The following is a 60,948-nucleotide window of genomic DNA, read 5'->3' on the forward strand; positions in this document are numbered from 1 at the left end:
ACCATCCTTCTACTCTCTGTCTCCAGGAGTTTAACTGTTTTTCATTTTTGGCTCCCACAAATAAGTGAAAACTTTTGAAGCTTGTCTCTGTGCCCACCTTATTTCACTTAGCATTATGACCTCAAGTTCCATTCATGTTGTCACATATGACAGGATCTCATTCTTTTTTATGGCTGAATAGTACTCCATTACATATATGTACCACATTTTCTTTATCCATTCATCTGTTTGTTGGGGTTTTTTTCTGTTTTTGTTTTGAGATGGAGTCTCCACCTGTTGCACAGGCTGGAGTGCAGTGGCATGATCTCAGCTCACTGCAACCTCTGTCCACCTCCCAGGCTCAAGCGATTCTCCTGCCTCAGCCTCCGAAGTAGCTGGGATTACAGGCGCCTGCCACCAGGCCCGGCTAATTTTTGTATTTTTAGTAGAGATGGAGTTTCACCTTGTTGGCCAGGCTGCTCTCGAACTCCTTACCTCAAGTGATCTGCCTGCCTCAGCCTCCCAAAGTGCTGGGATTACAGGCATGAGCCACCGCGCCTGGACAATTTTTACTTTTTTTTTTTTTTTGGGATGGAATCTTGCTCTGTCACCCACGAGGCTGGAGTGCAGTGGCGAGATCTCGGCTCACTGCAATCTCTGCCTCCCGGGTTCAAGAATTCCCCTGCTTCTGCCTCCTGAGTAGCTGGAACTACAGGTGCACACCACTACGCCTGGCTAATTTTTTGTATTTTAGTAGAGACAGGGTTTCACCATCTTGGCCAGGCCGGTCTGGAGCTCCTGACCTCAAGTGATCCACCCCCCTCAGCCTCCCAAAGTGCTGGGATTACAGGCATGAGCCACCACACCTGGCCTTTTGGAAACATTTGAGAGTAGGTTGCATCTATCACACTCCCTTGCCCCATCATACTTCTTTGTATATTTACTAAGAATATACCCTGGGCTGGGCTTGGTGGCTCATGCCTGTAATCCCAGCACTTTGGGAGGCCAAGGTGGGCAGATCACTTGAGGTCAGGAGTTCAAGACCAGCCTGGCTAATGTGGTGAAACCCCGTATCTACTAAAAATACAAAAATTAGGCCGGGCGCGGTGGCTCACGCCTGTAATCCCAGCACTTTGGGAGGCCGAGGCGGGTGGATCACCTGAGGTCAGGAGTTCAAGACCAGCCTGACTAACATGGAGAAACCCCGTCTCTACTAAAAATACAAAATTAGCCGGGCGTGGTGGCACATGCCTGTAATCCCAGCTACTCAGGAGGCTGAGGCAGGAGAATCACTTGAACCCAGGAGGCGGAGGTTGCAGCGAGCCGGGATCTCACCACTGCACTGCAGCCTGGGTGACAAGAGGGAGGGAGACTGTCTCAAAAAACAAAAAACAAAACAAAACAAAAAAACACCCTGGCGGGGCATGGTGGCTCATACCTGTGATCCCAACACTTTGGGAGGCAGAGGCAGGTGGATAGTTTGAGGCCAGCAGTTCAAGACCAGCATGGGCAACACAGCAAAACCCCATCTTTACTAAAAGGGAAAAAAAAAAAAAAGAAACAAAAAATTAGCTGGGCGTGGTGGTGCACACCTATAGTTCCAGCCACAACTACTTGGGAACTGAGGTGGGAGGATCTCTTTTTTTTTTTTTGAGACGGAGTCTCGCTCTGTCGCCCAGGTTGGAGTGCAGTGGTGCAATCTCGGCTCACTGCAAGCTCCGCCTCCTGGGTTCACGCCATTCTTCTGCCTCAGCCTCTCCGAGTAGCTGGACTACAGGCGCCCGCCACCACGCCCGGCTAATTTTTTTGTATTTTTAGTAGAGACGGGGTTTCACCGTGGTCTCGATCTCCTGACCTCGTGATCTGTCCGCCTCAGCCTCCCAAAGTGCTGGGATTACAAGCGTGAGCCACCGCGCCCGGCCCTGGGAGGATCTCTTGAGCCTGGGAGGTGGAGACTGCATTGAGCCAAGACCCCACTGCTGCACTCCAGCCTGGGTGACAGAGTGAGACCCTGTCTCAACAACCACAAAAAAGAATACATCCTTCCATATCTCCAGTAGAGTCATAACACATTCAGGAAATTTATCATGGATGCAATACTTTGTAGTCTATATTCCAAATTTATCAATTTTCCCCATACTGTCTGTTTTGTTTTTATTTTGAGATAGGGTCTCGCTCTGTCACTCAGGCTGGAGTGCAGTGGCAAGATCACGGCTCACTGCAGCCAGGACCTCCTGAGCTCAGTCAATCCTCATTTTCCCCCATCCCCCCATTACAGGTAACCAACTTGATGAGTTTCTGGTTTATACTTTGTTTTTCTTGGCAAAAACCTGCAGATACATTTATGTCTTCATATTTCCCCTTCTTCCTTATACAACAGGTAGCACAGTATACAAAAGGTAGCACAGTCTTTTGAAGTTTGCTTTCTTTTTCTTTTTTCTTTTTTTTGAGATGTTGTCTGGCTCTGTCGTCCAGGCTGGCGTGCAGTGGCATGATCTCGGCTCACTGCAACCTCCACCTCCCGGGTTCAAGCGATTCTTCTGCCTCAGGCTCCTGAGTAGCTGGGACTACAGGCGTGAGCCACCACACCAGCTAATTTTTGTATTATTAGTAGAGACGGGGTTTCACCATATTGGCCAGGCTGGTCTCGAACTCCTGACCTCACAATCCACCCACCTTGGCCTCCCAAAGTTCTGGGATTACAGGCGTGAGCCACCGCACCCAGCGAAGTTTGCTTTCTTTACATAATATTGTACCTTGATGGCCAGGCAAGGTGGCTCACGCCTGTAATCCCAGCACTTTGGGAGGCCAAGGTGGGTGGATCACAAGGTCAGGAACTCGAGACCAGCCTGGCCAATATGGTGAAACCCCAACTCTACTAAAAATACAAAAATTATTCGGGCGTGGTGGTGGGTGCCTGTAGTCCCAGCTACTTGGGAGGCTGAGGCAGGAGAATCGCTTGAACCCGGGAGGTGGAGGTTGCAGTGAGCCGAGATAGTGCCACTGCACTCTAGCCTGGGTGACAGAGCGAGACTCCGTTTCAAAAAAAAAAAGAAAAAAAAATTGTACCTCGGTTGGATCACAAGGTCAGGAGATCAAGACCATCCTGGCTAACATGGTGAAACCCGTCTCTATTAAAACTACAAAAAATTAGCCGGGCATGGTGGCGGGCGCCTGTGGTCCCAGCTACTCGGGAGGCTGAGGCAGGAGAATGGCGTGAACCCGGGAGGCAGAGCTTGCAGTGAGCCAAGATCGTGCCACTGCACTCCAGCCTGGGTGACAGGGCAAGACTCTGTCTCAAAAAAAAAAAAAAAAAAAAAAAAATTGTACCTTGGAAATCACTCCATATTTAATCATAGTGATATATATATATATATATATATATATATATATTTTTTTTTTTTTTTTTTTTTTTTCCTGGATGAAGTCTCTTTCTTATCCCCCAGGCTGGAGTACAATGGCATGATCTTGGCTCACTGCAACTTCCGCCTCCCAGCTTCAAGCAGTTCTCCTGCCTCAAGCCTCCTAAGTAGCTGGGATTACAGGCACCTGCCACCATGCCTGGCTAATTTTTGTATTTTTAGTAGAGATGGGGTTTTACCATGTTGGCCAGGCTGGTCTCGAACTCGTGACCTCAGGTGATCCAACCACCTCGGCCTCCTAAAGTGCTGGGATTACAGGCGTGAGCCACTGAGCCCGGCCATAGTGATATAATTTTTAAATTGCACATGATAAGACAACATTCCCACTTAGTGGGTAACACTAAGTCGTTGTTACCCAACGACTTAGTGAGGGGGTGGGTGCCAGCCACTGAGCTAGGCATGAGGGATAGAGAAATGCCCTTTATGACCTCAAATTCCAAAAGAAAGGTGAGACAAATATAAACAAAAACAATACACTGCTCTGGGAGCCCAGAGGAGGGACTCAGTAATAGAGGATGTTCCAAAGAACTGATACTTGGGCTTGAAGAACGAGAAAGTAGAGAATTGTAAGAGAATTCTATGTGAACAGTGCTTGTATGGAAGAGTTGAATAAGGGTGTTACAGTAGGTAGCTAGTGAGACATGAGCCGGGCAGGAGTGCTGCCCCAACCCCACCACCAGGAATGTCAGGCAACCATCAGGTGATGGTCAGGTGGTTGTTAACCTTGTCTCTAAAATAGTAATTGGTTGCAGCCAGCACCAGGGAAAGGCAGTCTCCAAATAGATGGAAAACACTTGAAACTGGTGATCAGCAGCTTCTCGATAAGATCTCAGAAGTTGGGTAAGTGGACTCAAGCTTGTGCACCAAGAGGCAAAATGGCGGAGTTTAATGGTACATGCCCTTCCTCCAGGAATGCTAGACCCGTAAGGGAAGAATGCCTCAAGTGAGCATGTGCACTTCAGTATACTGAACACACTGTGCTTGTGGCCCCTCCAAGTGCTGGCAGGCCACCGTGCATGTGGACAGCCCATGCCAAGGTAGGAATCAGGTGAGAAGAGATGCAAACCGTAAACCCCTGGAAGCATGCCAACATATGAAACCCCAAGTCAAAGGTCAAACCAGGCACTTGAATCTGTCAAGTCATTCACGCCTGGCCCTCTTCCAAGTGTACTTTTACTTCCTTTCATTCCTGCTCTAAAACTTTTTAATAAACGTTCACTCCTGCTCTAAAACTTGCCTCTGTCTCTCCCTCTGCCTTACGCCCCTTGGTGGAATTCTTTCTTCTGAGGAGGCAAGAATTGAGGTTGCTGTAGACCCCATGCAAATTAGCTGCCACTAGCAAGGGCAAGGTAAGCTATGGAAAAAGAAGTTTCTTGGGGCTAAAACTCAGAATTTGAGTGTGCAGCAGGATGGGGTAGATGGAAGGGGGTTAGAGTGCTCAGTGCTCACAATCTGTCAATGACGGTAGAGAGGTGGCATGGCACCAGGTGGTCCAGGTAATGCCAGGAAAAAGCTGGACTGTGTTAGGGAACCCAGGAGACATGATGGCCTTTAAAACAGCATTTGGGCCGGGCGTGGTGGCTCATGCCTGTAATTCCAGCACTTTCGGAGGCCAAGGCGGGTGGATCACCTGAGGTCGGGAGTTCAAGATCAGCCTGACCAACATGGAGAAACCCCGTCTCCACTAAAAATACAAAATTACCCGGGTGTGGTGGCGCATGACTATAATCCCATCTACTCAAGAGGCTGAGGCAGGAGAAACGCTTGAACCCGGGAGGTGGAGGTTGTGGTGAGCCGAGATCGCGCCCTTGCACTCCAGCCTGGGCAATAAGAACGAAACTCCATCTCAAAACCAAACAAACATCATTTGGATCCACTCACCTTACAGATATTTCACTGAGTGCCTGCAGTGTGCTAGGGTACTGCAGAGCAAGAAGTAAGTCAAGATCCTAATCCTTAGGGAGCTGACATTAGCTGGAAGACAGAATACAGTGGGATAAATTGCTCGGCGAGCACACAGGAGGGGAAACTAGCACATCTGAAGGCAGGAGTGAGGCAGGGCAAAGGACTATTACCCGAAGAGTAAGGCAGTGTTGTAGCTAGGCGTGCATGTGTTTGGTGCGGAGGGGCTGGGAAGAGTTCCAATGCTAATATTTAGAGCGAAGAGATTGAGACATTGAGAGTTTCTCTGGGATTAAGACCACATGGACTTAACAGCTCCATTCCATTCTCCACGTTGCAAAGAGTAAACCTTTAAAAATGCAAATCTGACCTCTTTTCATTTTTTTTTTTGTTTGTTTGTTTTGGGGGGAAGGAGTCTTGCTCTGTCATCCAGGCTGGAGTGCAGTGGTGCAATCTGGGCTCACAGCAACCTCCACCTCCTTGGTTCAAGTGATTCTCCTGCCTCAGCCTCCTGAGTAGTTGGGATTACAGGCATACACCACCACGCCTAGCTAATTTTTGCATTTTTAGTAGAGACAGGGTTTCACCATGTTGGCCAGGCTGGTCTCAAACTCCTGACCTCAAACCTCCCAAAGTACTGGGATTACAGACCATGCCCAGCCTCTTTTCACTTTCTTAAATAAGCTCCCCACTGCTTTGAGGATAATGTCCGGGTCTCTTACAAGACTTGAGAGCCTTTAAAACCTGATCCCAGGTTAGCTACCTCTTCCCCCCTTTAGTTTTATGCTTAGGACAAGCTGAGTTTTTCTTAGTTTGTCATATCCTATTCCCCTGCCTAGAAACCCATCTCCCCCTGCCCTCTTATCAGTTTTTTTTATAATTTAAAATTTATTTTTTGTAGAGACGAAATCTCACTTTGTTGCCTAGGCTGGTCTCAAACTCCTGGCCTTAAACGATCCTTCTGCCTTGGACTCCCAAAATGTTAGGATTACAGGTGTGAGCCACTGCGCCCGGCCCTCCTGCCCGTTATCTGGTCTCCCAAAACTGGATTAAGATTAGGTGTCACTCCCATTTGCTCTTGTAGTGCCCTGTGCTTCACCTACTAGATCTCGTCAAATTCTCTGAATCCGCCACTAGCATGAACTCCTCGAGAGCAGAAGCAGTTTAATTATCCTTGTGTCCAAAACAACTAGCTGAATACCCCAATGCCCAACTCATTTTGAATGAATGAAGCTGCCTTCATTGCAGGGTCGGGTGGAGGATTTTGAATTCGGAAGCTTGGGCTTCAGTCTTTGTTATTACAGTTTAAAGATTCATTCTCGGGCATGGAGGAACAATTTAGGTCAAAATCACAAAAATTTAAAATAATTTAGGACGAGGCGTAAATTTATCTGCAAAGATCAACACGCTCAAATGAATCACTTTAATGTTCATCAGTCTTTTACTTGAAGCAAACAAAGTGGAGGGTAGCTCCTTGCGAAACCTACCACCTACCTAAAAGCGCAGTGGCTCGGATGGTCCTATCCCGGAGATTTCCTTGGCACTTAAGGCTCCGCCCACTAGCCCCCAAGTGGCGGAAGAGCCTCACGCAAGACGTGCCGCCTAACACTCCCGCGGAGGCATCGCGACGCAGCGACGGCGTGGGCGGAGCAGCCGGCCCTTCCTCTGGCGCCTTCGGCTCCTCCCCCAGCGCCTCACACGCTCATTGTGAAGCGACAGCGGCCGCCGGCTTCTAAGGCGGTTTGAGACCTTGAGACCCTAAATCCTTGGCGCGCGTGAGCGCCCGCGCCACTTCTTACCCACTCCTAGGGCTAGGGGTGCGAGGTTCACCGACTTGATTCTCTCCCTTTCTCCCGCCGGGAGCTAACCGCGCCGGTGTGCGCGGCACCTGGCGCCACTGCTCGTTCCTGCGGCCCCTCCCCCCGGGGGCTCCCACCCGCGCGCTCCTCCCTCTCCGCGCCCCGGCGACGCGCACGCGCGCCAGCCCGGCTCGTGCCCTCTCGCTTTCCTCCAGCCCGCGAGACCCCCTCCCCTTCCGCCTCGCGGCGCTTCCTCGCGCCGCGGTCTTCTCTCTCCACCCCCGACACCGCGGGGCTCCCCCCGCCCGCCAACGGCGGGCCCCGGCTGCCCGATCCTCCTCGCTTCCCGCGCTCTCCAGCGGGGCCCCAGCCCCCTCTCTCCCTCCCTTCCCTCTAATTCCCCTTCCGGACGCTGCCATCATGTTGAAGCCTCAGCCGCCACAACAGCCCTCCCAGCCCCAGCAGCCGCCCCCCACGCAACAGGCCGTGGCCCGCCGGCCCCCCGGGGGCACCAGCCCTCCCAACGGCGGCCTCCCGGGGCCTCTGGCCACCTCTGCGGCTCCTCCCGGGCCTCCAGCAACCGCCTCCCCCTGCCTGGGGCCTGTGGCTGCTGCCGGGAGCGGGCTCCGCCGGGGAGCCGAAGGCATCTTGGCGCCGCAGCCGCCGCCGCCGCAGCAGCACCAGGAGAGGCCGGGGGCCGCCGCCATCGGCAGCGCCAGGTGAGGAGGGTGGGCTCCGGGCGAGGGAGCCGCGGCCACCCAGAGGCTGCGGCTCGGTTCCGGCGGGGCGGACCCCGACCCGGCACCGTGAGGGGCACCGGCTGGATGGGGAGTCCCCGTGAAGCTGGGGGAGGGCCCCCTCAGGTCCGAACAGGTCGGACGGAAAGGGTCCCCGGGCGGCCACGGGAGCACTGAGGGGCCGCGCTCGGCTCTCGGGGCCTAATCAGGGCTCGCAGCCCCGGCCTTCAGGGGAGGCGGGGCGCATCCCACCGGCGCCGTCGGAACGGGGAGTTGAGGGGGGGGGCAAGGAGCTGATCGGGGTCCCCGGTTCCATTACCACGAAGGGTCTCGCGGTCCCCGGCTTCAGCCAATGGGGAGTCTGCTGCGGGAAGGGGTCCTCGGCCGTAGCCAATGGAGGGGGGCGCGCGGCCCACAGTTTGGCCAATAGGGAGGGAGGGACTTGGGAGCGGGTTGCTGCCTCCCCCTTCCCGGTTTGGCCAGTAGGAGGGGAGCGAGGTGGGCGGGGGGACGGAAGGAGGGATGACTGGGAGGACTGCGGGCCGGGAGCCTCTGGCGCGCGCGCCTTCTTCCCGTACGTGCGCGTGGGTGCTCGGTCTCATGACCCGGGCATTCGCGCGCCCCGGGAACACCTAGGGCAGGGGCTAGTTCGTGGAGGGGCTCATCTGGTGGCAGTGCATGAGTAGTGGAGGCCCTGCTCAGTTTTTCCTGTGCGCGTGTGTGTGTGTTAATGGAATTAAGAGTGGTCGCACACGCAGGCGCAGTGGGCTCTGATCTCGGGAGGTGGGGATTCGAAAAGGCCCGTGGGCTTTAGTGCGCAGGCGCAGACCGGGCGAGGCCTCCCGGTGGATGGCTTTTGCGGCTGCGCTGTCCCCCAGCCCCGCCAGCGGCCCCCTCTTCGCCCTCAACCGCCGGTTACATCAGCCAGCGACAAGCAGGGTTACCTGGCGATTGGTGATACCCGCAGAGTGGGTAACGGGCTGAATGAGTCATGGGGTCGAGGGGATGGGGTGTAGAGGGGATACCCCTCCTCCCGCAGTTTGTGGAGTCAGGCTGCTGAAAATGATTCTTTTCTGTTTGGGAGGTAATGTACCTGAACTAGGTAGTTCCAAAGCTGCACTCCTGGAGCTTTTGCCCTCACAGCTGGTGTGGGGTTTTGGTTAATACTGTAGCGTTGATCTGTTGGTAGCCTGCAGCCCTAGCCCCTTTCTCGTTGGTTCTTAGAGCAATTGATAACCATTGTTGATTGGGATCTTTTTTGCTGGCATTTGGAGAAAATGTGTTTGCTGGCTTATTAATGTTATTTCTTTCTTCCTCTACAAGGTGAGAGTTTGAAAATCTTATTTATTGGCCGGGCGCAGTGGCTCATGCCTGTAATGCTAGCACTTTAGGAGGCAAAGGTGGGAGGATCCCTTGAGCCCAGGAGATCGAGACCAGCCTGGGCAACACAGATAGGAAATGCCATCTCTACTAAAAATTAAAAAAAAAAAAGCCAGGAGTGGTGGTTCGCACCTATAGTCCCAGCCACTCGGGAGGCTGAGGCAGGAAGATCGCTTGAGCCTTGGAGGTTGAGGCTGCAGTGAGCTGAGATCGCGCCACTGCACTCCAGCCTGGGCAACAGAGGGAGACCTTGTCTCAAAAAAAAAATAGAAAAGAAAAATCTTACTGATTAACGATTTTGTAGTCTAAATCAGCATCATCAGGTGGTATATACTTCTAGGATTTAACATTAATTTCATAGTGGTCTAAGAGGGCTTGAACAGACTTAAGTAATTTCTTGTTTTCTTTTATAGGGGACAGAGCACAGGAAAGGGACCCCCACAGTCACCTGTGAGTGTCTTCTCCCACCCGTTTTAAGATACATGGACCTAAAAGATACATAATGTGGGAATATAGGGCACATTAGGTCTAGATAGAGTCTAATGTACTCAGGAGGGCTGTGGGCCCAGCACATACAAGGCAGAATGAGTAGAGTGCGGCGGGCATTTAGAAAACAAAATGAGGTGTCGACTGATGACTCCTTTAATTCTTCCTCCTATGTTAACTGACAGGTGTTTGAAGGCGTCTACAACAATTCCAGAATGCTACATTTCCTTACAGCTGTTGTGGTAAGTTGGTACTTAACCCCCGGGTTGTTTAAGGAACATAATGCATCTACTTTCTGGAGACACTCTTCTTATTTTTCCCACTCTGCCAGGGCTCCACTTGTGATGTAAAGGTGAAAAATGGTACCACTTATGAGGGTATCTTCAAGACGCTAAGCTCAAAGGTCAGTGTACTCAAATTTAATTATTTTTGGAGTTGCAGAATAGGAGGAGAATGAAATAGGCTCATTGAAGATGTCAGTTGGGTGGTGTCAGAGTATGCCTGTAGTTGTTTCTGTAGGCCTGTGCTGAATAGTGCTGCAGGGAAAAAAGACAAATTTGAGGGCTGGGTACTTGAATGTTAAAGTATTTAAGTTTAAATTTTTGTGCGACTTTTGCTAAGTCCTGTGGCTGGTGTTGAGAAGACATGCACTTGGTTCCAAGCGTATTGAGGATGTAGTATTGTGAAAAGTTTGGGAAGGGTAAGAGAAATCCAGTTCTATTTTTGCTTTTACCTTTCTTGAAACTGACCCGTGGGTGTGGGGAATGGGGTGTTTGTAGTTTGAACTAGCCGTGGATGCTGTGCACCGGAAAGCATCTGAGCCAGCAGGTGGCCCTCGTCGGGAGGACATTGTGGACACCATGGTGTTTAAGCCAAGTGATGTCATGCTTGTTCACTTCCGAAATGTTGACTTCAACTACGCTACTAAAGGTATTGTCCTAGGCTGTTACCTTAGACCTGCTCTGTGTGCATAGGGGACAGAGGGTAGTTTGTGCAGGTGGAACATGGTGATGTGTTTGGTTTGTTTTTTTGTTTTTGTTTGTTTGTTTGTTTTGCCTTAATGCCCTTTTTTTTCTGAGCGAGGTGGGTGGATTTTTCTTCTTAAAAATATGTCTTGATGTCTAATGTATAATGGGATGAATTCCTGTCTGTGTTGTGGTTCTTCATATTTTCTTTGCTTGGTTTTTAACTTCTTTTTTCTTCGGAATCATAATCTTGATAGACTTTTTATACTCCTCTTGCCTCCCCACCTCCTGGCCATCCTAACACACAGGCACACGTACTCTGGGCTTCTTAAACTTTGTTCCTGAACTACTTATGGAGAGTGGGGTTGGGGGATATTGGAAAGAAGTCTGTGAAATATAGCCTGACTCCTGATCTTCACCTCTGCCCCCACAGACAAGTTCACCGATTCAGCCATTGCCATGAACTCGAAAGTGAATGGGGAACACAAAGAGAAGGTGCTTCAGCGCTGGGAGGGGGGTGACAGCAACAGCGACGACTATGACCTCGAGTCCGACATGGTACAGCCCCCTTCCCTGAGAACTTGGGAGCTGGACAGACAGAATGGGTTGTTGACAGTGAGGTTCATTTGAGGGGGGGGGAATATTTACTGTCGCCCATTGAAGGTGGTCAGATAACAAATAGAAAGGTATAGAAAATAGCAAAGTAAAAATATCTATTCTCAGCTGGGTGCAGTGGCTCATGCTTGTAATCCCAGCACTTTGGGAGGCCAAGGCCGGTGGGTCACTTAAGGCAAGGAGTTCAAGACCAGCCTGGGCAACGTGGTGAAACCCTGTCTCAACAAGATATATAAAAGCTAGCAAGGTTTGGTGGCATGTACCTGTAGTCCCAGCTACTTGGGAGGCTGAGGTGGAAGGATCACTTGAGCCCAGGGAGGTCGAGGCTACAGTGAGCTGTGATCATACCACTGCACTCCAGCCTGGGTAGACCCTGTCACACACAACAAAACCAAAACATCAACTTACTCTCTTACTATCTATAATTAACCACTCCTAGCATTTGCATCACGTTATTTTTCAACATAACAAAAAGTACAGATTACTGTGTAGGCCCATTTCTCTTCCCAAAATCAGCTACTCTGAGGCATTTAAAATCTCATGAGGCTGAGTGCAGTGGCTCATTCCTGTAGTCCCAGCTACTTGGGAGGCCAAGGCAGGAGGATCACTTGAGCCCAGGAGTTTGAGGCTGCAGTAAGCTAAGATTGTGACACTGGACTCCAGTCTGAGCGACAGTGAGGCTGTCTCAAAAAAATAAATAAATAAAAACCGCTCGTGAATAGAGCTGAGCATGGTGGTCCCACACCTGTAGTCCCAGCTACTCAGGAGGCTGAGGTAGGAGAATCATTTGGTGCACTATGGCTGAACTTGTGAATGGCCACTGTGCTCCAGCCTGGGTATCATAGCGAGACTATCTGTTGAGAAACAAATGTCTTGTGAATGAATATGTTATTATGTTTAGTTTGTACAAGAATTTGCTTTTCTTGCCTTTTCGAACTTCTCATGGTGATACATAGATCTAGTTCTTTGCTTCTATCGTTGTGTGCTGTTTTCAAATATCCACACACGTGTACACAGCAAATTGTATTTGTCCTTTTCCTTAATCATCTGCGTTTGGTTGCCATTATTTTGCTGCTAAAAATAGTACCTTGCTGGACTTTTAGAACATATATTCCCCACGTACATGTGCCAGAATTTTTCTGGGATGTCTTGGAAATAGAATTGTTAGGTCTTATGACTTTTCAGGTTTACTAGTTATCGCTAATTTCTGCTGCAATTGTTAGTAATTATTAACAGTTGCAGGCCGGGTGTGGTGGCTCACACCAGTAATCCCAGCACTTTGGGAGGCCAAGGCGGGCGCGGTGGCTCACACCAGTAATCCCAGCACTTTGGGAGGCCAAGGCGGGCGGATCACCTGAGGTTGGGAGTTTGAGACCAGCCTGACCAACATGGAGAAACCCCATCTCTACTAAAAATACAAAATTAGCTTGGCGTGGTGGCACATGCCCGTAACCCCAGCTACTCACGAGGTTGAGGCAGGAGAATCGCTTGAACCCAAGGAGACGGAGGTTGCGGTGAGCCAAGATTGCACCATTGCACTCCAGCCTGGGCAACAAGAGTGAAACTCTGTCTCCAAAAAAAAAAAAATTGCAGTTATTAATTACAATTATTAGTTGATTACTTTTGCCAGCCACATTCCTATTTTTTTTTCACTCTTGTTTTGTCATTTATTTTTGAGACAAGAGCTTGCTCTGTTGCCCGGGTTTTTGTTGTAGTTGCTGTTTGTTTTTGTTTTTTTTTTTTTTGGAGACGGTCTCGCTCCGTCACTCAGGCTGGAGGCTGGAGTGCAGTGGCTCGATCTCAGCTCACTGCAACCTCTGCCTCCCAGGTTGAAGCGATTCTCCTGCCTCAGCCAGGACTGCAGGCATGGGCCACCATGGATGGCTAACTTTTTATTTTTAGTAGAGACGGGGTTTCACCATATTGGTCGGGTTGATCTCAAACTCCTGACCTCAGGTGATCCACCCACCTCCCAAAGTGCTGTGATTACAGGCGTGAGCCACCACACCCAGCCACTCGCCCAGGCCTGAGTGCAGTGGTGCCATAATAGTTCACTGCAGCCTCAAACTCCTGGGCTCAAGTGATCCTCTCAATCTCCTGAGTAGCGAGTAGCTAGGACCCCAGGCATGCACCACCACACCCGGCTGTTTCATTATTTTTTTCTAGAGATGGGCTCTTGCTGTGTTGCCCAGGCTGGCCTTAAACTCCTGGCCTCAGGAGATCCTCCTGCCTCAGCTTCCCAAAGTACCGGGATTACAGGTTTCAGCCACTGTGCCCAGCCAATTTGGTCACATCTTGGAGTTTTTAACCTGATGGAAGGGAAGTGACTTGTCATTGTTGCTTTTCTTGCTGGGTTTTAAAACCTCCCTCCTCCCTCCCCAGTCCAATGGATGGGACCCCAATGAAATGTTCAAGTTCAATGAGGAGAACTACGGTGTGAAGACTACCTATGATAGCAGTCTTTCTTCTTATACGTGAGTATCTTGGTGCTCTCCAGGTGATGTGTTGGTGATATGGGGTCACTAAGTGAAGACAGGTTTCCAGATAGAACATAGTTTTTGCTCATTTTTCGGTGGGTGTCCAGGGTCGCCGTCACCGCTCCTACTCTGCCTTGTGGAATTCTTCCCCTCAAAGGTTTTAAGCGTCTAAGTGCTCCTCACATTCCCAGATAAGCCTTGGTGCTCTACCTGGGACGCAGTCGGTGCCCGTTACCCAGATGTTGAGTTGAAAGGATTAAATACTTACATGCTTGAACTAGTGATTGGACTTGTTGAAAGGTTTTTCCTTTTTTCCTCTTTTTGTCCCCTGGCACTGGGATGGTGGTGGTCTGTGGGTGCTGTCTCAGGGTGCCCTTAGAAAAGGACAACTCAGAAGAGTTTCGTCAGCGAGAGCTGCGTGCGGCCCAGTTGGCTCGAGAGATTGAATCAAGCCCCCAGTACCGCCTACGGATCGCCATGGAGAACGACGATGGGCGCACTGAAGAGGAGAAGCACAGTGCAGTCCAGCGGCAGGGCTCAGGGCGGGAGAGCCCCAGCTTGGCATCCAGGTGACTGTTGCAAACAGCCAGGACTACTTGGGGCTTCTGGGAATATCCTGGGGCCTGGGCCCAGAGTTGATGTGTGCTGTGGTTTAAGCCTTGTGACCATGTAAAATGTTATACACAGGTTTAGGAGGTTGAAGTAAAGCAAGATGGTGTAATTTGCCGAAAGTAACAAAGCTGAAGCTTGTAGATCTAAAAAAAAAAAAAAAAATTCAAAATTTTGGTTTACTTTCTTTTTTTCTCTGTATTCATTTTTATATATGTGCTATTTCTTATAAAAGTGAAATATAACTATATTATTTGTGTCTTATAAAAACTGTCCCTGGAACTACAGTGTGATCCTACTATTGTCATAGGTCAGGAGTTGTAGAATTGTGGCGCACTGGCCAGGTTGGTTAGCTCAGAGTTGATGTCACATGAGGTCATAAATCTGTAGCCACAGAACGTTAAACTAGGGCACATCTTCAAGTGGGATGGTGCTGGAGCCAGGCAGTGTGTGTATGTTTGGGGACAGAAGGGGGAGACTTCAGAAGAAGAAATGGCTTCATCTTTCCAAAACGTGGGTTTTGTGGCTACCTGGCCTTATTTGAACTCTTTCCTCAGGGAGGGGAAGTATATCCCTCTGCCTCAACGAGTCCGGGAAGGTCCTCGGGGAGGAGTTCGATGCAGCAGCTCTCGGGGTGGTCGGCCTGGCCTTAGCTCTTTACCACCTCGTGGCCCTCACCATCTGGACAACAGCAGCCCTGGCCCAGGTTCTGAGGCCCGTGGTATCAATGGAGGTGAGTTATGAGGTGATCGAGGGGCAGGGCAGGGAAGGGGATGCCAAGGAGGTGGGAGGGTAATTGGAGGGGTTTGGGTTTGTTGGAATGACGCTGCATCGGTGGGAATGTAATAGGTCGTCTGCCTCCTCTGACATTTTCTTCTCAAAAAAAAAAAAAAAAAAAAAAAAAAACGAAACAGGCCCTTCCCGCATGTCCCCAAAGGCACAGCGGCCTCTGAGAGGTGCCAAGACTCTGTCTTCGCCCAGTAATAGGCCTTCTGGAGAAACTTCTGTTCCACCTCCTCCTGCAGGTAAAGCTTTAGTAGTGTTGAATGAAGAAATGGATGGAAATTTGTAAAGAGATGTAAATGTCCATTTGTTACAATGCTGGAATGGGAGATAATTTTAAGATAGATATTTTGGGCGTTTGGGATTTAGTCATATTGGAAAATAGTTCTTCGACTTCCCTAGTGCAGAAGTCTCAACTTAGCAATCCATGGGATGTGTCTGCTTGGCAGACATCTTTTGTTTAGATTTGAATCAGTTGCTAACTTTTTTTTTTTTTTTTTTTTTGAGATGGAGTCTCGCACTGTTGCCTGGGCTGGAGTGCAGTGGCGCCATCTCAGCTCACTGCAACCTCCACCCCCAAGATTGAAGCGATTCTCCTGTCTCAGCCTCCCAAGTAGCTGGGATTACAGGTGCCCACCACCACAGCTGGCTAATTTTGTATTTTTAGTAGAAGTGGGGTTTTACTGTGTTGGCCAGTCTGATCTCGAACTCCTGACCTCGTGATCCACCCACCTTGCCCCCCCCAAAGTGCTGGGATTACAGGCCTGAGCCACCACACCCTGCCAGTTGCTAACTTTTTAAAACAGGCCGAGGTAGGCAGATTGCTTGAGCCCAGAAGTTTAAGACCAGCCTGGGCAACATAGCAAAACCCTTCTGCAAAAAATAAAAATATTAGCTAGTCGTGATGGCGTGCACCTGTACTCCCAGCTACTTGAGAGGCTGAGGTGGGGGGAATCGCTGGAGCCTAGGAGGCTGAGGTTGCAGTAAGATGGCATCACACCGTTGCACTCCAGTCTGGGGAACAGAGCAATACCCTGTCTCTAAATAAATAAATCAATAGAAGCCATAGAAAATTTTTAGTTTCGGCCAGGCACGGTGGCGCACGCTTAAAATCCCAGCACTTTGGGAGGCCGAGGCGGGCAGATCACGAGGTCAGGAGATCGAGACCACGGTGAAACCCCATCTCTACTAAAAATACAAAAAATTAGCCGGACGTGGTGGCGGGCACCTGTAGTCCCAGCTACTCGGAGAGGCTGAGGCAGGAGAATGGCGTGAACCCGGGAGGCGGAGCTTGCAGTGAGCCGAGATTGCGCCACTGCACTCCAGCCTGGGCGACAGAGCGAGACTCCGTCTCAAAAAAAAAAAAAAAGAAAATTTTTAGTTTCTTTTGAATTACAGGAAGTTCTGCCAACTGAGCTTGCCTTGCTGCATAGCTTGAGTTGACTGGGACAGAATCCCAGCCACCCCTTTAAGCATTCCAGTCGCCGATAATGCCCATGAGGCCATTTACCTGCTTGTGTTACCTGCCTTGACCTTCTAGACATTTAAGTTGGTGACTCTGGTTGTATAGTGTGTAAACTTTCTTGCTGTTTTGAGTAAGGCCCTTGTACTCACTGCTGTTGACCAGCAGTAACCATCCTACAGCTCCCCCTTTTCTTCCAGTGGGCCGGATGTATCCCCCGCGTTCTCCCAAGTCTGCTGCCCCTGCCCCAATCTCAGCTTCCTGTCCTGAGCCTCCCATCGGCTCGGCAGTGCCAACCTCTTCAGCCTCCATCCCTGTGACCTCATCAGTCTCAGATCCTGGAGTGGGCTCCATTTCCCCAGCTTCTCCAAAGATCTCCCTGGCCCCCACAGATGGTAAGAGCTAGGTGTTTGAGTGCTGTGAATGCATATTTAGTGTGATTTGTGGTTCTGGACAGAAGGACCTTTAGGCATTTCTCTCTCCTTGCACAGTAAAAGAACTCTCTACCAAGGAACCTGGGAGAACTCTGGAGCCCCAGGAGCTGGCTCGGATAGCTGGGAAAGGTGAGGGTGGTTTTTTTTCTGCTGGAGATTAATGCTCCTTTGTCTGGGGGAGAGTATTTCAGTTAGGAAGTTTGTTGGAATTCAGAGGCAAACAATGTCTATCAGCCTTTGGGTTATAATTTCACTTCTGTAATTCTCAAGAGTTTCTCTTTTTCTTTGCTTTCTTGTCCTCTGTTCTGTTGGCACTGTGTAGCCACCTTGGAGAAAGAATGTTTTGTATTTTCTTCTTTTTGACTGTTTTCTCATAGTCCCTGGTCTTCAGAATGAACAGAAACGATTCCAACTGGAAGAACTGAGAAAGTTTGGGGCCCAGTTTAAGGTGAGAGAACTGTGGAAGTGAGCTGGGATATTAGCAGGGTAAAGGAGTTGGGAATGGTTCATAGATGAGGCAAAGGATTAGGTAGGGGTCAAAGAGATGAGATCAAGAAAGGATGAAAGAAGAAAGCCGGGCCTAGGGTCTGGGTCAGACTGGACTGTGTGTATTTCTCTCTTCCAGCTTCAGCCCAGTAGCTCCCCTGAGAACAGCCTGGATCCTTTTCCTCCCCGGATCTTAAAGGAGGAGCCCAAAGGAAAGGAGAAGGAGGTTGATGGTCTATTGACTTCAGAGCCCATGGGGTCTCCTGTCTCCTCCAAGACAGAGTCCGTATCAGATAAGGAGGACAAATCACCCCTGGCACCAGCAGGAGGCACTGAGGGGCCAGAGCAGCCCCAACCACCTTGCCCAAGCCAAACTGGCAGCCCCCCGGTGGGCCTCATCAAGGGAGAAGACAAAGATGAGGGCCCTGTTGCTGAGTGAGTGGTGCAGGGTGGGGCTCTGGGAGGATGGCAGGAGGGATGGGAGCAAGCCGTGAAGATTTACTGTACTTTCTCTCACAGACAAGTAAAGAAATCAACGTTGAACCCTAATGCTAAGGAGTTCAATCCTACAAAGCCTCTGCTGTCTGTGGTGAGCTGGGACGGGAGAATGTGGACCTTGGTTTCGGTGGGGAGCCTTGGGCAGTGCTTATAGATGAATAGGGGGAGGAGCACTTCACTTCCAGGACCACTTGCCTGGCAGGCAGTGTGAGGAGATGTCATAAAAATGTAAGGATGGCACCTTTGGGGCTAGCTTGGGGAAAATGGACTCAGGTCTCCAGGTTTGGGTGATCAGGGATCCCAGTGAGTCTGATGAGGGGTTAACGGGCGTTTCTTTGGTTCTTGGCATTTGGCTGAGGGAGTATTGGAGTGGGGTAGTCATGAACAGAGGCCAGCTGACTTGGCTTGAGCCCCTGTATTTGGAAGGTTTGTGATCTTGGGCTCACTTACGTTCTCTGCCTCACCTGTAACTTTAGAATACTCATCTCATAGGGTTTAATATGAGGCCTTATCAAGATAAGTGCAGAATGTGTTTGGTACCCAGCATTTCATGAATGTTAGCTGTTACTACTATAGGCATGGCCAGGAGTAGAGGGGAAAATAGAAAATAAAATTGTCCTCCCTTGTTTTGCAGAATAAATCCACCAGTACCCCAACTTCTCCGGGGCCCCGGACTCATTCAACTCCCTCCATCCCGGTGCTGACAGCAGGCCAGAGTGGGCTATATAGCCCCCAGTACATCTCCTACATACCTCAGATCCACATGGGACCAGCTGTGCAGGTATGCAGAGAGACTGGCCGGGCCCAGGGTTAGCGGGGTGGGATTTGGTTGGGCTGGTTGAGGGACCAGGTCAGGCCTGTTCTGGGCATTCGTGAGCAAGTCATTCAGTCTCATCTGTGTCCTCATCTCCAGGCACCTCAGATGTATCCATATCCTGTATCCAATTCAGTGCCTGGGCAGCAGGGCAAGTACCGGGGAGCAAAAGGTGAGCAGGGCTGGGAGGGGCAGGCGGCGAGGCTGCCAAGGGCCTACTGGCAGGTGGAGCTTCAGCTCTGCTCTCTTCCTCTTCTTCCAGGCTCCCTGCCCCCGCAGCGCTCGGACCAACACCAGCCAGCCTCAGCCCCGCCAATGATGCAGGCCGCTGCGGCTGCTGGCCCACCTCTGGTGGCTGCCACGCCCTATTCTTCCTACATCCCCTACAACCCTCAGCAGTTCCCAGGCCAGCCGGCCATGATGCAGCCCATGGCCCACTACCCCTCACAGGTGACTGTGGCCCAGGAGGGCAGTGAGGATCCAGGGCCCCTGCTAGGGATCCCATCTTCTCCAGAGACGTGGGAGCTGGCTAGGGGGCGGCAGGCAGCGTTGTGGGTGGGATCGGCCTTCTGTGGGATTGGCGGTGTCAGACTTGGGCTTGAGCCCTGGCTCTGGTGGGACCTGTAACAAGGCATTGGACGTCTGTTTATCTCTGAAGCATATAGGAAATAGTGTCTGCTGGGTGGGATCGTTGTGAATGTTGAATCAATAGGGTGATTATGAGGAGGCCCAAGCGGTGCTGTGCACGTAGTGACTGGCAGGAGGACACCTTCCCAGCTGGCAGCTGTGCCAACCACTTTTCTCTCTGTCCCGCCAGCCGGTGTTTGCCCCCATGCTTCAGAGCAACCCACGCATGCTGACGTCGGGCAGCCATCCCCAGGCCATCGTGTCATCCTCTACCCCTCAGTACCCTTCTGCGGAGCAGCCCACCCCCCAAGCCCTTTATGGTGAGTCCTGCGCCTGGTCCTTCTACTCTGGGCTGTGTGCCAGCCCCCTCTGGTGTGCTCAGCACTGGTTCTCCCTCTTTCCTGCTGCAGCCACTGTTCACCAGTCCTACCCACACCATGCCACGCAGCTCCATGCCCACCAGCCGCAGCCGGCTACCACGCCTACTGGAAGCCAGCCGCAGTCCCAGCATGCGGCCCCCAGTCCTGTCCAGGTGCCTGTTGTGGGGGGTGCTGAGTGGTCCTGGTGCAGGAATGGGTGGCCGGAAGAGGGGATAGAGCTAGGGGTCATTTCTGAGTAGCGAGGACCAGGCGCCAGCGAGTTGCTAGCCTGGGTGGCACTCAACCTTCCCCTCCCCAACAGCATCAGGCGGGGCAGGCCCCACACTTGGGCAGTGGACAGCCACAGCAGAATCTGTACCACCCAGGGGCCCTGACAGGCACGCCGCCCTCTCTGCCACCGGGACCTTCTGCCCAGTCCCCTCAGAGCAGCTTCCCCCAGCCAGCCGCTGTGTATGCCATCCACCACCAGCAGCTGCCCCACGGCTTCACCAACATGGCCCATGTTACCCAGGTAAGAGCCCAGCTGTCCCACTTCTGGGTCTGTTTGCCAGGGCCCATCTGTCATGGGGGCCATCCCATTCCCAAGTCCCTGGTGCCACCCTTGCCATAGTGCTCCCTAACTCTGGCTCTCAAGAGTCTGTTTCAGGATCCTGTGGTCTTCCCGGCTACTTTTTTGTTCTCCACAGGCCCATGTCCAAACTGGAATCACAGCAGCCCCGCCCCCTCACCCTGGGGCTCCCCACCCGCCCCAGGTGATGCTGCTGCACCCACCCCAGAGTCATGGGGGGCCCCCCCAAGGCGCGGTGCCCCAGAGTGGGGTGCCTGCACTCTCAGCTTCCACACCCTCACCCTACCCCTACATCGGACACCCCCAAGGTGAGCAGCCTGGCCAGGCGCCTGGATTTCCAGGAGGAGCCGATGACAGGATTCGTGAGTTCTCATTAGCTGGGGGAATTTGGCATGGAAGAGCTGAGGGGCTGCAGGTGGGGCAGGATGCACGGGTTCTGGGTGGGGAGTGAGGGGTCTTGGAGGCAGGGCTGTCCCACAGGGCGCCCGCCGACCTGCACCTGTCTGTGAAGTATGTAGGGTGGGCAGAAGCCACAGTCGCCGCCGCCAGGGGCTTGCTCCTGGCTCTGTCCTTTGCTTCCCTCCGTCCTCGCTCAGTTGTGATCCAGCAGCCCCCCTCCCCACTGCCTCCCCAGCTCTCAGTGACCCCGACTGTCTCCTGACTTAGCCGAGGTAAGGTCAGTGCAGCAGACAGGGCCAGACTGGGGTGTGGGGGGCTGAGCTGGGCACATGAGTGAGGGCTCTGGCTTACTGGGAAACAGTGATTGACCTGTGCTTCTGACAGCCCCCGAGACACCTTGAGGAGGCCGCTCCTTCCCAGACACACCCCCACGCCCCCACTGGACGGCATTGGAGGAAGGGACAGCTGCTTGGGTTCTAATGCTCCTGCTCTCTTCTCTTTCCCCTCCAACCAGTTCAATCTCATCCCTCCCAGCAGCTCCCCTTCCACCCCCCGGGGAACTGAAGATTGTCCTGGCCGCGACCTGAGACCTCCATGAGTGGAGGGAAGAGTGATCTATGTCTCTTCCCCCAGCAGCTCGGACCACTCCCAGCCCCCCATCCCCCCATTCCCCCCGGGAGCTGGGGAATTCCTGCCAAGCACCTTGAATGGGAGGGGCCTCACAGAGGGCAGGGCCAGGGTCCAGCAGGGGTGGGGGGTTCCTGCTCTGCCCCTGCCCGTCCCCACCCAGTCTTGCCCTCCCATCCTCTCATCTATTCCCCCGCTGGAGACGGAAGATCTTTTATTTTCTATTATTTATAACTTCAGACTTGGGCCCCCTGTTCTTTCTTTCCCATTAACTTGAGTGACCTGTGTGAGAGACAGACAGATGCCCCACGAGGATGGCTGGACAAGGACTTTTACTTTTTATTACATAAAAATATTAAAAAATAAATAAAAAAAATAAAATTTTAAACTAACTTAACCTGCCTGGAATTTCCTCCTTGGAGACTAGAGTAGGGTGACAGCTGTCAGTCTTTTGTGGCATTGGTAGGTGCTGCATTGTCACCTGTTCACCTCCATGTAAAAATCGTGTCCAGTGGCCAGCCATGGTGGCTCACGCCTGTAATCCCAGCATTTTGGGAGGCTGAGGGGGGCAGATCACCAGGTCAAGAGATCGAGACCATCCTGGCCAACTTGGTGAAACCCCGTCTCTACTAAAAATACAAAAATTAGCCAGGTGTGGTGGGACATGCCTGTAATCCCAGCTACTTGGGAGGCTGAGGCAGGAGAATCACTTGAACCCGGGTGAAACTACGTCTCTACTAAAAATACAAAAATTAGCCTGGCGTGGTGGGACATGTCTGTAATCCCAGCTACCTGGGAGGCTGGGGCAGGAGAATCGCTTGAACCCAGGAAGCGGAGGTTGCAGTGAGCTGAGATCACTCCATTGCACGCCAATGGTGGCCAGTTTTTGAAATGTAGGATGATGGGGAGCCAGATCAGTATCCTGTGCCATTGATTTGAAGGTGGATTCCAGACTTCATGTTGTGAAGTTGTGTAGTTGATGACTGAGGTTCTGGATGACCGGATGGCTAAAAGCACGTGAGATGGGAGTCCCCTTCCCAGGATGGGACAGAGCAGTGGCACAGTTCTGAGGATGCTGTCCCTGGCTGGCTTTGGAACTGCCACATAGATAGTTCACCCAGCTGTCTAGTGACTATTTTCTCATCTTGAACTTGGCTTCATCTCAAGGTGTGATTCAAAGTTTCATTTCTAATATGAGTATCTCATGAATTACATACACCTCTTTATGTTGAAGGGTGAATATTTATGGTCATTGGAATTAAAGTCCTGATGGATATGTAGCTGACAGTGTGGATGAGAGCTGTAAAGGTGAAGCTGTTTGTGGGAGAAGAGGGGAGAGGATTGGTTGGGAACTGGCCTTACTGGGGAGCAGGAGCGAAATTAGGCATTATGGGTGGGACAAGAAGATTGAAGCATGGGATGTGGAAATGACAGCAGGCTCCAGAGGAGGTAGTTTTTCAAGGAGGTTGAGAATTCTGTCGGAGACCTGACCTTGGTTTCCTTGTCTAAAATGGAGGTGATTTCACCTTTCCAGGATTTTAAGGAAGTGGCTGGTGCTCAGTGGTAGACGGGTGTTTCAGCTTTCACCAAAGCCAGAGAAAGCTGGCTGAGACCAGGACAGGAAGAGTGAAGGCTACAGTATTGGGGAAGAATCCCAGTGTATGCAGATTTGGAACTTGGTAATAGGTTCACATGGTGTGGTGGAGGGAAGGGTTTATTAAAGAGGTAAAAAAAAAAAAAAAAAAAAAAAGATTTTACGTGGTAGCCACTTGGATGCTAAAAATGGGCAGGGTTGGAGTCCCAAGAGCACTCAGCAGGTAGATGTGGGGTGGTGCAGGAGCTGCAAGGCTTCAGCTGGGCTCAGGATGTTTGAAGTGCAGATGGAGAGACAGGCATCTACTGTGAGATATGACAAGTATTACTGAGTAATCTTTCAATTATTATTTTTTTATTTTTTTTTTTTAAGAGACGGAGTCCCATTATGTTGGCCAGGCTGGTCTTGAACTCCTGGGCTCAAGCACTTCTCCTGCCTTGGCCTCCCAAAGTGCTGGGGATTACAGGTGTGAGCCACCACACCCAGCTGAGTAGTCATTTTGATGCTTTCTGGAAGGACTGCAGATTGTACAGCAGTCTGCCCATATCTGGGGGGATGTGATCTGAGATCCCCAGTGGATGCCCATAGTACCAAACCTTATGTATACTATGTTTTTTCCTATATCTATGATGAGGTTTAGTTTCTAAATTAGGCACAATACTCTTGTGCTTCGGGGCCATCACTGAGTAAATAAGGCTTACTTGAACACAATCACTGGAGTGCTGTAACGGTCAATCTGATAACCAGCACGGCTACTAAAGTGACTAACAGGCAAGGGGATGGTTCACGTCCTGACAGGATGGATGGAGCAGGATGGCAAAAGATTTCATCATACTACTCACAATGGTGCTCAACTTAAAATCTGAACTGTTAGATAGAAAATTCTAGGCCGGGCGCGGCGGCTCACACCTGTAATCCTAGCACTTTGGGAGGCTGAGGTGGGTGGATCATGAGGTCAAGAGATCAAGACCATCCTGGCCAACATGGTGAAACCCTGTCTACTAAAAATACAAAAATTAGCTGGGCATAGTGGCGCATCCCTGTTGTCCCAGCTACTTGGGAGGCTGAGACAGGAGAACGGCTTGAGCCCGGGAGGTGGAGGTTGCAGTGAGCAGAGATCGTGCCACTGCACTCCGGCCTGGTGACAGAGCGAGACTCTGTCTCAGGAAAAAAAAAAAAAAAATTCCAGCTGGGTGCGGTGGTTCACGTCTGTTATCCCACACTTTGGGAGGCCGAGGAAGGTGGATTATTTGAGGTTGGGAGTTCGAGATCAGCTTGGCTAATATGGTGAGATGCCATCTCTACTAAAAATACAAAAATTAGCCAGGCGTGGTGGTGGGTGCCTGTAATCCCAGCTACTTGAAGGCTGAGGCAGGAGAATCACTTGAACCCGGGATGCAGAGGTTGCAGTGGGCCGAGATTGTGCCACTGTACTCCAGCCTGGGTGACAGATACTCTCAAAAAAAAAAAAAAGAAAAATTCCAGAAATAATCAGACCAACGTTGAAAGTGGATAACTGAAACCAGGGATAAGGGCAGAGACTACTGTATGTTTACCATCTTTGAGCAGAAATCTCAAAGTTGGAAGGGAACTTAGCCTTCGGCCAGCCAGAAATTCCCCTTGGCAGCCCCTGTCAGCCTTGCCTTGAGCACTGAGGAGAAGACAAATCTGCCCTGTCACTGGACAGTTCTTTTTGCAAAGTTCTTCCCTCTTCCTCTGCTCTCACCCACTTCCCTTAGTTTGCCTCTGTTCTGGAGTCAAAAATCAGGTTTTGCATTTTCTCAAAACAGCTCTTAAGTTGGGCCCAAGAGCCCTCCCTTCTGGGAGCTCATCTTAGCCATCCTGGGTGTGTATTCCTTTGTCAGGATGCATTTGTGATAGGGGTGCCTGGTAACCTGTGCCGAGCCGTGATTTGCTTGGTGGCATCCTTGCCAGTCGTCACTCCCAAGTTTTTGAAATTCACTCATAGTTTATTCCCTGCATATTAGAGAAGTGGCCTTTTTCTTTATTCTTTTTTTAAATTTATTTTTCCTGTCTTTTTTTTTTTGAGAAGGAGTCTCACTCTGTCGTCCAGGTTGGAGTGCAGTGGCGCAATCTCGGCTCACTGCAACCTCTGCCTCCCGGGTTCAAGCGATTCTCCTGCCTCAGCCTCCCAAGTAGCTGGGATTACAGGTGCCTGCCACCACGCCAGGCTAATTTTATGTATTTTTAGTAGAGACGGGGTTTCACCGTCTTGGCCAGGCTGGTCTTGAACTCTGACCTCATGATCCACCCGTCTTGGCCTCCCAAAGTGCTGGGATTACAGGCATGAGCCACCACAACCGGCCTTTTGTCTTTTCTTTTGAGACAAGAGTCTCACTCTGTCGCCCAGGCTGGAGTGCAGTGGCGCAATCTCAGCTCACTGCATCCTCTGCCTCTCGGGTTCAAGTGATTCTTGTGCTTCAGCCTCCTGAGTAGTTGAGACTACAAGCGCAAGCCACCATGCCTGGCTAATTTTTTTTTTTTTTGAGATGGAGTCTTACTCTATTGCCCAGTCTGGAGTGCAATGGTGTGATCTTGGCACACTGCAACCTCTGCCTCCTGGGTTCAGGCGATTCTCCTGCCTCAGCCTCCCCAGTAGCTGGAATTACAGGCGCCTGCCACTACGCCTGGCTAATTTTTGTATTTTTAGTAGAGGTGGGGGTTTCACCATAATGGCCAGGCTGGTCTCGAACTCCTGACTTCAGGTGATCTGCCTGCCTTGGCTTCCCAAAGTGCTGGGATTACAAGCGTCAGCCACCGTGCCTGGCCTGCCTGGCTAATTTTTTTTTTTTTTTTGAGACAGAGTCTCGCTGTGTGGTCCAGGCTGCAGTGCAGTGGCACCATCTCGGCTTACTGCAAGCTCCGCCTCCCGGGTTCACGCCATTCTCCTGCCTTAGCCGCCTGACTTGCTGGGACTACAGGCAAGCGCCACCATGCCCAGCTAAATTTTGTATTTTTTAGTAGAGATGGGGTTTCACTGTGGTCTCGATCTCCTGATCTCGTGATCTGCCCGCCTTGGCCTCCCAAAGTGCTGCGATTATAGGCGTGAACTACCGCGCCCGGCCCTACCTGGCTAATTTTTATATTTTTAGTAGAGATGGGGTTTCGCCATGTTGCCCAGGCTGGTCTCAAACTCCTGGTCTCAAGTGATCTGCCCACTTTGGCCTCCCAAAATGCTGGGATTATAGGTGTGAGGCACCACACCTGGCCTCTTAATTTTTTTTTTTTTTTTGAGATGGAGTCTCACTCTTTCACCCAGGCTGGAGTGCAGTGGCGTGATCTCGGCTCACTGCAGGCTCCGCCCCCCGGAGTTCACGCCATTCTCCTGCCTCAGCCTCCCTTGTAGCTGGGACTACAGGCGCCTGCCACCTCGCCCGGCTAATTTTTTGTGTTTTTAGTAGAGACGGGGTTTCACTGTGTTAGCCAGGATGGTCTCGATCTCCTGACCTTGTGATCCGCCCGCCTCGGTCTCCCAAAGTGCTGGGATTACAGGCGTGAGCCACTGCGCCTGGCCTTATTTTTTTATTTTTCTTTTTTGAGACAGTCTCACCTTGTTGCCAGGCTGGAGTGCAGTGGTGCGATCTCGGCTCACTGCAACCTCCACCTCCCCAGTTCAAGTGATTCTCCTGCTTCTGAGTAGCCTCCGAGTAGCTGAGACTACAGGCGCGTACCACCACACCCAGCTAATTTTTTTGTATTTTTAGTAAAGATGGGGTTTCAGCATATTGCCCAGGATGGGCTCGATCTCCTAACCTCGTGATCTGCCCACCTCTGCCTTCTGGTCTAAAGTTTTTTTTTTTTTTTTGAGACGAGTCTTGCTCTGTCACCCAGGCTGGAGTGCAATGGTGCAATCTTAGCTCAAGTATTTATTTATTTTTTTTGAGATGGAGTTTTGCTCTTGTTGCCCAGGCTAGAGTGCAATGGCACGATCTCAGCTCACTGCAACCTCCACTTCCCAGGTTCAAGCGATTCTTCTGCCTCAGCCTCCCGAATAGCTGGGATTACAGGCACCTGCCACCATGCCTGGCTCATTTTTTTGTATTTCTATTAGAGACAGGGTTTCAACACATTGGCCAGGCTGGTCTTAAACTCCTGATCTCAGGTGATCTGCCCGCCTTGGCCTCCCAAAGTGCTGGGATTACAGACGTGAGCCACCGTGCCCGGCCTTGGCTCAAGTATTTTTAAATAAAGTTTGTTCTTAGACATTACACACTTAATAAACTATAGTGTACAGTTGACCCTTAAGTGATTGGGGTTCAAACTGCACAGATCCATTTACATGTGAATTTTTTCTTTTTTTTTTTTTTTTTTTTTGAGACAGAGTCTCGCTCTGTTGCCCAGGCTGGAGTGCAGTGGCGTGATCTCGGCTCACTGCAAGCTCTGCCTCCCGGGTTCACGCCATTCTCCTGCCTCAGCCTCTCCGAGTAGCTGGGACTACAGGCACCCGCCACCACGCCCGGCTAATTTTTTGTATTTTTAGTAGAGACAGGGTTTCACTGTGGTCTCGATCTGCTGACCTCATGATCCGCCCGCCTCGGCCTCCCAAAGTGCTGGGATTACAAGCGTGAGCCACTGCGCCCGGCCTGTGAATTTTTTCATATACAAGTTACACCGAGTCTGCCTGTCTCCCCTTTGGCCTCCTCCTAAGAAATGTGAAGACAATGAGGGCCTTTATGATGATCTACTTCCACTTGATAGTGAATATATTTTCCTCATGATTTTCTTAACACTTTCTCTAGTTTTATTGTTTTTTTTTTTCTTTTTGAGACAGAGTCTCGCTCTGTCACCCAGACTGGAGTGCAGTGGCGCGATCTCGGCTTACTGCAACCTCCGCCTCCCAGATTCAAGCAATTCTCCTGCCTCAGCCTCCCGAGTAGCTGGAATTACAGGCATGTGCCTCCACGCCCGGCTAATTTTTTTGTATTTTTAGTAGAGACGGGGTTTCACCATATTGGCCAGGCTGGTCTCGAACTCCTGACCTTGTGATCCACCCACCTCGATCTCCCAAAGTGCTGGGATTACAGGCGTGAGCCACCACGCCCGGCCACTCTCTAGTTTTATTGTAAGAATACAGTATATAATACATATAACACACAAAGTATGTGTTTGCATGCTATCAGCGAGGCTTCTGGCCAGCAGCAGGTTACTACTTACATTTTTGGGAAGTCAAGTTATATGTGAGGAGCCGGACACGGTAGCTTACACCTCTAATCCCAGCAGTTTGGGAAACCAAGGTTGAGCCCAGGAGTCCAAGGCTGCAGTGAGCTAGAATGGTGCCGCTGCACCATCCTAGCCTGGGTGACAGTGAGACCCTCTATCTCTTTTTTTCCCTTTGTTCAGCCTCCCCATAGAGACCATCAAAAATTGCCAATGCTGATTATATTTCAAGTCATCATGGAGTCATTGGCTATGATACTGCCACTGCACAAAGCTGGCCCCATCTCAAAAACAAGTTATATGTGGATTTGTGGCTGCATGGAGGGGGGCTGGCACCCCTAACCCCTGCATTGTTCAAGGGTCAACTATAATTTAAACATAACTTCACTGAGAAACCAAAAAATTTGTGACCTGCTTTATTGTGGTAGTCTGGAAGCAAACCTACAGCATCTGAGGTATGCCTGTCCAGTCCCTGTTCCCACAGAATGTGAATGGATGCCAGACATACACTTAGTATTCCGAGGAAACAAGGTGGGTTTGGTGCCTGAGCTGAAGCCATGCTGACTCCAGAGCGATAGAACATTCTTTCCCACTATCTCCCAGGAGGCTATTCAACGGCATCCTACTGTGTCTAGGCAATCAGTAAGCTCACTGGACTTAATTTCTCCGTTAAAATTGCTCTGGGATCTCACAAGCTCCCCATCTGTCTGGGGTTCAACACCCTTTTTGTCCTCCCCCATCCTCTCCAGTTTGCACAAAGGACACAGGACACAGGCTGGCTTACTATTCAAAGTTTACTGACCTCCCCAGCCAGGCAGGCCAACCCTTCCGAGCAGGGGAAATGTCCATCTAACTGCCCTCTGCTGGGTTGCAGCCTATGCCATGAGGGGGCACTGGAAGCAGGAGGGAGCCCTGGCTAGGGCAGGCCTTAAACGCAAGGGAAGCTGGGCAGAGGTCTGCACACTCAACCCCACTTGATGTTTTTCTCCTCCTCAGTCATGGCCAGTGTGTCGGTGACTAGACCGGTACCAATAGTCCGGTTGCCATCTCGCAGGGTGAAACGCTGGCCTTTCTCTAAGATCATTGGCTGCCGCAAGATTAGGTTGAACTTCAGGTCCTCCCCGGGCATGGCAAGCTCCTAGAGTAGAAGAGAAGGATCATGCGTGGCCTCCAGGGTGCCTTCATTCCTTAAGCCTTTTTGGGCTACCTTGGAGGTTGAGAGTCATGGGAGAATGCAGCAGGGGAATGGTTCTGCCTGGGGACAGCTTCATCCATCCCAGGCTGTCAGGCAGATGCAAACAGCATATTGAGACAGGAAAACATAAAAGAGACCAGTGATGAGTATTCCTAAGGTATGTTCTTGAGAAAAAAATGTCTAGGAAGTTGTGGGTTATGCAGGTTTCTTGGTCACAGGACTTCTTAAGCCTTCATATATAGTGAAACTCTCAAAAAGAAGAGACCTTTTCTAGGAAATCTTTCTGTGGGTACATGCTGGCAGAGCTAAACATTTAACCTGCTTCAGCTTAGGGCACGCTGGATGAGGACTCCCGCCCCTAAGTCCATGGGCCATGCCCCTTCTGTTGGCTAGCAGCAGCAAGTAGCCCCTTTCCACCTAAGGATATAAAGCCACTCGGGTTGTCACAGTGTATCTTTGGAACTATGAGTGAAGCAAAGGTGATATAAAAAGTCCCCCCTCCATCCTACATTCCTCCCACCCACCGTACCTTCTCTGGGGGCAGGATAATCCGACAGGCCATGTCCCAAGTCAGGGAGAACATGACAGGCATGAAGTGGGACACAAAGGGCTTGTGGCGGCCACCTTCCTCCTTGCTGAGGATGTAAACCTGGAGGAGAGTGAGCAATGAGGGCGAGCTGGGCTCGGCTGGAGGCTGGGGAGAGCTTGGCTCAGCCCTGCCCACTGTCACCTGGAGCCCTCACCTGGGCCTCCACCTTCTGGTGGGGCTTGATGGAACCCGGCTTGACCATGACCAGGCCCCGCCGCAAGTCCTCCCGCTTCAAGCCTCGGACCAGGGCCCCGAGGTTATCTCCGGCCTCGGCCCTCTCCAGGCTCTTGTGGAACATCTCAATGCCTAGGAAGGAAGGGGAAAAGGAGCAGGCAGAAGGAAGGCGAATGTGAGATGGAGGGAAAGCACAAGGGATCTGCTGGGGTAAGGCCACCCTTCAGTCAGCCCCTGGTCTCTAGGCTGGCTTCCCGTACCTGTCACCACAGTGCGGATGTTCTTGCTATGTCCTAGGAGCTCACACTCGTCTCCCTTCTTTAAAATGCCACGCTCTAGTGTACCTGTCACCACGGTGCCACGGCCTGGGAGGGAATAAGACAGGATATCACGGACCCCGAGCTAGGCTGCTGCTAGAGAGAGTGCGTAGAAACAGGCAGAGTCCTCACCAGGGACAGAGTACACTGCCTCTACAGGCAGCAGGAAAGGCTTCTCCAGGTCCCGGGCAGGCACTGGGATGTAAGTGTCCACAGCATCCAGTAGCTTCTGCACAGACTTCAGGCCTAACTCAGGGTCCCGACCCTGTTGAGGAGAAGTGCCAGGACTCTGAAATCCCCATTCTCCTCCCCTCGATTATCAAGAGCCACTTCCCAGACACAAAGCAGAGCTCTGGGTGCCCATCTAGCCCTACCCTCTGCAGCAGCCGCCCTGCCTGACCCGGCCTTCACCTCAAGGGCACAGAGAGCAGAGCCTACGATGACTGGGGTCTCCTCCCCTTTATAGCCAAACTCAGTGAGCAGCTCCCGGATCTCCAGCTCCACCAGCTCCACCATCTCAGAGTCCTGGACAGCGTCAGCCTTGTTCACATACACCACCACATGCTCCACCCCAACCTGTAGATGCCAGAGACACAGGGACAATATCCAGAGGGGCCCAACTCCCCACTCTTCCCTTTTGCATCCTTACGGAGGCTCTGAGTACCTGTCTGGCCAGTAATAAGTGCTCTCGGGTCTGGGGCATGGGGCCGTCATTGGCTGCTACCACCAGGATGCAGCCGTCGAGGGGTGCAGTGCCTGTGATCATATTCTGGAGAGGAGGAGAGGAAACAGTCAAGTTCAACGAGCTCTTCAGTTCACATCCATATAGCCAAGTGTAGCAGTTAGAAACTCAGGCCCACCTTTCTCCACCATCTCCTCACCACGCATTCTGAGTGGCCAAGGCCACAAACCTGCCATCTCATACCCAAACACTTGAATATCTTAATCTGCTCCCCACAAGCCTAACATTTATCCTGACAAGAGGCAGCTTCTGGCCCTGTCTCCAGCGTCCCAGCAACCCTCACCTTAACATAATCTGCATGACCCGGACAGTCTGTGTGGGCGTAGTGGCGGGCGGCAGTGCTATACTCCACATGAGCCGCATTGATGGTGATACCCCGAGCTCGCTCCTCCGGGGCATTGTCAATCTCCTCGTACTTCTTGAACTTAGCCCCACCTCCCTCAGCTAGAACTAGAGAAGGAAGAGAACACACCTCTCAGCTAAAGTTCCAGTGCTAGAGGCAGAGCTTAGACCACGCCCCTGAACCCTCCCACCTAAATACATAACCTCCTCCAATCTCTTCACTCTTCCAGCAGAGAGAACTGTGGGTCAGAAAGAAATGTTAGAGGGCCTTAAGGGTCTGCCCTGTGACTTCTTTAGGGTACAGCCTCTGCTTGCAGAGCATTCCTCACGACTTTGTGATCCCCAAGCCATTGGTGGATCACCAAGTTCTTCCTGTTCAGGAGAAATTTGTCTCTTGCATCTGCCAATCCACCTGCCGCACAAATTCGGGCTCTTGGGGCCACAGTAAACTCCTCCAGCAGACACTCTGCTGGCCTTGCCTCCCTGGCTCCAGGTCCCATCAGTAGATAGGGCGCTGCTGGACGCCCCAACCCCACTCACTCTTCGTGATGGCTGCAGTCAGCGTGGTCTTGCCGTGGTCCACATGGCCGATGGTACCCACATTCACATGTGGCTTGTCGCGCACGTAAGTCTTCTTGGCCTCCACCGCCAGGCCGCGGCACAAGAGAGTCAATGCCGGGGCTTTCAGCGGCCGCAACAGACCCTGCAGCAGGAAGGTCCGGCCGGCGGCGAGACCTGCCGGGACCGAAGATTGGAGTCAGGCAGGGAAGGGGTCAGACCGAACCCAGCCACCTACCACTCCCACAAAGTGTTCCTGGGCCGCTGTCGCCCTCCCTGACCCCTCACCGCTGAAGTGGGGCGTCGCGCGCAGCAGGGTGGCGGCCGCCATTGTAGTCATACTTGCGCCCCGGGAACCGGGGAACGGGCACCAGGAGCCCGAGCGCGCAGCAGAAGGGCGCTTGCGGCTGGAAGGCACTTCCGGCGGAAGTTAGGGCTGGGAGGGCAAGTCCGGGCCCCTCTAGTCGCCAGTGTCTATGGCCGTCTCCGCCGACGTCGGGCGCGCGGCTGAAGACGTCATGGAGGGGGTGGTGTCTCGAGGACGGAGAATGATGGAGAGGGTTTCCACCACTCGCGCCTCACGGGCTGAGGGGCAACGTAGTTCTCTCTGGCGGTCGCGGGGGGCACTGGGGAGCGTCCCCTAAAGCACGGCGCCGCGAAGGCTCATGGACGTAGTAGTTCTCAGGTCGGCGGGCTGTGGAGGTGATCAGAGTGTGGGTCAGGCGGGCTAGGCCGGACCCGGAGGGAGGGGCTCGGGCTCCGGGAGGCAGCTGCGGCTCCGACTGCTCAGGAACCTCCTCCTGGGCCCGGCAGAGAGAGACCCCGAGTCCCCCGGAGTCCGACTCGCTACGCGGGTCTTGCGAGATATCTGGCCGCCTCTGCCGCAGCGGGAGGTAGGGGACCAGGTCCTGGACGCCTTTCGGGGATGGGGTGAAGTGTGACCTCTCTCTCCGCTGAGACTTTGTTTTCTAATCTGTAAAATGGGAATAATAGTATCCACTTCATAGGGAGACGCCTGACATCTAGCCCTCAGAGGAGGTGAACTGGGTAGGAGTCAGTGTTGGGCCCTGTGAGGTTAGGCAGCTTGCGGGGACCCTGTACTGCTAGACCTCACAGGGCCAGAGCCCACAAGACAGACAGCTTCGCTGCCCACCCCTGTAGCCTCTCAGCAGCCTAAGGAGCAATTCCGTTGGGCATCGCCCCACCCATCTAATTTTGCAGTTGAGGAGCTAAGGATGAGGAGCCAGCTAGGGGAGCCTTTAAGGGCAGCCTGAGTCTCCTTTATTCTGTCGGTGGCCCCAGCACCTAACAGGGTGGAGCATGCAGTGAATGCTGAATGAATGGGTGCAAGGGTAGTCAATGTCCCTTAACTTTCACATCCATCATCTCATGGCAGCTTCCACATGGCACTCCAAAGTGTTAATTGTGGCTGCTTAACCCTCACTAATGTTTCGGAACTCATCAGATCCTGAGACTCAGTGGACAGCGTTTGTGTTTCAAATAGATTCCCCAATTCCTCCCCTGGAGATTATGATTCCATGGGGTCTATGCACAGACTGGGAAGCTATATAACACTCTTCTAAAACTAAGAAGAGGCTGGGCACGGTGGCTCATGCCTGTAGTCCCGGCACTTTGGGAGGCTGAGGTGGGAGGACGGTTTGAAGCCAGGAGTTCAAGACCAGCCTGGGCAGATTAGGAGACCCTATCTCTACAAAAAATTTTTTCAAATTAGCCAGGCACAGTAGCATGCACCTATAGCCCCTCCTACTCAGGAGGCCGAGGCAGGAGGATCGCCTGAGCTCAGGAGTTCAAGGCTGTGGTGAGGTATGATCATGACACTGCACCCCACTGTGAGTGACAGAGAACGACCCCATCTCTTTTTTTTTTTTTTTTTTGAGACAGAGTCTCACTCTGTCGCCCAGGCTAGAGTGCAATGGGGCGATCTCGGCTCACTGCAACCTCCACCTCCTGGGTTGAAGCAATTCTCCCACCTCAGCCTCCTGAGTAGCTGGGACTACAGGCATGTGCCACCACGCCTGGCTAATTTTAGTATTTTTAGTACAGACGGGGTTTCACCTCGTTGGCCAGACGGCTCTCGAACTCCAGACCTCAAGTGATCCACCCATTGTGGCCTCCCAAAGTGCTGGGACTACAGGCGTGAACTACCACGCCCGGCCAAGAAAGACCCCATCTCTATAAAAATTTTTTGGCCGGGAGTGGTGGCTCACACCTGTAATCCTAGCACTTTGGGAGGCCGAGGCGGGTGGATTGCCTGAGTTCAGGAGTTCCAGAACAGCCTGGGCAACACGGTGAAACTCCATCTCTACTAAAATACAAAAAATTAGCTGGGCGTGGCAGTGTGCACCTGTAGTCCCAGCTACTTGGGAGGCTGAGGCAGGATAATTGTTTGCACCCAGGAGGCAGAGGTTGCAGTGAGCTGAGATCGTGCCACTGCACTCCACCCTGGGCGACAGAGCGAGACTCCGTCTCCAAAAAAAAAAAATTTTTTTTTAAAATGAAAACTCAGAGGAGTTTGGGAAACTCTGAACTAGAGCTTTATGATGTTCAGACATTCATATTGTTTCACAATCAGCGCTTCCAGTGCTACCCTGGGTAGCAGGAGCTATTATTTCCCCCATTTTCCAGGTATGAAAGCTGATGGTCAGGGTGATTAAGGAATCCAACACCACTAAACCCCAAAAAGTGTGCACACTGCAATGTAATTTTTTTTTTTTTTTTTTGAGACAGAGTCTCACTCTGTTGCCCAGCTGGAGTGCAGTGGCATGATCTCGACTCACTGCAACCTCCATCTCCTGGGTTCAAGCGATTCTTCTGCCTCAGCCTCCCGAGTAGCTGGGATAACAGGCGCCTGCCACCACACCCAGCTAATTTTTGTTTTTTTTTTTTTTTTTTTTTTTGAGTCGGAGTTTTGCTCTCGTTGTCCAGGCTGGAGTGCAATGGTGCCATCTTGGCTCACCGCAACCTCTGTCTCCTGGGTTCAAGCAATTCTGCCTCAGCCTCCCAAGTAGCTGGGATTACAGGCATGCGCCACCACGCCCGGCTAATTTTTGTAATTTTTTTTTAGTAGAGACGGGGTTTCTCCATGTTGGTCAGGCTGGTCTCGAACTCCCGACTTCAGGTGATCCGCCCACCTCAGCCTCCCAAAGTGCTGCCATTACAGGTGTGTGCCACCACACCCGGCCTAATTTTTGTATTTTTAGTAGAGATGGGGTTTTGCCATATTGGCCAGGCTGGTCTTGAACTCCCGACCTGAAGTGATGCGCCCACCTTGGCCTCCCAAAATGCTGGGATTATAGGTGTGAGCCACCATGCCCAGCCAGACTGTACTATAATTTAACTATCATTTTACTGCTCAGATAAAGTGAGGAACTTGCTAAGACTTCTCTCCTCCTGGCCCTCCAATTAATCAGTTCTGCTTAGGAAAGGCTGGTATCGTGTAGTATAAATAGGTTTTTTTTTTTTTTTTTTGACAGAGCCTTGCTGGGTCTCCTAGGCTGGAGCATAGTGGGGCAGTCACAGCTCACTGCAGCTTCAGCCTCCCAGGCTCAAGCCATCCTTCTACCTCAGCCTCCCAAGTAGCTGGGATTACAAGCATACACCACAACGCCTGGCTAATTTTTGTATTTTTTGTAGAGATGGGGTTTTGCCATGTTGGCCAGGCTGGTCTCCCAATACCGGGGCCCAAGCAGTCTGCCCACCTTGGCCTCTCAAAGTGCTGGGATTACAGGCATGAGCCACTGTGCCCAGCCTAAAAGGGTTTTCTTTGTTTCTACTCTGCACCTAAGTCACTGCACTCCTAGGAATTTATCCTAAGACACTATTGGCCACTAGCAAGTTGTGAGTTTTTGGGGGTGGTATTTGAATTAATGGTTTATATTTTTGTGGTGCTACATTTATTTTAATGTGTATTAGCTTGAAAAAAACTGACATAACAATCAAGTTTTAGAAAAAACAAAACTTAAAAGAATATTGTTTGGTAGATAATATGGATGCACTGGGCACAATGGCTCACACCTATAATCCCAGCACTTTGGGAGGTCGAGGCAGGCGGATCACTTGAGGCCAGGAGTTCGAGACCAGCCAGGCCAACATGGTGAAACCCCGTCTTTACTAAAAATACAAAATTAGCTGGGCATGGTGCACGCCTGTAGTCTCAGCTACTCAGGAGGCTGAGGCAGGAGAATCGCCTGAACCCAGGAGGCGGAGGTTGCAGTGAGCCGATATCACGCCATTGCACTCCAGCCTGGGTGACAGAGCGAGACTCTGTCTCAAAAATAAAATAAAAACTATTATGTGTGGTATGAATATACGGCAAATTTTTTGGAAGGTAGTGAACAAATGGCTAGAGTTTGAGAAACACGGTGTTCAGAAAAGAGCCCAAAGGGAGAAAATTTTTTTCTAGAGATGTTGACCGTAGCATCCTCTGTATTAGTGAATGGCTCAGTCAGAAGTCTTGATGTAGAGATAACAGATTTTACATTGGCTGGCTTAAGCAGAAGAGGGATTTGTTAAGGGTATTAGGCAGCTTACAGAATTGTGGGGCAAGCTGGAGAACTAATTCCAAGCCATAGAACTGATCTGACCTGATAAGAAAACTGCTGTTACTGTCACTACCATCAAACGCTACATGCCAAGATTTCAACTCCTCTGTTACAGCTACTGCTGGGGGCACTGAAACCACTTCTGCTATTGCTTGAGACCAGGAGTTCGAGACCAGTCTGGGCAAAATAGTGAGACCTTGTCTCTACAAACATAAAAATAAAAAAATTTGCCAGATATGGCAGCACATGCTTGTATAATCCAGTTACTGGGGAGGCTGAGAGAGGAAGATCACTTGAACCCAGGAGTTTGAGGCTGCAGTGAGCAATGATAGCCCCACTGCACTCCAGCCTGTGTGACAGTGCCAGACCATGTCTCTAAAACAAAAAGGGCCAGGTGTGGTGGCTCACGCCTGTAATCCCAGAACTTTGGGAGGCTGAGGTGGGCGGATCATGAGGTCAGGAGATCGAGACCATCATGGCTAATATGGTGAAACCCTGTCTCTACTAAAAATACAAAAAATTAGCCGGGAGTGGTGGCATGCGCCTGTAGTCCCAGCTACTTGGGAGGCTGAAACAGGAGAATCGCTTGAACCCAGGAGGCAGAGGTTGCAGTGAGCCGAGAGTGCGCCACTGCACTCCAGCCTGGGCGACAGAGTGAGCGAGACTCCATCTGAAAAAAAAAAAAAAAAGAAAAGAAATAAAAAAGGGCCGGATGTGGTAGCTCATGCCTGTAATCCCAGCACTTTGAGAGGCCAAGGCAGGTGGATCACGAGGTCAAGAGATTGAGACCATCCTGGCCAATATGGTGAAACCCGTCTCTACTAAAAAAATACAAAAATTAGCTGGGCATGGTGGCGCTTGCCTGTAATCCCAGCTACTCGGGAGGCTGAGGCAGGAGACTTGCTCGAACCTGGGAGGTGGAGGTTGCAGTGTGCCGAGATTGTGCCACTGCACTCCAGCCTGCCGACAGAGCAAGACTCCGTCTTAAACAAAACAAAACAAACCAACCTATCCAAAACAGGACTCTCCACTTCCTCCCACTCTCCTTATACATCTGTATGTGGGGCACCACTGTTCTCCCCTCCCCTCTCCCCACACCTATGCTCCTCCCCAGTTCTGATTCTCCAAACAGAATCCCCAGTGTGACCATGTCTCACTATCTCCTCTGTCAACACTGTGGTTCAGTTGGGATCATCTCTCATCCAGGTTACCTCAGGAGCTCTCCAATGGGTCTCCTGGCTTCTGTTCTTATTCCTAACGCCTTTCTTCTTTTTTTTTTTTTTTCCCAAGATGGAGTCTTGCTCTGTCACCCAGGCTGGAGTGCAATGGCATGATCTTGGCTTACTGTAACCTCCACCTCCTGGGTTAAAGCGATTCTCCTGCCTCAGCCTCCCAAGTAGCTGGGATTGTAGGTGCCTGCCACCATGCCCAGGTAATTTTTTCATGTTTTTAGTAGAGATGGAGGTTCACCATATTGGCCAGGCTGGTCTCAAACTCCTGACCTTGTGATCCACGTGCCTCAGCCTCCCAAAATGCTGGGATTACAGGCATGAGCCACTGCGCCTGGCCTTCTTCTTTTTAAAAAAAAAAAATTCATATATTGGCCAGGCATGGTGGCTCACACCTGTAATCCCAGCACTTTGGGAGGCCGAGGCAGGTGGATCATGAGGTCAGGAGTTCGAGACCAGTCTGACCAACATGGTGAAACTCCGTCTCTACTAAAAATACAAAAAATAGTTGGGCATGGTGGTGCGCACCTGTGGTCCCAGCTACTCAGGAGGCTGAGGCAGAAGAATCGCTTGAACCCAGGAGGTGGAGGTTGCAGTGAGCTGAGATTGTGCCACTGCACTCCAACCTGGGCTACAGAGTGAGACTGTCTCAAAAAAAAGAAAAAAAAATTAAAAAAAAAAAGAATAAAGAAAAAGGCCACTTATCTAATATGCAGGGAATAAACTATGAGTGAATAAACTATGAGCGAGACTCCGTATCCAAAAAATATACACACACACACACACACACACACACACACACACCACATATTGGCTGGGCACTGCAACCTATAACCTCTGCCTGCCGGGTTGAAGCAATTCTTCCTCAGCCTCCCAAGTAGCTGGGATTACAGGTGTGTGCCACCATGCCCAGCTAATTTTTTGTAGTTTTAGTGGAGACGAGGTTTCACCATGCTGGCCAGGCTGGTCTCGAACTCCTGACCTCATGATCTGCCCACTTCAGCCTCCCGAAGTCCCAAAGTGCTGAGATTACAGGCATGAGCCACTACACCCGGCGCCCAACCCCCCCCCCTTTTTTTTTTGTAGAGACGGGGTCTCCCTATATTGCCCAGGCTGGTCTCAAATTTCTGGCTCAAGCAATCCTCCCACTTTAGCTTCCTAAAATGCTGGGATTTCAGGTGTGAACCATCATGCCCAGCCCCCAATACCTTTCACATCCATTCTCCATGCAGCAACCAGATCAGTCTTATAAAATGTGCATGGAAGCCGGGCGCGGTGGCTCACGCCTGTAATCCCAGCACTTTGGGAGGCCAAGGGGGGCAGATCACAAGGTCAGGAGTTTGAGACCATCCTGGCTAACATGGTGAAACCTCGTCTCTACTAAAATACAAAAAAAGTTAGCCGGGCGTAGGTGGTGCACGCCTGTAGTCCCAGCTACTCGGGAGGCTGAGGCAGGAGAATGATGTAAAACCTGGGAGGTGGAGCTTGCAGTGAGCCGAGATTGCGCCACTGCACTCCAGCCTGGGAGACAGAGCGAGACTCCCTCTCAAAAAAAAAAAAAAAAAAAAATGTGCATCGTCCCAGAACTTTGTGAGGCCAAGGTGGGAAGATAGCTTGAGCCCGGGAGTATCAAGACAAGCCTGGTCAACGTAGTAAGACTCCATCTCTACAAAAACTTTGAAAAATTAGCACGGCATGGTGGCAAGCACCTGTAGTTCCAGCTCTGTGGGAGGCTGGGGCAGGAGGATCACTTGATCACTTGAGCCCAGGAGGTCGAGGCTGCAATAAGCCATGATCACACCGCTACATTTCAGCATGGGTAACAGAGCAAGACCCTGTCTTAACAAAAATAGTAATATAAATAAAATATTGACCATAAATGAATCCTCCCTAAATGACTCCTCACTGCACTTGGAATAAAATCCAAATTCTTACTTTAGATGGGCGATGTGTATCTCAACCATGGTAGGTGAATTATATCTCAATACAGCTGTTATTAAAAAAATAATAAGGCCAAGTATGGTGGCTCATGCCTGTATGTAATCCCAGCACTTTAGGAGGCCGAGGAGGGTGGATTGCTTGAGCCCAAGAGTTTGAGACCAGCCTGGGCAACATGGCAAGACCCCGTCTCTACAATAGAAAAATTAGCTGGGCATGGTAGTGCACCCTGGAGTCCCAACTGCTTGGAAGGCTGAGGCAGGAGGATCAATTCAGCCTGGGAGCTCAAGGTTGCACTGAGCTGTGCTCAAGCCACTGCACTTTTGCCTGGGTAACAGAACGAGACCCTGTCTCAAAATAATGACAATAATAAAATTCTCCGTGTGTCCCACAAGGCCTGCATAATCTGGCCCCTGTCCAGCTCTTTGAACCCATGTAGTACGACTTTCAATTTCCTCACTCCCCTGGCCGCACTAGCCCTTAATTTTTGTTTTTGTTTTGAGACAGTCTCGCTCTGTCGCCCAGGCTGGAGTGCAGTGGCACAATCTCGGCTCACTGCAACCTCCACCTCCTGGGTTCAAGCAATTCTCCTGCCTCAGCCTCCCGAGTAGCTGGGATTACAGATGACCACTACCACACCCTGCTAATTTTTGTATTTTTAGTAGACGGGGTATCACCATGTTGGCCAGGCTGGTCTCGAACTCCTGACTTCAGGTGATCTGCCCACCTTGGCCTCTGAAGGTGCTGGGTGCCTTAGAGGTGTGAGACACCATGCCTGGCCCACACTGGTTCTCCCTTTCGTTTTGCAAACATTCCATGACTGTTTCTTTTTTTTATTGTTGAGACAGAGTCTCACTCTGTCACACAGGCTGAAGTGCAATGGTGTGATCTCGGCTCATTGCAACCTCCACCTCCTGGGTTCAAGCAGTACTCATGCCTCAGCTTCCCAAGTAGCTGGGATTACAGGCAAGTGCCACCACATCCGACTAATTTTTTATTTTTGGTAAAGATGGGGGGGGTTTCACCATGTTGGCCAGGCTGGCCTCGAACTCCTGGCCTCAAGTGATCTGCCCGTCTCTGCCTCCCAAATTGTTGGGAGTACAGGCATGAGCCACCGCGCTCGGCCCCCATGATTGTTTCTACCTTGATTTTCTTCGTAGCATCTAATTGCCCAAAATTATCTTACTAAGTTTGCTTGTTCCCATCTCACCAGCTCGTGGCACTAAGAACTTATTTTTTTATTTTTTTATTTTTATTTTTGAGACAGAGTCTTGTTCTGTCGCCCACGCTGGAGTGCAGTGGAGCGATCTTGGCTCACCGCAACCTCCGCCTCCTGGGTTCACGCCATTCTCCTGCCTCCGCCTCCGGAGTAGCTGGGACTACAGGCGCCTACCAGCACGCCCGGCTAATTTTTTTTTTTTTTTTTTTTTTGAGGCAGAGTCTTGCTCTGTCACCCAGGCTAGAGTGCAGTGGTGCGATCTTGGCTCACTGCAAACTCCGCCTCCTGGGTTCAAGCAATTCTCCTGCCTCAGCCTCCCAAGTAGCTGGGATTACAGGCGCCCACCACCGCACCCAGCTAATTTTTGTATTTTTTAGTAGGGACGGGGTTTCACCATCTTTGCCAAGCTGGTCTTGAACTCCTGACCTCATGATCCACCCGCCTCGGCCTCCCAAAGTGCTAGGATTACAGGCATGAGCCACCGTGCCCGGCCTTTTTTTTTTTTGTATTTTTAGTGGAGACGGGGTTTCACTGTGTTAGCCAGGATGGTCTCGATCTCCTGACCTCGTGAGCCGCCTGCCTCGGCCTCCCAAAGTGCTGGGATTACAGGTGTGAGCCACCGCACCTGGCCGTTTTCACTCTTAAGAACAATGCCGGCCAGGCGCGGTGGCTCACGCTTGTAATCCCAGCACCTGGGGAGACCAAGGTGGGTGAATCACGAGGTCAGGAGTTAAAGACTAGCCTGGCTAACCCCATCTGTACTAAAAACACACACACACACACACACACACACACACACACAAAATAGCTGGGGGTGGTGGTGGGTGCCTGTAATCCCAGCTACTAGGGAGGCTAAGGCAGGAGAATCACTTGAACCCGGAGGCGGAGACTGCAGTGAGCCCAGATCACACCACTGCACTCCAGCCCAGGCGACAGTGCAAGACTCCATCTCAAAAAAAAAAAAAAAAAAAAAACCACAAAAAACAAACAAAAAAAAGTGCCTAATACTTAAGTGAATCAGTATTTGTTGGAGGAATTATTTATTGAATCATTTCAATTGAGCATTTGCATTGGGCTTAGTAAGTTTCCTGAGGTTTTCAATGGAAAGCAAATTTTGTATTCACATTCATTTTTATAAATAAAGATGGGTCACTGTACCTTCTTGGCCCTCAGCTTTATTATCTACAAGTTGGGGGTGGAGGTTAAATCATATGATGATCTCTAAGATTTCTTGTAGCTCTAAAACTTCTAAGAGGAGGATGGGGTCTGGTGCAATGGAAATGACTACTGGGCAAGCCAGGAACTTAGTGGCACATTAAGGACTAGGTCCCAGAGCACTGTCCTTGGTGCCACTCAATAAATCCTTCCCCAGTGGAAGCTCAAGGGCATCCTTCACTCTTCACTCTTCCCACCAGCCAACCTGGCAGCACCTCCTGGGAAGTCTCTCTGGTTAAACCCCTTGGCACCAACCCCATTACATTGCCATAGCCAGGCCAGCATCAGCCCTCTTGTGGACCACTGCACCAACTTCTGCTCTGCCTCCTGCCTCCCCAAGTCCCTGCATGCCAACCCAGAGTGTGCTTTCAAACCCAGGGCTCCCGTCACACCCATGTCACTCTGATGCGATGGGAGACATCACAACTGGAAGCACTTGGTGAATGTCACACAAAAGCTACTAAGTAAAAGGTACTTGAGGCCAGGCCCAGTGGCTCACACCTATAATCCCATCACTTTGGGAGGCCGAGGTGGGCGGATCACTTGAGGTCAGGAGTTCAAGACCAGCCTGGCCAACGTGGTGAAACCTCATCTGTACTAAAAATACAAAAATTAGCTGGACGCGGTGATGCACACCTGTAATCCCAGCTACTTGGGAGGCTAAGGCAGGAGAATTGCTTGAACCCGGGAGGTGGCGGTTGCAGTGAGCCGAGATTGCATCACTGCACTCCAGCCTGGGCAACAGAGTGAGACTCCATCTCCAAAAAAAAAAAAAAAAAAAAAAAAAAAAAAAAAAAAAAAAAAAAAAAAAAAGGTAGTTGAGAGGTGGCCTAGGTGGACCAGCCATGCATGGCTTCCCAGAGGAGGCTACACTGTCACCCATCAGGTTCAACAGTTCACAAGAATGGCTCATAATGGGGAGGGGGGGGGGTGAAGGGGCAAAAAATAATATAAATGTATTTATTACCACTGAACTGTACACTTAAAAATGGTAAAGATGTAAATTATACATGTATATTTTTCTTAAATAAAAACAATGACTCATAGAACGCAGGAAGGCACTACACTTGGGATTACAGCTTTACAAAGAATACAAAGCAGGGCCAGCCAATGAAGAGACACACAGGGAGAGCCGGGAGAGCAGGCCACCAAGATCCTGTGCCCTCTCCCCTGTGGAAGCGGGGCACGTCACCTCCCAGCACATCAATGCATTTGCTGACCAGAACACCCACTGAGTTTCAGTGTCTGGAGTTCTTTTTTTTTTGAGACGGAGTCTCGCTACGTTGCCCAGGCTGGAGTGCAGTGGCGCAATCTCGGCTCACTGCAAGCTCCGCCTCCCGGGTTCACGCCATTCTCCTGCCTCAGCCTCCTGAGTAGCTGGTACTACAGGCGCCCGCCACCACGCCCGGCTAATTTTTGGTATTTTTAGTAGAGACGGGGTTTCACTGTTAGCCAGGATGGTCTCGATCTCCTGACCTCGTGATCCGCCCGCTTCTGCCACCCAAAGTGCTGGGATTACAGGTGTGAGCCACCGCGCAGGTCTGAGTTCTTATTAGTAAATCACTGGCCATGTGATTGGTCTTACCCTCCAGGCCCCCTCCCCTCCCTGGGGGTTGGGCTGGCTCAAAATCCCAACCCTCTAATCACAAGGTTGGTCTTTCTGGTGACCAGGTCCTATCCTGAAGCTACTGAGGGCCTGCCATGAGTCACCTCATTAGCAAAAACTCAGGTGTTGGCTGGGCACAGTGGCTCACGCCTGTAATCCCAGCATTTTGGGAGGCAGGGGTGGGTGGCTCACCTGAGGTCAGGAGTTCGAGAGCAGCCTGGCCAACGTGGTGAAACCCTGTCTCTACTAAAAATACGAAGATTAGCTGGGTGTGGTGGCCCATGCCTGCAATCCCAGCTACTTGGTGTGGTGGCCCATGCCTGCAATCCCAGCTACTTGGGAAGTTGAGGTGGGAGAATGGCTTGAACCCGGGAGGTGGAGGTTGCAGTAAGCCAAGATCGTGCCACTGCACTCCAGCCTGGGAGACAGTGAGACTCTGTCTCAAACAAACAAAAAAACTCAGGTGTTACATAAGGAACTTCTGAGTAACAGACATTTCTATGACTCAGGAAATTCCAAGTGTTTTGGAAGCTCTAAGCCAGGAACCTGGGACAAAGACCAGCCAAATTCTTTTTAAAATTTTATTTATTTGGCTGGGCATAGTGGCTCACACTTGTAATCCCAGCACTCTGGGAGGCCAAGTCGGGCAGATCACTTGGGGCTGGGAGTTCGGGACCAGCTTCGCTAACATGGTGAATCCCCATCTCTGCTAAAAATACAAAAATTAGCCAGGCCTGGTGGTGCACGTCTGTAATCTCAGCTATTCGAGAGGCTGAGGCATGAGAATCACTTGAACCCGGGAGGCAGAGTTTGCAGTGAGCTGAGATCATACCACTGCACTCCAGCCTGGGTGACACAGCGAGACTGTTTCTCAAAAAAAAAAAAAATCATTTATTTGGTTTTTTTTTTAGAGACAGGATCTTGCTGTGCATGATCTTGGCTCACTGCAACCTCTGCCTCCCTGATTCAAGCCATTCTCATGCCTCAGCCTCCTGAGTAGCTGGGATTACCGGAATGGACCACCACACGTGGCTAATTTTTTTTGTATTTGTTGTAGAGATGGGATTTCACCATGTTGCCCAGGCTGGTCTTGAACTCCCAGCTTCGGGTGATTCGCCTGCCTCAGCCTCCTAAAGTGCTGGGATTACCGGCGTGAGTCACCACGCCCAGCCTATTTATTTATCTTAGGTTTGGGGGTACATGTAAAGGTTTATCACATAGATCGACACCTATCATGGGGGTTTGTTGTACATATCATCACTCAGGTATTAAGCCCAGTACCCAACAGATAAATTCCTTATTAAATGACAGAAGATCACTGGGCGATGAAAGCTGAGCTGATGAGGCAGCCTTGTTTTATTTGCTGGAGCTATTGGGAAAGCTATACTCTTTTTCTGCCAGGGTTGTTTAAGCTGGTAGAATGAGGCTTGGCTATTTTGCTACTTATGAGAAGACAACCTCCCTGAGAATGAAGACAGTCCAGGGAGCCAGGCGTGGGTCATGCCTGTGGTCCCAGCTACTGGGGAGGCTGAGGTGAGAGGATCGCCTCAGCCCAGGAGTTCGAAGCTGCAGTAAGCTATGATTGTACCACTGCACTCCAGCCTGGGTGACAGGGCAAGACCCTGTATCAGGGAAAAAAAAAAAAAAAAAGAGAGAGAGAAACAAAGTAAGTCCAGGGAAAAGCAGAACTAAAAGAGACTGAGACCAAGTTCAAATCAACATCGTCTGAGCCTCTGGCTCCAGCCATGCCTGAAGTCATTCTATCTCTGATTTTTCAATTATTTAAACCAATAGACCCCCCGCTCTTTTCATGTTTAAGTTAGCTGGAATTAGGGTTTATAGTAGTTATAGGGGAAAGCATCCCGAATTTTACATCCCTGCTTCTGAGGAAGAAGGGTTTCTCCCCTTCATATTAATGCCTTGGCTTAACCTGGGCCCTGGATAACATCCCTACCAACCTTCCCCGCAACCTTGCTCCTTCAGCAACCATCCTCTCTACTGATTCCTTTCCCCTTAATGTTTCTAACAAAATCAGATCTTCCTCAAGATAGAAACAAACAAGCAAACCTTTCTACCTTATCACACTTACAACCTGCCTTATCTCTGTCCTCCCCTTTTTAGCCAAACTGTGTAGAACATCTCTCCACATTTTTCCTCCCACTTCTTGAATTTTTTTTTTTTTTTTAAGATGGAGTCTTGCTCTGTCACCCAGGCTGGAGTGTAGTGGCACGATCTTGGCTCACTGTGACCTCCACCTCACAGGTTCAAGTGATTCTCCTGCCTCAGCCTCCCAAGTAGCTAGGATTACAGGTGCGTGCCACCACGCCTGGCTACTTTTAGTAGAGACAGGGTTTTGCCATGTTGGCCAGGCGGGTCTCAAACTCCTGACCTCAGGTGATCCACCTGCCTTGGCCTCCCAAAGTGCTGGAATTACAGGCGTGAGCCACCACGCCCGGCCTCCTCCCAATTCTTTACCTTCCACTCATTCCTTAAACCACTACGATTTGGCTTCTGCTGAAACTACTCTCACCAAGTCACGCAGCAGTCTCTTAGTTATCAATGCCTTCTAGAGGAGACGATGGCAGCTCACCCTGTGATCCCCCACGGATCCCTTTATATCATTTGTGTTTGTCCATTTCCCCTGACCTACACACATCCTATACTCACTCCCACACTCCCTGGTCTCCGGTGTGTGATTTCTGTTCCAACAGTTAGGACTCCAGATTTATTTTTTTTAATTTCTTGAGATGGAGTCTCGCTCTGTTGCCCAGTCTGGAGTGCAGTGGCACAATCTCGGCTCACTGCAACCTCCACCTCCCAGGTTCAAGCGATTCTCGTGCCTCAGCCTCCCAAGCAGCTGGGATTATGGGCACGCACCACCACACCTGGCTAATTTTTTATATTTTTGGTAGAGATGAGGTTTCGCCATGTTGGCTAGGCTGGTCTCAAACTACTGACCTCAAGTGATCTGCCCACCATAGCCTCCCAAAGTGCTGGGATTGATTACAGTGGAATTGATTACAGGACTGAGCCACCATGCCCAGCACTTTTTTTTTTTTTTGAGATGGAGTCTCACTCTGTTGCCCAGGCTGGAGTGCAGGGGGACGATTTTGGCTCACCACAGCCTCCGCCTCCCAGGTTCAAGTGATTCTCCTGCCTCAGCCTCCCAAGTAGCTGAGATTACAGGCATGTGCCACCATGCCCAGCTAATTTTTGTATTTTTAGTAGAGGTGGGGTTTCACTATGTTGGCCAGGATGGTTTTGAACTCTTGAACTCATGATGCGCCCGCCTCGGCCTCCCAGTGTTGGGATTACAGGCATGAGCCACCGCACCCGGCCATCTTAGAACATTCTTTTTTTTTGGGGGGGGGGGGACGGAGTCTTGCTCTGTTGCCCAGGCTGGAGTGCAGTGGTGTGATCTCGGCTCACTGCAAGCTCTGCCTCCTGGGTTCATGCCATTCTCCTGCCTCGGCCTCCTGAGTAGCTGGGACTATAGGCGCCCGCCACCACGCCTGGCTAATTTTTTTGTATTTTTAGTAGAGATGGAGTTTCACCATGTTAGCCAGGATGGTCTTGATCTCCTGACCTCGTGATCCGCCTGTCTCGGCCTCCCAAAGTGCTGGGATTATAGGCGTGAGCCACTGCGCCCGGCCTTGAACATTCTTGGGTGAGTCAGGATATTTATCCATCTTCCCCTCTTGGGTTATTTGTCTTCGCGTTCCAGGATGGGCACTTGATCCAATCAGCTGCTCAGTTCTGGAAATTTCATTGGGAATCTCGGAAAAGAGGCATGTTCCTTCTAGGAGAGTTGCTAAGCTATTAGGGTTTAAGCTTGGAGCTACAAAAAGCCATTTTGCCACTAAGAGAGGAGAGCCTGCCTGAGGGTGAAGCCAAATGCATGGGGAAGGCAGAACCAGAGATGGTGAGCCACAGGTTCCTGATATCTTCTGGCCCCTGTGTTCACCTGTCCGAATCTGTCCGCTCTGGACTTTTCGATTACTTGGGCCATAGCTTCCTTTACTGTTTAGGCCAGCTGGAGCCGGGTCAGAGACTGGATGGGTGGAGGATCTCACTGTGCTCATGCTTTCGACTACCCTCCGTACTTTAATTGTTCTCGATTTCTCTAACTGGCCTTGATGTCTCTTCTGAGCTCCAGACTATATGCCCACAGATGTCCCAAAAGCACGTCTGAAATTGACCTCATTATTATTATTGTTATTATTTTTGAGATGGAGTCTGGCTCTTTTGCCCAGGCTGGATTGCAGTGACGCAGTCTTGGCTCACTGCAACTTCCGCCTCCTGGGTTCAAGTGATTCTTCTGCTTCAGCCTCCTCCCAAGTAGCTGGGATTACAGGTGCCTGCCACCACGCCCAGCTAAATTTTTTGTATTTTTAGTGCAGATGGTGTTTCACCATGTTAGTCAGGCTGGTCTCAAACTCCTGACCTCAAGTGATCCGCCCCCCTCGGCCTTCCGAAGTGCTGGGATTACAGGCGTAAGCCACTGCGTCCGGCCTTGACCTCATTCTTTTTTTTTTTGATAGGGAGTCTAGCTCTGTTGCCCGCGCTGGAGTGCCGTGGTGCCATCTCGGCTCACCCCAACCTCTGCCTCTCGGGTTCATGCTATTCTCCCGCCTCGGTCTCCCAAGGGGCTGGGATTACAGGCGCCTGCCACCACGCCCGGCTAAATTTTTTGTATTTTTAGTACAGACGGGGTTTCACCATGTTGGTGAGGCTGGTCTCAAACTCCTGACCTCAAGTCATCCGCCCGCCTCGGCCTCCCAAAGTGCTGGGATTACAGGCGTGAGCCAGCGCGCCCGGCCCTGACCTCATTTTTTTTTTTTTTTTTTTTTTAATAGGGATTCTAGTTCTGTTGCCCGGGCTGGAGTGCGTGGCGCCATCTCGGCTCACCGCAATCTGCCTCCCAGATTCAAGCTATTCTCCTGCCTCTGCCTCCCGAGGGACTAGGACTACAGGCGCGCGCCACCATACCCGGCTAATTTTTGTATTTTTAGTAGAGACGGGGTTACACTATGTTGGCCAGGCTGGTCTCGAACTCCTGACCTCAGGTGATCCACCTGCCTCGGCCTTCCGAAGTGCTGGGATTACAAGCGTGAGCCACTGCGCCAGGCCCTGACCTCATTATTTCTACCCCCCATCTTCATCTCCAGTCTCAGAGATGCAAACTCCTGGACCGCCTGCCCCTTTCCTCAGATAAACCAAGGTCGTAAGTTCAGGCTCCGCCTCCCCGCAGGGCCTCCCCAAGGTCACCCACTTCTTTCCTCGCTCACCTCCTTGGGGGCGTTGTCCGCGTGCCCCTCCGCAGCGGGGCCGGCGCTCTAGGCTGCAGCGGGCCGTTCACACAGCCTCATCATCTCGCTGGTTTCCGGTGCTCGGCGGCTACTCTAGCCCTCAGCCGGGCCCTGGGACTCTATCCCCTAAGGCAGCTTCTCTATGGTCGACATCGCCCCTTTGTCCCGAATTTCCTCCGGGAGGACGCTCTGGTGGGATCCAAGCCCTTCCCCCGCTGCGTCTGTGGTCGCTTTTAGGTGCAACTGGAGAAGGCACTGAAGCCCTACGAGATTCACACCGTCTTCGGTCTCCCGGGGTCGGCGCCGAGTGGGAGCATGGCGGAAGTAAGTATGAAGGTGCCCTTCCCTCCCGCCGCTGTTCTCTATGGTCGCTTCCTTCAGCGACGGGAAAGGGGGTCCTGGCGCCTGCGCGGAACCGGGCTGGGCGCTTGTCGCGTAGTGGGTGGGGGCGAAGGGAGCGGGAGCCGCCGCCGCCGCCGGAGCTAACCGCGGGGACCGAGATGCAGGTGGGACCGGAACCGGAACCCCCCTCTTCAAGTGCCTCTTCCCTCTCCGCGACCCGGCCCTGGCGCCCGAGAGGATCCCTGGGTGGGGGTGGGCGTGGAGGGCCGGGGGCTGGAGGGGCACTCGGCCCCGGAAAGTGCAGCAGACAGGGCTGGCCCCGAGGCGGATGCGGCCCCGGAGAATGGGCGGCTGGGGGGTGTCCAGGGAGTAGGGTCGGGTCGGAGTGTATGGACCACCGGGCCCGGAGGGTCCGAGCCGAGAGCGGAGCCTGCACCCTCCACCACTCGCCCTTCGGGAAATATCAGAACTGAGCCAGGAGGCAGGTGCACCGGGAAAATGTGTCTGAGTCCTGCTTGGCAGAAGAGAAACTGAGTCACCAGCTTAGGAGTCGCAGGGTCAGCGGGCCTGAAGGGGGCTGGGTCTGTCTGCGGTGCAGAGGGTTGGGTGGGCCTGTGTGAGCCGAGGTGGCCGCTGGCTGGAGATTGGTCTGCACTTCTTGGCTGGGTTCCCCCGTGCTCCATGACTCCTGCATCTCCTGACTGTTTCTCGTTGGTTTGGAGTTGTCCCTGCGGTTGGGGCCATCTGAGCTTGTAGGGTCGAGGCCCAGGAGAAAGGGGAGGGTTCGCCGACTTACAGCCTGGCTGTAGGTTTGAACAGGAGTCTGAGGTCGCTGAGGGTTTGGGGAGACTTTCCTGAGCTGCCCTGGCCCCAGTCTTGGGGCTGTCACCTTCCAGTATTGCGTAGGGGGAGGAGCGCTAACAAAAGAGCCAAGGGTTGTAAATTCCACACCCAGCTCTGCCACTTTCTAGTTGTAAGACCTTGAGAGGGCTCCTTTCTCTAATTTCTCTTTTAGAAAATTGGAACTATAATATTCTTCTCCCACATGAAGATAGTAACAATGGCAGTCGTTTAGCGGTTGCTTACTTTGCGTTCAGCGCTGACATATCCCATTCCATGTAATTCTCTCAACATTTCGAGGGTGGAGGGATCATTAGCTCTGTTTAACAGATACAAAAACGGAGGCCCAGAGAGGACGTGGAATTTGTTCAAGATAACATCGCTCATGAGGTGGCTGGACTGGGTGCTCATAAGGTGGTTTGAGCCCTGGTCTGACTCAAGTCCATGGCCTTAACCAGAAGGCTAACCTGCCTTTAGGGCATACTCCCCAGTGGGAGAAGAGGAAGGTGAAAAATCATAGGGCCCCAGCTCTCCATGTGATATTTCGTTCACGTGAGGCCAGCAAAGACTTGACCTGACCCAACCCAGTTTCTCCTCTGGGGCCCCTGCGGCCTCTGGCCCCAGACTGAAGGGATACCAAAGAAGTGGGCTGCAGCTATTTCAAATCTCCTTCACGCAGTGCGTGGGTGCTGGACTCTGGGGTCAGCTTTCAAGACAATTACTGTTTTGGTCCGTCATGCATCCATCCTCATTAATGAATCGGCCCCCTCCGAAGAGCTGGACCCTAAGATGTGTGAGGCAGGCTCTCTAAGGTCTAGTGTCCCAGCTCCCCTCTAGCTGCCTGTGAGCTGGGGCGGTGAGGTGCTATGGCTGAGGCTGGCCCAGCCGGTCCCTGGGGACAGGGACTATGAAGTGGGGAAAATAGTAGACTTGGAGTTCTGAAACTTTTCTGAGCTTCGGTTTCCTCATCTGTTCGAGAGGTCTTTGAAACCTCTCAGGGAAAGGTAAGATAACCAAGTGGGAGCCTCTAGAATGGTCATGGGAAGTGTGACATGAATATTGGAGGATCCGACATAGAGAAGAGGGGTGATCTGGAAAAGTTCTCTTTTTTAGGGGGAAGGTGCTCCAAAGCCCTCTACCGCTGGATCCAAAGCTAAGCAAAGTGGGGGCAAATGTGGCAGGCTCGGGGCAGGTTAGACGCTGGGTAGCCAGTTGGCTGGGGCCTGCAGGGTGCCAGGATCTGGGAGAGGGAAGGGAGGTGTTGGGCTCCCTTTCCCATTGCTCTCTGCGGAGTCTGAAGTAGGGTCGGATGTCTCTGGCTGGGGGTGGGATGCAGCCTCCAGTGCACCCTCAGCAGTGACCCTCGTGTGTGCCTCTCTCTTCCTTCCGCAGCTGCTGCCGCCCACCCCTCGTCTTCTGGCCGCCTCCCTTTTTGTGCCCCGCAGGCTCCCCCTCTCCACCTCCTGGGGCCCATCATGAATGGTGCCCCTTCCCCAGAGGACGGGGCCACCCCCTCGTCTCCCCCGCTGCCCCCACCCCCGCCCCCTAGTTGGCGGGAGTTCTGTGAGTCCCACGCCCGGGCTGCAGCTCTGGACTTTGCCCGCCGTTTTCGCCTCTACCTGGCCTCCCACCCCCAATATGCGGGGCCCGGGGCCGAGGCTGCCTTCTCCCGCCGTTTTGCCGAGCTCTTCCTGCAGCACTTTGAGGCCGAGGTGGCCCGGGCCTCTGGCTCCCTGTCGCCACCCATCCTGGCTCCCCTGAGCCCTGGTGCGGAGATTTCGCCACATGACCTGTCCCTTGAGAGCTGCAGGGTGGGTGGGCCCCTGGCTGTGCTGGGCCCTTCTCGATCATCTGAGGACCTGGCCGGCCCCCTCCCTTCCTCAGTCTCTTCCTCCTCTACAACCTCCTCCAAGCCGAAGCTCAAGAAGCGCTTCTCCCTGCGCTCAGTGGGTCGCTCCGTCCGAGGCTCAGTCCGTGGCATCCTGCAGTGGCGGGGGACCGTTGACCCTGCCTCCTCGGCTGGGCCCCTGGAGACCTCGTCAGGCCCCCCAGTCTTAGGTGGAAACAGCAACTCCAACTCCTCTGGCGGGGCTGGGACCGTTGGTAGGGGACTGGTCAGTGATGGAACGTCCCCTGGGGAAAGATGGACTCACCGTTTTGAGAGGCTGAGACTCAGTCGGGGAGGGGGCACCTTGAAGGATGGAGCAGGGATGGTGCAGAGGGAAGAGCTGCTGAGTTTCATGGGGGCTGAGGAGGCAGCCCCTGACCCAGCTGGAGTGGGCCGGGGAGGAGGGGTGGCTGGGCCTCCTTCAGGGGGAGGAGGGCAGCCTCAGTGGCAGAAGTGTCGCCTGCTGCTTCGAAGTGAAGGAGAAGGAGGAGGAGGAAGTCGCCTGGAGTTCTTTGTACCACCCAAGGTGAGGCCCCTTGGAGGGTAGGTGACTGAGAGCAAGTGAGAGAGTGCTCAGAGTGGTCACAGCCCTGCAGATAAGCTCTGGGGTTTACCAGCCCACGGCCTTGGTGTCGCTCACTTTTTGTTGGTAAAGCTGGCTCCTGGCTCTGTGTTAGCAGCTGCGGGCAGGACTGAGAAAGCAGTGTGACTGCTTTTTGTCTAACTTCCTGAGGATGTAGAAGGAAAGATGAATGTCTGGAGGGAAGGGAAGAGTGGTCTTTGCAAACCAAACACCCGAATCTGTTTCTTTCTCCTGACCTAGGCCTCTCGGCCCCGACTCAGCATCCCCTGCTCTTCTATCACAGACGTCCGGACAACCACAGCCCTGGAGATGCCTGACCGGGAGAACACGTTTGTGGTTAAGGTAGGAATTCAGCTTCCCACCTGCCTGCAGTGCTTGTGTTAAGGAGAAAGCCCTCAGCGCGTTTAAGTAAGTGTCATCGCCGAAAGGAGGTATATATATGTGTCCAGTGCCTTGAGAGTGTGTCCCTGGGGCTGCAGCTTTTCTGGGATAGGGGAAGACAGGGAAATGTTCTTACTCTCAAAAACAATGCCTCCACTTCAAAGAGAACTGTGGGGTTTTTGTCGTTGTGGTTGTTTTAGAGAGACAGGGTCTCCCTCTTTCGCCTAGGCTGGAGTGCAGCAACCTGATCATAGCTCACTGTAGCCTCGTGTAGCCTCGAACTCCTGGGCTCAAGTGATGTTCCTGCCTCAGCCGCCTAAGGAGCTGGGACTACAGGCATGTGACACCATGCCTAGCTAATTTTGTTATTTATTTACGTTTGAGATAGAGCCTCGCCCTGCCGCCCAGGCTGGAGTGCAGCGGCGCGATCTTGGCTCACTGCAACCTCTGCCTCCCGGGTTCAAGCGATTCTCGTGCCTCAGCCTCCTGAGTAGCTGGGATTACTGGTGGCGTGCACCACTATGCCCAGCTAATTTTTTTGTATGTTTAGCAGAGATGGGGTTTTGCCATGTTCGGCAGGCTGGTCTCAAACTGGCCTCAAGTGATCCACGCCCCTTGGCCTCCCAAAGTGTTGGGATCACAGGCGTGAGCCACTGTGCCTGGCCTTATTTTATTTTATTTTATTATTTATTTATTTTTTTGAGACAGTCTCGCTCTGTCGCCTAGGCTGGAGTGCAGTGCCACAATCTCAACTCACTGCAAGCTCCACCTCCCGTGTTCATGCCATTTTCTTGCCTCAGCCTCCCGAGTAGCTAGGACTACTGGCGCCCGCTACCATGCCTGGATAATTTTTTTGTATTTTTAGTAGAGATGGGGTTTCACCAAGTTAGCCAGGATGGTCTCGATCTCCTGACCTTGTGATTCGCCCACCTCAGCCTCCCAAAGTACTGGGATTATAGGCGTGAGCTACTGCGCCCGGCCTATTTTATTTTATTTTATTTTTATTTTGTATTTTTTTGAGACGGCGTTTCACTCTGTCTCCCAGGCTGGAGTTGAAGTGGCATGATCTCGGCTCACTGCAACCTCCACCTCCCGGGTTCAAGTGATTCTCCTGTCTCAGCCTCCCGAATAGCTGGGACTACAGGCGCCTGCCACCACGCCTGGCTAATTTTTGTATTTTTAGTAGAGACGGTTTCACCACATTGGTCAGGCTGGTCTTGAACTCTTGACCTTGTGATCCAACCTCCTTGGCCTCACAAAGTGCTGGGATTACAGGTGTGAGCCACCGTACCCGGCCCCGCCTAATTTTATTTTTCAATTTTTTTAGTGACAGGTTCTCACTATGTTGCCCAGACTGGTCGAACTCCTGGGCTCAAGTGATCCTCCAGAGGTGCTGGGATTACAGGTGTGAGCCGCTGTACCCGGCCTCCAGAGAAAATTCGAATGCATCTTGTTTTTAGACAGCTTACATACATTGTTCTCATTAGGCGTCGATTAAGCCTCCTCCCTGCCCCTGCCCCAGCTGAGGTGTCATCTCATCTCTGTAGGTGGAAGGTCCCTCCGAGTATATCCTGGAGACAGTGGATGCCCAGCATGTGAAGGCCTGGGTGTCTGACATCCAAGAATGCCTGAGCCCAGGGTGAGGAGCCTGACTTCTGTCGCTAACGGACATAGGCTGGGGTTGGGGAACAGCCTTGCGCCTCTCACCTGGTGGCTTTCCTCCCAGCACCATCTTCCCTGTCTCTGCAGACCCTGCCCTGCTACCAGTCCCCGCCCCATGACCCTCCCTCTGGCCCCTGGGACCTCATTCCTTACAAGGGAGAACACAGACAGCCTGGAGCTGTCCTGCCTGAATCACTCGGAGAGTCTACCCAGCCAGGACCTGCTGCTTGGACCCAGCGAGAGCAATGACCGCCTGTCGCAGGGTAAGGGTGGAGCCTTAGAGAGCTCGGAGCCTCGGAATCTGCCATGCGGGGCCCCTGCTGTCAGGCGCCATGCCCTCTCCAGACTCCACTGTGCCCCCATCCCTGTTTTCCAGATGCCCCACCCCAACCCCACCAAATGTTGGTCTTTTGTCCCTGAACACAGCCACAGTTTGCTGTTTAGAATAATCGTGACCCCACGCAGTCCCCAAGCAAACCTTAGCCAGCCTTCTGCGCCCAGCCTTGTCACTTTTTCAGTCAGTGTCCTGCCAGCCACCACTCTGGCTGGAAATAATGGTTGTTTTCTCCAAGCTTCTGGAACACTTTGTAGAAATCTTTGTTTTGCTCTTACTCTGCATCTCTGTGTCTGTCAGGGGCAATCACATTTTCTTTTGCCTCCGTACTTTTTGTTCTGACCAAACACACATACCCAACCCACACACATAAACACGCAAAGATGTGTCACCCGGTCCCAACTCATATTTACAGGTTCGGCCTCCACTATAGCCTTTTCTCCTGACCCTCCGTTCTGAGTTCCAGCTGCACAGTGCCTAGCACACAGGCTGTATTCAGTGAATGAACACGTGAATCATGGAATCTTAGATCTAGAGTGGACCTTGCATCTCATCAGATCTCAGTAGCTAAGACCAGGGAGAGGACATCTGAGGGTCACTGAGGAAGACAGGGGCTGTGCCACCCTATTTCCCAAGCCATGCTGTCTGTGCACCACACGCCTGTCTTCTGAGCACTGCCTGCCTATGACATTTGTGTAGGCAGTGGCCTGCTGTTGGACAGACTTGGAGGATGGCCCTAGTGCATACCTGGCCCTGCTGTGTGTCCTGGGCCAGGATGGGGTAGCTAGGATGCCTGAGATGAGCTCCTTGTCCTCTAGAGGCTTTCAGCTGGGTTGACATCACTCCCTGTAGAAAGCTTAGTGTCCCCTGAGCAGCACAAGCAGGAAGCACGTTGGGAGCTCGGGAGGAAGAGAGCAGGGGAAGGTGGGAGAGACAGGGACTGCGACGCCGAGGAGAGGAGAGGACACGCCTGGGGACATGATGGGCAAGAGCAGAGACCTGTGGGGAGGGCCCAGGATATGGGGACAAATTGGATGGGATAATTGGGTTAAAGTGGAAGAGACATGAATACAAGGTAAGGTAAAGCTCAAGTTGGTGTGGGTTGGGGGAGTAATAGAAGGAGCATCTTTGATGCCTCTTAGAGTTAGGGGCTTTGTCCTATAGTTCAACAAAGGACACCTTTTTTGTGTGTGTGTGTTTTAAATTTTTTTATTTTTAAAAAATTATTGTTTGTGTTTTTGTTTTTGAGATAGGGTCTCGCTATGTCTCCCAGGCTGGAGTGCAGTGGTGCAGTCACAGCTTCCTGCAGCCTTGACCTCCCTGGCTCAAGCCATCTTCCTGCCTCAGCTGCTCAAGTTGCTGGGACCACAGGCGTGTGCCACCACCACACTTAGCTAATTTTTTATTTTTTTGTAAGAGATGAGGTCTCACAATGTTGCCCAAGCTGGTCTTGAACTCCTGGGCTCAAGTCATTCTCACATCTCGGCCTCCCAAAGGGCTGGGATTACAGGCGTGAGCCACTGTGTCCAGCTAGAATTGTGTGTGTTTGTGTGTCTGTTTTGAGACAGAGGCTTGCTCTGTCGCCCAGGCTGCAGTGCGGCAAAACAATCTCAGCTCACTGCAACCTCCGCCTCCTGGGTTCAAGCAATTCTTCTGCCTCAGCCTCCCAGGTAGCTGGGATTACAGGTGTGCACCACTAGGTCCAGCTAATTTTTGTATTCTTAGTAGAGATGGTGTTTCACCATGTTGCCCAGGCTGCTCTTGAACTCCTAACCTTAAGTGATCCTCCTGCCTCAACCTCCCGAAGTGCTGGGATTACAGGTGTGAACCACCACGCCCGGCCCAGGACCCCTTTTGAATGTCAAAATATTTGAGGCAGCTGGGCACGGTGGCTCACGCCTGTAATCCCAGAGCTGAGGTGGGCAGATCACTTGAGTCCAGGAACTCAGGGCCAACCTGGGCTATTACATAGCGAGACCCCTTCTCTACAAAAACATGCATATATATATTTAAGGCATTCTACCCTCCGTTTCTGCAATAGTCTTTTAGCTGTTGATTCAGAAAAAGATGGAGACATATTGGGACTTTAGGACCTCCTTGCAGTAATTCTGCAGTCCCTCAGCAGCGCAGGAAGCATCAGTTAGGAGCCATTGGTAAAAGCATCAGGGGTCACTACCCACAGAGCTGTTTGGCATCTTGGCTAGTGACTGCACACGGGGTAGACTACTGGTGAGGAAATGGGCCCAGGACAGTCCTTTAGAAGAGGAATTTCTTGGGTTCTCAGCTTTGCCCTTTTTTTTTTCCAGGGGCATATGGGGGCCTCTCAGACCGCCCCTCGGCATCCATCTCCCCAAGCTCTGCCTCCATTGCCGCCTCCCATTTTGACTCGATGGAACTGCTTCCCCCAGAGTTGCCCCCCCGCATCCCCATTGAAGAGGGACCCCCAGCAGGGACAGTTCATCCCCTCTCAGCCCCCTACCCTCCCTTGGACACTCCAGAAACAGCCACAGGTACCGGAGGTGTGAGTGTGCACGTCTCCAGGCCTGGGTGCCTACCTTCCTGACCACCTCTCCTGGGATCCCAAGGGAGCTGGCCCAGGGGAGTTGGGGATGCATGCGGGGAGCAGGCGCCTTGAGGGGAAGGCAAGGCTTTTTTCTCCCAGGATGGGGAGGCTGCCCTGACACCCCGGTTTCCCTCCCTCTCTCCTTCCTGAAGGGTCCTTCCTGTTCCAGGGGGAGCCAGAGAGCGGTGAGGGGGACCAGCCCCTCTCAGGGTATCCTTGGTTCCACGGGATGCTCTCTCGGCTCAAGGCTGCACAGTTGGTGCTGACTGGCGGCACTGGCTCCCATGGTGTCTTCCTGGTGCGCCAGAGTGAGACAAGGCGGGGTGAATATGTCCTCACCTTCAACTTCCAGGGCAAGGCCAAGGTGAGCCACCCTGTGGGAAAGGCTCTGTTCTGTGCATAGTTGGCAGTGGGGTGGGAGAGCGCTGCCAGGGGAGGTGGTTTGTACCTGGCAGGGCCTTTGGCTCCTACCTCACCTCCCCCATCCCTCCCTCAGCACCTGCGTTTGTCGCTGAACGAGGAGGGTCAGTGCCGGGTCCAGCACCTGTGGTTCCAGTCCATTTTCGATATGCTCGAGCACTTCCGGGTGCACCCCATCCCTCTGGAGTCGGGAGGCTCCAGTGATGTTGTCCTTGTCAGCTATGTCCCATCCTCCCAGCGACAGCAGGGTGAGCAGAGCAGGTCTGCAGGGGAGGAGGTGCCCGTGCACCCAAGAAGTGAGGTGTGTGTGCCAGAAAGATGGGGTGGGGGGGGCTATGACAAGGAGAAGCTTTGCTTGGGAGAGCAGGGTAGAGGAGGCTGCTGTGCCTCGGGGTTTGGAAGGGAAAGAAACGCGTTGATAGGACACAGGAAGGCAGAAGGCTCCTGGCCTGAGCCGGGGAGGCAGCTGAGAGGTGGGCGGGCGCATCCCCATTCCATCGGATCCTCTGTTCCATTGTCTGTCTGTCTCCTGGACCCATCCTGGCCTTGTCTTTGCCCTCCGTCGCAGCCTGGCCTTGGGCCTGCCCTTCCCGGAGACGCTCGGTCTGATCCCCCTCCCTCCTCCCTCAATGTCTCATGTCCCTGTCTGATCTCTCCCTTTCCCCTGCCCCACCGTCCCATCTGTCCCCACGTTGCCCCTCCCCCCAGGCCGGGAGCAGGCTGGGAGCCATGCGGGGGTGTGCGAGGGAGATGGATGCCACCCCGATGCCTCCTGCACCCTCATGCCCTTCGGAGCGAGTGACTGTGTGTAAGTGTGGTCCTCCTCTCACCACCGCCCATGATCCATCTTCCATGGATGGGGGGTTGTTCAGGAGATGGGATGTGGGGAGACAGCCATGCTCCTGGGGGGCTGAGTGAAGGGGAGGCCGTGGCAGGAGCTCACCTGCCTCCACAATCAGTCTGTTTTCTTACCATTCCTATCCAGAACCGAACACCTCCCATGACCCACCCCAGCCCCCTGAACCCCCTTCATGGACAGATCCCCCACAGCCTGGGGCAGAAGAGGCGTCGAGGGCGCCAGAAGTGGCGGCAACAGCAGCCGCAGCAGCCAAAGAGAGGCAAGAGAAAGAGAAAGCGGGCGGTGGAGGGGTCCCGGAAGAGCTGGTCCCCGTGGTTGAGCTGGTCCCCGTGGTTGAATTGGAAGAGGCCATAGCCCCAGGCTCAGAGGCCCAGGGCGCTGGGTCTGGTGGGGATGTGGGGGTGCCCCCAATGGTGCAGCTGCAGCAGTCACCACTAGGGGGTGATGGAGAGGAAGGGGGCCACCCCAGGGCCATTAACAACCAGTACTCCTTTGTGTGAGCCGACCCCACCCGCTCCACCCTTTTTAAGCCCCCCAGCCCTGCTTGTTAGATTGGGCTGGGTAGGGACAGAGGAGGCCAAAATCCCTCCCCCATGCTTCCTGACCCTTGTCAGCCAAGGGCATCTTCGATGGTACAAGCAGAGGCTCGGGAGAGGCTCCCGTCACACACTACAGGTCCCTTCCCCAGGGCAGGGGATTTGGGCTCCATGAGCTCCCTGAGGGGCTCTTCTGGTCAGCCCCACCCTGGGGGCCATTTCCCCATTAACCACCCCCAGCCCGAGGCAGGGCGAGGGGGAAGGGCTGTCAGTTACATTAAGGTGGTTGTTGTTGTTGTTTTAAACAAAATGGAGAAGCATAAATAAATAAAAAGGTTTATCTCGGTTCTATTGTGATGGCTATGGCCAGTGTTTGCTGTGGGGACTGGGGACAGTTGGGTTGGGAAGGCAGCCCACTCAGTGCCCACAGGCCAGAGGGCTGGCCCAGGCTGAGTCCCCATCGCTCTGCAGTGCTGTGCTTTCGGGGCCATCCCTGTCTCTGACAGCCTTGTTTGTGGAGCACTAAATGATGCTCTTGGGGTCTCCTGCAAGTTTTTGTCATGGGACGGTGCTGTGAATGGCAGGCATGGTGATCTCCAGCGGCCCTTCCTGAGTTATGGCTTCCTACCCTAGAGAGAGCTGGCAGCAAGAGATGGGGGGCATGGTGGCTGTGCTGGAAGAGATTGAATGTGGCAGTCACAGAGTAGCCACAGAGGGGCCCAGTGCCCCCCCTTCTCAGAGCCAGGCTAGAGGGTGGACGGCAGAGAGCACTAGCTTCTGTCCTGGCCTTGCCACTCACTGGCCTGGGCAAGGTGTAGCCACACCGGGCCTGAGCATCCTTATCTGTGACATGTGAGGTTTCATCTTGAGTCAGAGCTGCTGACATGGTTTGCTTGGCCTGGACATGGTGTCCATTTGAGTTTCACATTAAAAATTCAGATCGCAGGCTGGGTGCGGTGGCTCACACCTGTAATCCCAGCACTTTGGGAGGCCGACATGGGTGGATCACCTGAGGTCAGGAGTTCGAGACCAGCCTGACCAACGTGGAGAAACCCCGACTCTACTAAAAATACAAAAAATTAGCCGGGCGTGTTGGTGCGCGCCTATGATACCAGCTACTCAGGAGGCTGAGGTAGGAGAATTGCTTGAGCCCAGGAGGCAGAGGTTGCTGTGAGCCCAGATTGCACCATTGCACTCCAACCTTGGCAACAGAGCAAGACTCTGTCTAAAAAAAAAAAAAAAATCACTGGCTTCTCTTAAAAATCAGAAGATCCAGCTGTGGGTCCATTTCCACATCTGCCCCATCCCCACCAGCTCACTTTGC

At 52.1% G+C, this 60,948-nt stretch overlaps 3 protein-coding genes across 29 annotated transcripts; 2 read left to right on the plus strand and 1 right to left on the minus strand.

Annotated features, from left to right (window-relative positions):
- Positions 1-7,324: 7,324 nt before the first annotated feature.
- ATXN2L (ataxin 2 like) lies at positions 7,325-21,846 on the plus strand. Of its 20 annotated transcripts, none has more exons than XM_030799058.1 (24): positions 7,325-7,821; positions 9,633-9,669; positions 9,891-9,947; positions 10,037-10,108; positions 10,485-10,635; positions 11,104-11,228; positions 13,668-13,759; positions 14,131-14,331; positions 14,929-15,104; positions 15,286-15,396; positions 16,799-17,011; positions 17,108-17,179; positions 17,428-17,498; positions 17,676-17,971; positions 18,056-18,125; positions 18,669-18,815; positions 18,948-19,020; positions 19,111-19,298; positions 19,666-19,795; positions 19,886-20,007; positions 20,157-20,366; positions 20,542-20,785; positions 20,935-21,094; positions 21,337-21,846. In XM_030799058.1, exons 1-23 carry the CDS (start codon positions 7,523-7,525, stop codon positions 21,087-21,089), a joined length of 3,312 nt encoding a protein of 1,103 aa, XP_030654918.1. In that variant the 5' UTR covers positions 7,325-7,522; the 3' UTR covers positions 21,090-21,094; positions 21,337-21,846. The 20 variants fall into 20 exon arrangements, 19 of the variants coding, with proteins under 19 accessions (XP_030654918.1, XP_030654948.1, XP_030654928.1 ...); XM_030799088.1 differs by having other exon boundaries at positions 16,817-17,011; positions 20,935-21,099; XM_030799068.1 differs by having other exon boundaries at positions 20,935-21,099; positions 21,337-21,417.
- A 7,151-nt stretch (positions 21,847-28,997) lies between these two features.
- TUFM (Tu translation elongation factor, mitochondrial) lies at positions 28,998-49,279 on the minus strand. Of its 2 annotated transcripts, XM_030799240.1 has the most exons (11): positions 49,196-49,279; positions 32,427-32,832; positions 32,121-32,315; positions 31,522-31,688; positions 31,161-31,265; positions 30,908-31,072; positions 30,629-30,761; positions 30,440-30,544; positions 30,160-30,311; positions 29,946-30,065; positions 28,998-29,359 (listed from the first exon to the last, which is right to left on the minus strand). In XM_030799240.1, the coding sequence occupies exons 2-11, from the start codon at positions 32,476-32,478 to the stop codon at positions 29,186-29,188; spliced, it is 1,368 nt and encodes a 455-aa protein (XP_030655100.1). In that variant the 5' UTR covers positions 32,479-32,832; positions 49,196-49,279; the 3' UTR covers positions 28,998-29,185. The 2 variants fall into 2 exon arrangements, with proteins under 2 accessions (XP_030655100.1, XP_030655091.1); XM_030799231.1 differs by lacking the exon at positions 49,196-49,279 and having other exon boundaries at positions 32,427-33,842.
- Positions 49,280-49,298: 19 nt separating this feature from the next.
- SH2B1 (SH2B adaptor protein 1) lies at positions 49,299-59,981 on the plus strand. 7 transcript variants are annotated; one of them, XM_030799215.1, is made up of 10 exons: positions 49,543-49,722; positions 51,791-52,812; positions 53,110-53,211; positions 54,798-54,889; positions 55,000-55,175; positions 57,553-57,756; positions 57,962-58,173; positions 58,306-58,530; positions 58,938-59,037; positions 59,215-59,981. In XM_030799215.1, coding segments are annotated over exons 2-10 (2,052 nt in total). In that variant the 5' UTR covers positions 49,543-49,722; positions 51,791-51,873; the 3' UTR covers positions 59,217-59,981. The 7 variants fall into 7 exon arrangements, with proteins under 7 accessions (XP_030655059.1, XP_030655075.1, XP_030655082.1 ...); XM_030799222.1 differs by having other exon boundaries at positions 58,306-58,477; XM_030799193.1 differs by lacking the exons at positions 49,543-49,722; positions 58,938-59,037 and adding exons at positions 49,736-50,115; positions 50,574-51,402 and having other exon boundaries at positions 58,306-58,477.
- The last annotated feature ends 967 nt before the right edge of the window (positions 59,982-60,948 follow it).

The sequence above is a fragment of the Nomascus leucogenys genome, chromosome 2 (genome assembly GCF_006542625.1).
Source record: "Nomascus leucogenys isolate Asia chromosome 2, Asia_NLE_v1, whole genome shotgun sequence".
NCBI classification, from domain to species: Eukaryota; Metazoa; Chordata; class Mammalia; order Primates; family Hylobatidae; genus Nomascus; species Nomascus leucogenys.

Bases quoted from the DNA above. Each gene is read 5' to 3' on its own strand.
- TUFM (XM_030799240.1), bottom strand. From the start codon at position 32,478: ATGACTACAATGGCGGCCGCCACCCTGCTGCGCGCGACGCCCCACTTC. The intron at 30,762-30,907 runs GTGAAGGCCGGG...TCTCCTCAACAG, and splicing joins CTGCTCTCTGTGCCCTTGAG to GGTCGGGACCCTGAGTTAGG. The intron at 29,360-29,945 runs GTACGGTGGGTG...CTTCTACTCTAG, and splicing joins TTATCCTGCCCCCAGAGAAG to GAGCTTGCCATGCCCGGGGA.
- ATXN2L (XM_030799046.1), top strand. From the start codon at position 7,523: ATGTTGAAGCCTCAGCCGCCACAACAGCCCTCCCAGCCCCAGCAGCCG. The intron at 9,948-10,036 runs GTAAGTTGGTAC...CCACTCTGCCAG, and splicing joins ATTTCCTTACAGCTGTTGTG to GGCTCCACTTGTGATGTAAA. The intron at 20,008-20,156 runs GTGCCTGTTGTG...CCTCCCCAACAG, and splicing joins CGGCCCCCAGTCCTGTCCAG to CATCAGGCGGGGCAGGCCCC.
- SH2B1 (XM_030799199.1), top strand. From the start codon at position 51,874: ATGAATGGTGCCCCTTCCCCAGAGGACGGGGCCACCCCCTCGTCTCCC. The intron at 52,813-53,109 runs GTGAGGCCCCTT...CTCCTGACCTAG, and splicing joins AGTTCTTTGTACCACCCAAG to GCCTCTCGGCCCCGACTCAG. The intron at 54,890-54,999 runs GTGAGGAGCCTG...CTGTCTCTGCAG, and splicing joins CAAGAATGCCTGAGCCCAGG to ACCCTGCCCTGCTACCAGTC.